At 42.1% G+C, this 54,892-nt stretch overlaps 5 protein-coding genes across 7 annotated transcripts in view; 3 read left to right on the forward strand and 2 right to left on the reverse strand.

The window, feature by feature from the left end:
* LOC140327346 (E3 ubiquitin/ISG15 ligase TRIM25-like) overlaps positions 1–1,694 on the forward strand; it is a 7,140-nt gene extending 5,446 nt beyond the window's left edge. For both annotated transcript variants that reach the window (XM_072406723.1, XM_072406724.1), the window contains one exon: positions 5–1,694. The gene's annotated coding sequence lies outside the window, so the exon portion shown is untranslated. The remainder of the gene's footprint in view (positions 1–4) is intronic.
* A 6,295-nt stretch (positions 1,695–7,989) lies between these two features.
* On the forward strand, positions 7,990–9,579 carry LOC140327575 (E3 ubiquitin/ISG15 ligase TRIM25-like). Its single transcript, XM_072406964.1, has one exon. It carries the CDS (start codon positions 7,990–7,992, stop codon positions 9,577–9,579), a length of 1,590 nt encoding a protein of 529 aa, XP_072263065.1.
* Positions 9,580–22,853: 13,274 nt separating this feature from the next.
* Positions 22,854–28,619, reverse strand: LOC140327576 (uncharacterized). Its single transcript, XM_072406965.1, has 6 exons — positions 28,595–28,619; positions 28,233–28,325; positions 27,806–27,904; positions 25,134–25,241; positions 24,889–25,005; positions 22,854–23,656 (listed from the first exon to the last, which is right to left on the reverse strand). Exons 1-6 carry the CDS (start codon positions 28,617–28,619, stop codon positions 23,412–23,414), a joined length of 687 nt encoding a protein of 228 aa, XP_072263066.1. The 3' UTR covers positions 22,854–23,411.
* Positions 28,620–29,645: 1,026 nt separating this feature from the next.
* LOC140327850 (titin-like) lies at positions 29,646–34,948 on the reverse strand. Its single transcript, XM_072407160.1, has 3 exons — positions 34,671–34,948; positions 30,844–31,113; positions 29,646–29,782 (listed from the first exon to the last, which is right to left on the reverse strand). Exons 1-3 carry the CDS (start codon positions 34,900–34,902, stop codon positions 29,664–29,666), a joined length of 621 nt encoding a protein of 206 aa, XP_072263261.1. The 5' UTR covers positions 34,903–34,948; the 3' UTR covers positions 29,646–29,663.
* Positions 34,949–46,726: 11,778 nt separating this feature from the next.
* Positions 46,727–54,892, forward strand: part of LOC140327347 (receptor-type tyrosine-protein phosphatase T-like) — a 48,053-nt gene continuing 39,887 nt past the window's right edge. The window contains exon 1 of one of the 2 annotated variants that reach the window (XR_011920032.1): positions 46,727–46,939. Coding sequence is in view for 1 of the 2 variants with exons in the window: in XM_072406725.1 (XP_072262826.1) it covers positions 46,843–46,939 (97 nt within the window). In the remaining variant the exon portion in view is untranslated. The remainder of the gene's footprint in view (positions 46,940–54,892) is intronic. The other variant, XM_072406725.1, reaches the window with a different exon arrangement.

A 54,892-nucleotide genomic window follows, 5' to 3' on the forward strand; every position in this document is an offset into this window, starting at 1 on the left:
GTAGGCAATGTAGTCATATTGGAGGGTGTGCAGGCAGCAGTGCAGTCAGTGTACACGTGGTGCAGGCAAGCATACAGATGCAATCAGGATGGAGGACTCTATAAAATTGGTTTCTGTTGTAATGACCCCTACCGACCCCTTCTGAAAGATACAGTCCCTTTTAATTTTAATAGCTATGCCATTTGTTTGTTGGGTTATCCTTTTTATTGTACTTAACCACATCTTAATAAACATCAAATATAATTTATGAATAATATGTGACCATGTCTTCATCTCTACACCAACCCTTTAAATAACGTTCATTTCTCAGGTAATCACCTCTAACAAAGGAACAACTGCAGATCACTGCACATTTCCATGGTCAGTATGATGACTGGCAGTAAGATTGAATATTGAATAAAATGTGATGACCTTTAGATGTTACAGAAATGTGGTTTTGCCTTGTTGTGACTTTTACGTCTACAAATGTGGAATGGCAACATTTTTAGATGAAGTTCAATTCTTTTGTTGTCCTTGCTTGCCCTGACTAGTTTTCTACCTGTTATGACTCGGCTGTGATGTCATACTATGTTTTCTTCTCTTGTCTTTGCTTTGACTTTTCCCCCTGGTTACCTTCCATGACCTTCTAACACCTTATGAGTCAGCACCAACTCACCTACAACCTTTAGACTAGTCAGTCACTCAATATCCAGATAATCTGGTGTTTATGTACTTGTGTATGGGCGGTGATGTGGAGACCAAAACCTCACACCAACACGGCATTTTGTACAGTTTATTTATTAGCAGTGAAGACTGAATGGGAAGCCCAAGGCTGGGCAAGGCAAATAGAGCCGCATGAAGCCTTCGGGGATATATGGCTTGCGTGTTCCCATGCAAGGTCCTTTCTGTGCATGGCCGAGGCATGGCTTATGGTGTAGGTAGAAGCCAGAAGACATCCGCACCCGGTGCTTTGTGTGCATCAGGATTCAGGATTGTGTGAATAGAAGCCAGATGAAGTGCGATAAGCATCATTTCTTTATTTTATTAAACTTTCTGCTTCTAAATTCTCCTATAACAGCTCAAATCTTTGGAACACCAAATAAAAATAGTAAATTTCTCATTTAGTGTTGCAGCTCAGTAATAAAATTATATCAGTGAATGTGAAGGTTGCAAAGTTAAGCTAAATCAATTTTACGATACAAATCCACTTATACTGTAGTGACTAATAATCTGTTATACATGGAATACAATAACGTAAAACTAAAACCAAGAGAATGTTATCAGTCACAGTATCAGCCTCACCCCATGAGTAGAATCAGGAAACACACCCATTGCATTTTGTCTATAATATTCACTTTTCTGTTCAGCTGTCAGCAATGACGTCAGGGCTCAGGAATGTTCCATCCGTCTTATCATCCATGTACAGTAGATCCTATAATGCTGATATGTAGACATAACTAAGCATGAGGTTCAGGTTTGAGACCATCTTGGGTTTACATGGATCCAAACTATGGGCAGTGAGGTTGCCAATATTGGGGTCTCCCTCGATAAATAAGGGGTGGAATGCAGCTGCCTTGGTGTTAGCGTGGCTTGGACCAATGTAGGGAAGGATGGGGCAGTTGACTGCCCCTTTATTAGGGATCCGGGTAGGTAAAGAAACTTTACTTTATTTGTAAATGATTTTGAGGGGCAATCAATAAAATATTTTCATTCAAGGCTGTTTTGTCTTTTTTTAATCCTGTTTTTCCTATTTGTTATTTTTTTCTGGTTCTTTTAAGGCCCATGGTTCTAAGAAAAGGTTCCCAATAAAATTCTTACCAGACCCTTATCCAGCCTCTAGTCTTAAGCAGCCAGAGTTATTCTTCAAGGAAACATGACTGGGAAGTGGAGCTCGAGTATCTGGAGGGTTGGAATGTGTGACCCCAGTATGGATAGGAATGGTGGGAATCACAAATTAGAAGTAATAATAAATCCTGGGGATTGTTCAGGAATAGTTATTTTGTGGTACATGTGGTACACAGTTATCTAATGATACCTCCATTGATAGAATCAAGATCCTCATGTTACCAGGCTGGTGAGATCCCCTTCTATACCTCGTATGACCCCTCTACACCTTCTCTGAGCCCCTCCATGCTGCATTGGGTGTATGGAATGGTTTTGTACAGGTATGTGTGGGATGTAGTAGTTAGGAAATCTTTAAACCCTGTCTGGATTTTTCAATAGGCCACCCAGGCCACAGCCTTGGGTGCATTACCCCTAGAGGGCGCAATCAGACCTTCCAACTGCACTGTGTAGGTGAGTACAGGCTGCTGGATCTCTACCTGGCAGAACCGGTACACCTGGAGGAGCTCTCTGATTGGATGTCATCAGATAATTTTCATATATCTCTCCTGCTCTCCGTCTCTCTTTTTTCTCTCTCTCATTCTGTTTCCCCTTTCTCTCTTTCCCTCTCTATAACTTTCTCACCCTATCTTTCTCTCTCTTTTTCTACCTTTCTCTTTTCCCCTCTCCCTTAATCTCTCTTTTTTTTACATTTTATTATCTCTTTCCCTCTCCCCTTCTTTTTCGCTCTCTCTCTATTCCACTCCTCTCAGACTTGCCTTGGCATCCAGTGATCCTGGCTCACTGCCAGTTCCTAGGGCACCATTATCTTCACATTTACCATTAGGTGGCTATCTGTGGTACTGATCCACTCACTGTTGTCCCATTCATTCAGCCACCACCAGAAGAACCTACTCATAGTGTTTCCCCCATGGCAGCAGTCCCCTTGCATGAGGAAGTGGTAATGGCACCATAACCTCACATCTGTCTGAACACAGCCATAAGAACCTTCTTTCCAGGCAGTTGGAGGGGCACAAGGTAGCTGGCCTAGGGGAGAAAAAAGTACAAATCTGTCCCTGTTCAAACTCTGCAGGCATGGTTTCCAACAAAACACACTTTCTGTGTTGATGACTGATAATCTGCATGAAAACCACAGAGATGCTTCATATCAACAAACTAAAAATGTGTCTTGGAAAACCTTCTAGAGACTGAATACATCACATAGAAGGTCCGATTTATGGACTGCTATAAAGCATTGGGCTGGCCATTCAAACCAATGTCCTGCCTTGATAAAGTGCATGGTAATCAACAGGGTCAGGTTCAAGAAAAATTATTATTATTATTATTAATAATAAACAGTATTCATATAGCGCCAACATTTTATGCAGCGTTGTACATTAAAATAGAAGTTGTATGCAGATGTGCTGAAATAGCTCCTATGTGTAAATAGACCGTTAGAATTTCTTCTTCTCTTTCTTAGCAGTTACTAACTGGATGCAACATAATTTTTGTTTTTTAACTAAACTCACAACTGCAAGTTTTCTTGTTGGTCACCGAGGGCTCAGGGGTGGTGAAGCTCCTCCTACAAGGAGTCTCTGGTTTATATTATAATAGGTCATTACTACAACTCCCATTGTGCTATCATTGAGGCTGATTGGTGCCCAGTGGGGGAAAATTGGACAGTTTGGCTATGGCAACAAAGCATTGAATAAAGTATTTTTTTTCTATCCTATGTTATGCTATAATAACCTCTAGTATTCCACATTTGTTGGACAATTACTTGTACATATCTTTAGTTATGTCTACAGATGGAGTTCACTGCCACTTGGGTTTGCAGCAAACTTTAGATGGTTTGTGAATGATGGCTTGTTGGGGACGGCACTGCCCCTAACCACCACCAAACAGTTGTACCCCGCACATCACCATCACTATTAAAGGTTGGTTGATGTTCCTGGTACCCCCCAGGACATATCTAGTGATGGGCCAGCCTCCCAGATTAGATTAGACATGGGTACGGCAAATGTTCTATAATGTTTTAAATCCTATGCACGCAAACCCTGCTCACCAGGTATGGTAGGAAATGGCCAAGAGCTGTGTAGTGGATGCCCACTGGGTATTTGGTGCATACCAAGTGATGGGCCAATCACTTGGATTTGATTAGACATGGGTATAGCAAACATTCTATAATGTTCTGTAACCCATGCTGCAATAGTAGTAAATCTCCATAAGCCAAGTAACTGATGCCCACCTAACATCAGCAACAAGGCTCCTGGTTGGTATCTGCAGGGATTTATATAATATTAAGGAATTTCCATTAATCTAACAACAAATCAAACTTGGACACTATCCTAGAGTCCAACACTGAGCCACTAGATAGGGCCACTTCTCTAATTGCACGATGTAAATCTGTGGGTACTCCTCTCCTCAGATATACGGCAACTAAAATCTGAAGGGTGATTAAATCATTGTTCTGCTTATTACAAACTGATATGTGAGTTCAAGTTATTTCATACAGTATATTACATTATGATATACAGGTAGTGCCCGGGATATATATGAGATAGGGCCTGCACTGTTTTGTATTCTTAAGTTATGTAAGTCGGAACAGGTACTTTATTTTATTAAATGCAATTAGGACAGATGTTTGTCTCAACATATTATTAGGCAGCGTGGTGTCAGTTACTGTATAAAATCCTCACTAAACAAAGCATAAAAAAAAACCTTTATGGAGCCTAGACATTCATTACCTTCTGGAGCAAGCTGTGCTTTGATATGCAAAAAGAAACAACAGCAGAGTTTGTTTTGGTCATTAAAGAGTTTAGCTAAGAAAGTTTTCTTCTGCAAATAATGCAACCCCCCCCCCACCCCACCCCCTATGTGTATATATATATATATATATATATATATATATATATACATATATTTATATATATATTGTATGTAAGGATTGATATGCCTAAAGACTCCATGCTGAAAACATTGCCATGTGGTGATGGCAGTTTATTTGTCTAATACCTTGTTTTACTTGTATTGAAATAGAGACGTCCCCTTATTTGAGCATTACTATCATGCACTGGTAGTCCCTGGTTGTTTGAGAAGAAGGATAAGGACAAAGAACTAACTCAGTGAGTACATAGAGCATTATTACAGAACAAGGATCTTGGCCTGCAATACCGACAAAAGCCACTAGAGCAAATTGGGCCATACTGGAGCTTATCGGGTTGGCACACACAGGCAGATACAGAATTTACATACAATCTGGTATAATCTAGGGGTTGTGTAGTAGTGACAATGCCTAGTAGTAGTGATGTGTTGAAATCACCTATGGTGTGCAGCCCATGTGTTTGGTGATCAGTTTCCTCCTGCATGTTCAGGAGGCCTAAAGCCTGGTGGCCTTAGATGATTGTATGAGCAAGAGGTGACTTCCCACCAGCCCTGGGTCCATATATGTTGGATGAGCCGGAGATGACTTCCCACCATTGCTGGGCTCATATATTATTGGGTGAGCAGGAGGTGACTTCCCACCAGCATGTTGGATGAGCCGGAGATGACTTCCCACCATTGCTGGGCTCATATATTATTGGGTGAGCAGGAGGTGACTTCCCACCAGCACTGGGTCCATATAACAAGGCTCTACAAGAGGTGACTTTTCACCACCCCCATTTCTTAGGTGAATGGGTGAGCAGGAGTTGACCTTTCACCATCCCTGGACCCATAAGAGACTAGGAGAGTGGGAGGGGACCTTCCACCATCTCTGGACCAGTAAGAGACTGGGTGAGTAGGAGGTAACCTCTGAACATCCCTGGACCCATAAGAGACTAAGTGGGTAGGTGGTGACCTTCCACTTTCTCTGGACCCAGACAAGAGTGGGTGAGCGGGAAGTAACGTCTGACCATTTCTGGGCCCATAAGAGACTAGGTGAGTAGTAGGTAATTTCTGACCATCCCTGGACCCATAAGAGACTTGGTGAGTAGGATGTAACCGTTGACTATTCCTGAACCCATAAAAGACTAGGTGAGTAGGAGGTGACCTCCCACCATCCCTGGACCCAAAGGAGACTAGGTGAGTAGTAGGTAACCTCTGACAATCCTTGGACCCATAAGAGACTGAGTGAGTAGGAGGTGACCTCCCACCATCCCTGGACCCATAAGAGACTGGTGAGCAGGAGGTGACCTCCCACCATCCCTGGACCCATAAGAGACTGGGTGAGCAGGAGGTGACCTCCCATCATCCATGGGTCCACATATACAGTAAACCTACAAATTATTATTTACCTGGATTCATATAGCGCCAACATAATATGCAGCGTTGTACATTAAATAGGGACAAATGTGTGTTGTATTACACTACAGCTGCCTCTGATCTTATGCGTGCAGTACAATTCCATATTCTTCTACAACAGAAAACACCACTCCTTAGTGTAGGAAGATCACCAACCTGTTACATGACTCCTCGATAACTGATTGTATGTAAGATTTGTATCTGCCTGTGTGTGCCCCGCCCTCCAGGTTTTAGATGAGGCTCCCTCGCGTGGCAGTTGGCAGTTCTGCAGACTGAGATCCTTGTCCTATAGTAGTGCGCTATTGTTCTCATTGAGCCAGTGAAAGTGATAAATGCTGTAATACTTTAGTTGCCAGCAGGCTGCAGCTTGGTATGCATTACTCTCTGTGCAGGGGGGTTAGCAGACTTAACACATAATTCTACCTAAACTTGGGGTAGAAAACCCTTTTATGTAGGGTAAAAATTCTGTTTGTATTTAAAAAAAAAAAAATAGGGTGCAGCACCGCCCCCTAATAGATTGAGAATGAATGGGAGCGTAAAGCTTCCCGGGATACCTATATCCCGGGTGGCTCTTGGGTGCTCCTTCTGCTCGGGTTTGTACCCTTTCCTCAAAAAAGAAAAAAATTGCTCATCCCACACCTGTGCAGTGAGATCGTCTAGTTTTTTTCCCATCTACATCAACCGATCTCGTGCCTGGGTAAGGGAGCCGTAGGGAGAAGAATTCAGAGGAGGAGAAAATGGCGGCGCCAGGAGCGGCGGCCCCAAGACAGATTGCAGGACGACGCAGGACCCGATGGGAGAGACCTCCTGACCGAATGACAGCCCTGGGATTGAAGGTAAGTGAATTATTTCTGTTTTGGGGGACTTTTGTGTTTAGCTCCACTAACGACGCCTTTTGCTGCACAGCCAGGTGACTATAAAACAATGCTGAACGTGTGAAATCTAGAGTTTCAGAACCCTGGGAGGAAACGGCACAGACAGCAGCATGGCCCGCACCAGGACAGGATGTTGTACCAATGCAGGGAGCCCGGAGGGTGAATGAACACTACAGGGAGGGAGACTGGAGGGCTGTGTAACCTGCAGGGAGCTGAGGAGTTAAAGGGGTGGGGCATTGGGTGATCACGTGCTGGAGGAAGGAACGCTAGAGAGCATTAATAATAATAATAATAATAATAATAATGAATAGGATTTATATAGCGCCAACATATTATGCAGCTATGTACAAATGACAGATAGTGACACAGGAAGGGGAGAGGACCCTGCCCCGAAGAGCTTACAATCTAGGACAGCATTATTATTATTATTAATAATAATAATAATAACAATAATAATAATAAAGAGGATTTATATGGCCCCAACATATTATGAAGCCCTGTACAAATTACATATACAGACAGTGACACAGTAAGGGGAGAGGGCTCTGCCCCAAAGAGCTTACAATCTAGGACAGCATTGCTGGAAGTGTATTGTGCATTGAGCAGTTAAAGGGGTGGGGCCTCGGTTGATCACGTGTCATAGAGCGTTGCCAGGAGCTGAGGCGTAAAAGGGGTGTGAAGATCACGTGCCATAAGATCTTAAGAAGATCTTCAGAAGATCACGTGCCATAAAGCATTGCAGGAAGTGAATCGTGTAGGGATATGAGGAGTTAAAGGGGTGGGGCCTCGGTTGATCACGTGTCATACAGCATTGCAGGAAGTGAGTCGTGTAGGGATATGGAGGAATTAAAGGGGGTGGGGCCTCGGTTGATCACGTGTCATAAACCGCGCAGAGAGCTGAGGAGTTAAAGGGGCGTGGCTTCGGTGATGACGTACCGGAAGTGCATTGTGCAGGGAGCTCTAACTTGTAATTGGCACCCCCTGCATCCTGTCAGACGTCTCTGCTTTTATTTCCTGATTTTACTGCAAAGACATGGCGTCTGCTGCTGTGGGGAACGAGCTGGAATGCTTCCTGTGTCGGTGCATTTATAGAGATCCTGTAAACCTGGAATGTGGAGACAAGTTTTGCCAGGAGTGTATAGAGACTTTGCTGGATTCCCAGGAGAAATCTGCCACTTATTCCTGCCCTGAATGCAATAAAAAGTTCAGGAGTCGCCCAGCATTGTACAAGAACACCGCACTGCGCAGCAAACTGCAGAATTTTCTGTCTGATGAGCCAGAAGTGAAATCTGAATTCACCTGTACTCAATGTTTTCACGCTTCTGTCCCTGCTGTAAAATATTGCCTGTTATGTGAAGCTTTTCTATGTGATAATCACCTGAACATTCACTGCAAATCCCTGGAACATATCATAACCGATCCCAGCACGTCACCGGAGGAAAGGAAATGTTCCGTCCATAATAAGCTCCTCCAGTATTATTGCATCGAGGACTCCGTCTGTGTCTGCGTCTCCTGCTTTGCTAATGGAGAACATACAGGACATCATATAGAATCATTAAAGGAGGCTTCCGTGAAGAAAAGAGTCCAGCTAAGTCATATCCTGCAGAATCTGATAACCCATAGAGAGGAGATCGAGAAAACGGCCGAAAGTTTGCAGAAAAGTCTGATTAAAGTCCAAGAAAAGGCAACCAATGAAACCAAACGAGTCAGCACGCTGCTGAATTATATCCGAATCCAGATAAATGAGCTGGAGAAGAAAGTCCACGGAGAGATCTACAGCCACGCCGAGAGACTCTCATTCTCCAATCAGATGCAGAATCTGGAATCAAAGAAGAATGAATTATCCCGAAAGATTCAACAGATCGAGGAGCTGTGTAATGTGACCGATGAATTGAGCGTTCTGCAGGAATCGGATATTGGGAACTTGTATTATGGCGATGGTACGGATAATAATGGAAGTAATTACATGCACCTCCATAGTGACAGAGATCTGGATATAGCCGGGATCCTCCAAGCATTGCATTCTGATTTATCCGACATATTCACCGGGATACAAGTATACTTCCAGGTCTACGAATCTGCGGATATAGTGCTGAATCTAAACACGGCCGGTAATTTCCTCACCGTATCTAATGATGGGAAAATGGCGTCCTGGTCATTTTATCAGAAGTACACGTCCACCCCAGAGAGATTTCACTATCCTCAGGTCCTGAGCATGAAGAGTTTCTGCTCGGGGCGACATTATTGGGAATTGGATGCCGGGGAGTCCCGGAGCTGGATAGCCGGGATGTGTTACCATAGTATAGACCGCAAAACCTTTCCTTATTCAACCATTGGAAAAAATAATAAATCCTGGGGTTTGTATAAGGTTGGTAATCAGTATTCTGTCCTACATGACAGTAAAGATATCCAAATAGCTTCTAATATTTCTACAAATAGGTTTAGAATATATCTGGATTATCGGGCCGGCCAGCTCTCCTTTTATGCCTTGTGTGACCCCATGAAACATCTTTACACCTTCAAAGCCACTTTCACAGAACCCCTGCACGCCGCACTATGGTTGGGGGAAAATAGCTGTATAAGGATCTCCGCCGTGGCTGGGAGTTTTGGAAAATCTGAATGAGGGTGGTGAGCAGAATATGTGGGGGTCCCGGACTTTCTCTTGTAAATATTTTTTACCATGCATGAAGCTCCATCTCACCATGACCGGCCATGGTATCTGGGGTATTACAAGAATACCAGGCTTCTTATTGGTGAACTACAATTTCCAGCATTGTTTATTGCTTGTCTAGCATTTCCAATATGGTTTCTTCTTTGTAATATCCTTATTTGATGAGATGATGTAGTGCCATTTTTTTCCAGTTATTGGTAGTCTATTACATCATTACGATCCAAAACTTTATATTGTTTATATGCATCTCTGCTGAAATGTTCATTATTATATAATTTGTCTTTTTATCACCGTTTTATCCTATACACCGGCCATGAGATCTTGGAGGATTGTTCTGTATTGTTGAACTGCTTTGGAGGATTATTCTGTATTGTTGAACTGCTTTACAGAGAAGTTCTCATTGGTTTAGTTGTACACATGAGATTTTTTTTCTTACATGAGTACTTCTTACAATGAGTTTTCTTACAATGAGTTTTATTTTCTTACATATTAGTCACACATGAAAATGCTGTTTTTATCTGTACACATGCTGAAATATATGTAACGCTGACCAGGCTCCCAATGTTTGGAGATATGAAGGATGGACAGTGGCTTGGCTTGACATATGTAGACACATAATACACCCCCTGCTATACCCCTATTGTATGGACCATTAAAATTAATATCAAATCATTGCTTAGAGCGGTGTTTTTTGACCATTTAACATAAAGGCACCCTTTAGGGAACCCCTGATATAGTTACTACATGCACAGCTCAGAGTACAGGAGCATGGCAGTCAAAAGGTTATTTGGAAAAATGTTGTATACGTTGCTAGCCATTTGGGAAAGCTTCCACCTCTAGGCTATGTACACACATCAGATAATTTTCGTATGATAATCCCCTCAGGGCTGATAACAGATGATAATCTGGTGTGTGTACATCGCTCATTGTCCGTCCTGGCGGATTTACGGATGAGGAATGATCATAAAGAAAATAAAGGGGCGAGAGCACAGTGGGGTGCCGCTCTGTCAGTTTCCCCCTGCCCTCTCTGTAGAGCAGAAGGTTTGTGTATGTACAAGTATTGCACGTGATACCCGGCCTTACAAATAGGTCAGTTTAGGTGACACCAATGATATTTTTAGCTGAGAGGCACAAATTGTTCAAGGAACCCCTATCAACCTCTGGATGTTTCATGGAATCCTAGTTCAAAAGTGCTGAGTTAGGCCTGAGTTATTGCCGAGTTAGCTTTTTCAGCTTCACATACCAATTGGAATCATTTAGAGACTGGGTGAAAGTTTAGTACAAAATAACACCTTTGAAAAGGTATACAGAAGTATATATATCTGTGGGACCACTGAGGCAGAAAGAGGGGCAGAGAAAGTTGCAATGGATTTAACTTTGCCAAACGTGCATACAGTCATTTGTTCCCTGGTGTCATCTTTTTGGGGCTGATATCGGATGCTGCTTGGACTCAGTGCTGTTTTCTGTTAGACATAACGGTAACTTTGGGTATTGACATTTATCCTTGACTAGGACTAAGCCTAAAGGTGTAATTAGTGTTTAACAAGCATCCCACACCTTACATTGGTATTTTCCATGTTATATTACCTAAGGCAGTGACATTTCTGATATTGTCATAACTGTAAAGACCGGTTTTACTTGTCAGTCTCATGTACAGAAAATAAAGACTTTTTTTTAAAGAATCCTTTCGGTTTCTGTTCAATGTGATTTTAGATAAAGAGGGTTGGAGAAGATTAAGGTTACAGGGAGTGTCAGTTTTGAGGTTACTGGTATTGTGTGTGTTGGGGTTATGGGAAGGGTTAGTGTGGGGAGCACTGGGGGATAGTGTGATGGTTGCAAAATGTATTTCTGTTGGGGTTGCAGGAACGGTCAGTGTTGGGATTACTGAGATAGTTTGTGTGGATGTTACAAAGGAGTATTACTTAGGGGGTTACAGGTAAGGTATGTGTCTGGGTTATAGAGAGGTTAGTGTGCATATTTCCACCAACCCCCTTTTTTTGGGCAGTGCGCCCTGCTTCCCCTGCGCAGCTCTTAGCAGCAGCTCTAATCCTCTGAATGGGCAATGGGGAGGCTGCGCCATACTCAGCTGTCATCCATTCAGAGGATTCCAGCGGCTGTTAAGAGCCAGGTGGGGAGGTCAGCACAGCTATGAGGAGATTCTTCCATTCTCCAGCTTGTGCTGTGGCTTCTATTGAGGAAAAAAAAAAAACTGTATGCAAAAATGTAATAATGAATGGTGCATGTTATATTCTGCAGCCTTACAACTGATTATGTACAAACCTCTAAACCTACTAAACAGTATGTTGTAATTACAGGTAGTCCCGGGTTACATATGAGATAGTGACTAGGTTTGTTCTTAAGTTGAATTTGTATGTAAGTCAGAACAGGTACATTATTTTAATAAATGCAATTAGGTCAGATGTCTCAGCATAATATTAGGCAGCATGGTGTCAGTTACTGTATAAAATTCTCACTGTGAGTTAATCACCAACAAAGGAAAAAAAATGTTTATGAAGCCTAGACATTAAATAACTTTTGGAGCAAGCTGTGCTTTGATATGCATCATTTCAATGTGGTCATTAAAGAGTTACAGGAGGCTGCAAAAAGAGCTCACCCCCCTCCCCCTTGTTGCTAACACCCCGTAAAATGTAATCACAATGACATCATTAGAACATAAAAAAACTCTGCCCATCTAAATGAAATTTGGGTTTAGGTTCTGGGAGGGTACAGCCATGTGTATCAGGGAAGTGCATTTTGATGAGCAGAGTTTATTTTGTAATGATGCCATGGTGATGAAAGTTTGGGGGTTATACCCTCAAGTGTCCCCCACTTGCACTTATATTTGTGTTTACCTGCATGTCTCTGTTCTAGATAAATTAGGATTGAAGGTAGGGAAGTGGACAGTTATGTGTAACAGGGCAGGGCGTTTTATGTACTAATATTGCCATGCTAATGAAATTTTAGGGGGGATTTACATCTGTCCCCCACTTGCACCTGCATTTTCAGTTTCCTACACCTCCCCATACCAGAGAAATTGGGGTTCAAAGAACAGAAGCAGAAAGGGTAGCATAGTATTACAATTATAGTTTTGTAAAAGCTATGTATAAATTTAGGGGCCCCACCCCAATGCTCCTTGCTATGTAGGTGGCCCCGGGGGTCCCTAATTTAGCATTTTCAATACTCTTACCCTTGACAAGGCAACCTCAATGTTCAATGTTACCGCATTTCTTAAAATTCTTTAAAGACATTTTGGTTACTAGGAGCTATGAAGGTCCCCTGTGTACCCTGAAAAATTTAGGTTGTTACAACCAACGGCTTAGGGGATCTGAAGGTTTGGTCACAGTGAGTTGTTAGGCTGCAGAATATGACAAGCAGACTTTTCACACACGGCTATCACACTGCGGATGTCATTATACATGCACACTCAGGTGAATAAATTTCACAGTTTAATTTTTTTTTTATAAAAAATGGGCAGTGATGAGAGGGGGACGCTGGCTGTCCTGCCCCCATCACATGCACAATACACTTTAGGCATCGTCCCATTTTATACAATGGAAAAATGTGCTTTTCTTTTCAATTTTGGTGGAGGACTCTTTCCAGCTTTACTGCCATGGTGGTAAAGAGTGCAGGGTAAATCTGCAGCCTCCTGGGGTATTTGTGTCCCATATCCCAGTTGCCTGTGGGCTGCTACTTTTGTGTATGCCTGACGTCAGGAATGCATCATCAGGGGAACATGGAACACTGGGATGTTGGATGGAAATACATAGCACTGAACAGTTTGGGCATAATATGGAAAATTGGACATGCTAACAAGCCTGGCATTAGAAAATTTGAACAAAGTGTAGAGGGAAGGTAGAACACTGACACATTATTAGGGGTTACTGGATACCTAGGACATAAACTAGGACTAGCACTAAATTTGCCGTGTTTTGCCCTGCCCACTTTTTCAACACCCGGCTACAGCTTCCCCCCAACGGGCGGAAAACAATGTCTGGGGAGAACCAAAATAGATTGACGGTTGTAAAAAGAATTTCTGTTGTGGTTACAAGGAGGATTAGTATTGGGGTTACTGGAATCATTTGTGTTGGAATTACCCATAGAGTGTTACAAGGAGGGTTAATGTTGGTGTTAGGGAAAGGGTTTATATTGGAATTCGCAAGATAGTGTGGGGAGTACTGAAATAGTATGGTGGTTCCAACTAGGGTTAGTGTTGAAGTTACTGACTGATTATTGAGATAATTTGTGTGAGTGTTACAAGGAGGAATACTGTTGGGGTTACAAGGGAAGATAGTGTTGGCGTTCTCAAGATAAAAAATGTGGGTGTTACAAGTAGGGTTAATGTTGGGGTTACTGGAAGCATCATTGTTGTAATTACTGAACATAGTGTGGGTGTTATTGGGTTGGGGTTATCTGGAGGGTTAGTATTGGAGTTCCCCAAATAGTGTGTAGGTTACATGGAAGGTTAGTGTTGGGGTTACAGTGAGGATTACTATTAGCAATCCCAAGATCGTGTAGAGGTAACATGGAGGGTTAGTGTTGGCATTACTGACAGTATGGTGGTTATTGTTGGGCTTACAGAAAGGATTAGAGTTGGAGTTACCTAGATGGCTAGTGTGAAGGTTGCAAGAAGGCATTCATCATGCATTGGGGTACCAAATGTACATAGAGAAGGAAGGTGGTAAAATGGGTCTGATACTGGAGGAGATCTACATTAGGGGTGTATGTTATAGGGGAGGTGTGGGTTGCTTCTGTTCTGAGATAGCATTTGGCACTGAGTAGGGTGTCTGACATTTATTTGGTCTGCATTGAGGGCATCTGTCACTGTTAGGTTTCTGTGGGACTTTGTATTGCAGACCCCTCCTCAGTGCTTTCCAATCAGTCCCCCATGCCCATGCAGTCTTCATTCTTCAGTAACAGAACCCTCGCCACATTACTAAGCTGCATTTCTTCAGCTGCATGTCTTTGCAGTTCTCTTCATTGACATCCGTTTCACCCAGAATCAAATTCAAGCTCCCGTGCTTTTACCTTCAAATCCCTCCACAGTTGTTGTACCACTTACCTTTCTGACTTGGTAAAGAAAATACTCCCCCTGCCGCTCTCTCCGCTCCTCCAATGACCTACTAATGACTTCCTCACTCATAACCTCATCACACGCACGGATACAAGACTTCTCTAGAGCTGCCCCCAGTCTCTGGAATGGTCTCCTCGTCCTATTCGGCTTGCTCCTACTTTCTGCTCATTTAAAAGAGCGCTCAAAACCCATTTTTTTCAAACTTGCCTACCCATCTTCTTCTGTCATTTGAAACCATCACTACTTCCCACCCTTACATATCTCCCTCCTATTGTGTGTGAAATTCCCCCACCTACTAGATTGTAAGCTCTTCGGGGCAGGGTCCTCTCCTCCTGTATCACTGTCTATATTAGTCTGTCATTTGCAATCCCTATTTAATGTACAGCGCTGGGTAATATGTTGGCGCTATATAAATCCTGTTTATTAATAATAATAATAATAATAATAATAATAATATTATTAATAATTGCTCTTAGTAATGCTAGTATTACCCTTGGTAAGGTGGTGGCCAAGTGCTGCTCCTGAACTATAGGTCTGTGCACATGTTCACATGCACCCTCAAACAGAATAGACTATGATGCCTACCTTATGTGATCAATGAGCATGCATAGGGTGAGAGCTGGGGCCCATCAGAGAAAGTGAAGAGGAGGGCCTGCCAGAATACATACCTTTCCAGGCACATAGGGTTTTTTTGTAAGGAATCAGGAGCTGAAGGACTTTTTTTCCCCAGTTCCCCTGTGGGCAGGTTAGACCCTCATCCATGCGTGCGAGTGTGGCTATGTAAGCCTTGTAGGAAGGCTATGAGGAGCTAACGTAGCCACCCTAACAGAGCTAGGAAGACATTTTTATACGCACATACTGTACGGGTAGTCCCCGGGTTACATACAAGATGGAGACTAAAGTTGTTCCTAATTTGAATTTGCATGTACGTCAGGACATTATTTTATTAGATGCAATCAGGACAGATGTTTGTCTCAACATATTATTAGGCAGCGTGGTGTCAGTTATTGTATAAAATCCTCACTGTGACCTAATACCAAACAAAGCAAAAATAATTTCTGGAACACACTGTGCTTTGATATGCAAAAAGAAACAACTGCAGAGTTTCTTGGTCATTAAAGAGTTACAAGAGCCTGCAGAAAGAGCTCACCCCCCTAAGATAACCCACAACCTCAGCTGTGTTTAGCAAAAGATTTCTTCTGCAAGTCATGCAACCCCCCCCCCCCCCCCCCCCCCCCCCCCCCCCCCCCCCCCCCCCCCCCCCCCCCAATCCAGCCTCTGTCCTTAATCCTAAAAATAAGAATTTGGTTTTATCATTTCATTTCACATTCAATATTGCAGTGACCCTTTACACATGATGCACACATTTAAACTGGATTAGCCTAGACATACACTTTAAGGACAATATCAGACCCCTGTTGAATTTTCTCTAATTACCTAGGAATTTGGAGATTTATTTTTCTTCCCATGGCTTATTTGTAATAAGGATAGGCCCTGGGGCCGAATATCATTATCATGTGATTATATAGAGCTAATATATTGAATAGTGCTGTACAGAGTCTATAGTCATGTCGGTACCTGTCTTTCACAGGAGCTAATATTCTCTCCAACACCGTAGTCTCCAACCTGTTCGGACCAGCGGACCACTAAATTTATCGGCTCTGGACCATGCATGTGCGGAGAGCCCGGTTTCACTTGAAGAGGAAGAAACTTCACCTTTAGTGATGTCATGATGCCAAATCCTGCCCACCCTCCCATCGCAGGCTCAGTCCAGAGACACAACCCACCCACCTCCCTGAGCCTGCGATGTCTGCAGCTCAGGGAGGTGGGTGGGTTGTGGAGATGTGGTCTGCAGCTCAGGCCGGTGCGTCCCCCCCAGCAGGGTCCTTTTGCTGACCCTACTCTGGGGTTCACTGGCCAAAGCCGCGGACCACCAAAATTTTCTCAACCACTGCTCTAACATACTCCAAGGCCAAACTTTTGGGGGAAGCCAGATACTCTACTATTGTTATTGCTCAACCGAGAAATTATTTTGTGCTGGGTGGTAAAAAATTGTAGGCGGGAGGCAGCCCCTGTATTGTGACTCTTGTGGCTGTTTTTGGGGTGTTACTGAAAAGTGCCAGGTGGTGCGCCCAGCTAAAAGGTCTGGGGAGAACATTGCATTGTGTTTTTTAGCAGGTGGGACACATCCTATACAAATACATGGAGATCTTTATTTAGATACTATGCTGGCTGAGATTCAGCCCTAGTACTCAAAGAAGAGTGCAGAGCCATCAGGTTACAATTCTGAGATCATGTCACAGTGGTCTATGGATTATTATCAGCATTTAACAGTAATATATAATAAGAATTATCTAAACTTTCGTTGCTTTTTGACAAATCAGTGGATTATGCAAATGTTTTAAAATATTGGTGCTACCCATAGCACATACCCTGTGAGGTTATTGTGTCTCCCTGACAATCTAATAATCCTCTTGATTAGTCTTATATTTTATTTTGCTTCAAGTTTCTGCATTGGTGTTTGGCCTAAGAAAGGCTGAAGGGGGTCACAAGGTGTCAGGGTAATCAGAAGGTGTGACAAAGGGAGTTGCAGTTGACCATTGGCAGGAAAGTGAAAGGCAATTACCAGTTCATTCCACACACAACGAGGTTCATAGGCATGTTTTTTGCGCCGAGGCTTTGACCTTTGGGAAGGAGGAGGGTCTGACTGTCTCACCTGGCAATCTTCCTCAGAGATCTTCAGCTTTAGAGATATTGAAGTGGATTCTGGCCCCCATTGTAACATTTCCTCCATCCAGTAGACAAAGAGCAGACGTTTATTCTGGGCTGTTCTGAACAGAAGGTACTATTGGTCTGCTCTCCAGAATGACAGGTCTCTGAATTTAGGTCTTTCGTGGTCTCTACCCTGAAAAGATTCAGAGTTTAGAATTTTTTCTATGGATTTCCAATCTGTGACATGCTGCAGCTTCATGATAGGAAAGTCTATTGGTAGATGGGTGTGAACATGTGCAATGTTTTCTTCCATGGTTCTCCAACCACCTTAATATCATTCTCGAGAGAATTCAGGTACCTATAAGTTTCCTCGATGGACAGTAATTTTCCATGGCAGTGGTATCCTCAGCAGGTTTTGGAAGTTCTTGTCTCCTCAAGGTTTCTCTGTACGAAGAACTGCATTGTGGCTGGGAGTATCTCACGGCAATGTGTTCTCTTATGGTTTGAACATTTAAATTTGGTGAAGTAGATGGGTCACACCCTGAATTTACATCAAAGGAGGAAAACATGAATAATAAACTGAACTGGTGTTTCCATTGGTTGTTAGGGGTGACACCTGCAGGTTTTAATATTAGGTGAACAATGTGGTGTCCCCGCTGTGATTTGGGTTAGATGATTTATGCAGTCCTTATAATGATTCATTGAGAATGAAACCTGTGAAGAGAAAAAATGAATTGAAAGCTTAATGGTGCAACTCATCATATGCTTTGAGGTTTGGATCTATGCCAAAGGAATATTTAAAATCATTAGAGTTGTGACATTTCTATCTAAAGCCCTGAAGGAACTTGATATAAAGTAACATGGCCAATGCTCTATGTATAGGTGTAAAGATTGCAATCAAAGTTCATGTAGGATATTTTTATATATTTGCAGGTTTGTGAATTGTAATATTTGAGTAACACATTAAGTCCTTGCAAACAATCAAATGTAACAAAGAACCAATAAGTAAAACGACACAGACCTGATGTGGTAAGAACAGATATTAGCCATTTCTTTTTTAAGTCTATCAAAGCAATCACAAAAGTTTCCTAACTTTTCCGGTCGGAATGACCTGTGCTGGTGATAACAGTTGCTGACTAGATATCAATAAATGTTTACAGACAAAACTGATATAAAATGTTCATACTAATAAAGTTCAGTTCAAAATTATGATCAATAATCTTCAAATACAATGACTAAGATATTATTATCCCTTTTTTTTGCAAGCAGCGTAAATACCCAAATTTGAGAGCAGAAGCAGCTATACAGTGCCAATCAGTTGTGCCACAATGGTAATGTGTCAGCAATGTACATTCTAGTGAAATAATAGAAAAAGTAACAGGTATGAGGTTTTCATTTTGAAGTTTCTCTGTTTTTGGATCAATGATAAGCTTTAGAAGGGAAGGTGACACCACCATAGCGCCTAATGGAGAAATGGGCATCATCCTCCTAAGTATGCTGACTAGTACAGATGTACGCAGTATAGTCTTGGGTAAATTTAAGCATGGCTTTAAACCCCTGCTGCTAAAACCGTTCTATTCACCCAATTAGTTATTTCTGAGTCCAGAGAATGACCCTTTAAATATCAATGAAGAAAACAGTTGAAGTGTATGGTTATCATTCCGGACCTAAGGTGAGATATTGTCCCAGACATTTTTACATTAGTCATGTCACTGTTTTTACAGGAGCTCACATTCTAATTTTAAAAGTATTTTTGGGGGAGACAGTTATGCCACTAGTATTGGGATGTGGAAGGATACCCACCCAAACACTATGAGAACTCTATGCAGATAGTTGAGATTTAGAATTAAACATTAATTTCCCTTTACCTTTGTTAGTGTTTCATCAGTTCAGTGCTAAGCATTTTCTTAAGTGTTACTATTCTTTCATTTGCTTCAATTTTCTGCAACGGTTCTTGGCCTAAGAAAGGCTGTAGGGTGTCACAAGGTGTCAGGTTGTTCAGAAGGTGTGACAAAGGAACGTGCAGTTGACCATTGGCAGGAAGGTGAAAGGCAAACACCAGTTCATTCCACACACAACGAGGTTCATAGGCGCGCCTTTTGCGCCGAGGCTTTAAACTTTGGGAAGGAGGGGGGTCCGACTGTCTCACCTTGCAGTCTTTCTCAGAGATCTTTAGCTTTAGAGATATTGAAGTGGATTCTGGCCTCCAGTACAAGGTTTCCTCCATCCAGTAGACAAAGGGGAGATGTCCAGAGCTGTTCTGAACAGAAGGTACCATTGGAAGGTCATTGAACTGGTCAGTCACAGGACTGTGAACTACTATGTAGTGTGCAATCTCCTGTTTGTAGATATCAGTGCCCAGAATCCTCATCTGTGGTTCTTTGCCCCCACAGTGCTGATTTTTGTACAGAAACAGTAGGTTAGACAATGGGAAGGAAAGCTTGAAGTTACCATACCGTGATGCAGATTTATCAAAAGCCGGAGAGCTGGCATATTGTTCTTTTATCTCCATCTGGAATCTCTCTGCATTTCTCACATGACGGACTTTGTCATAGGCCTGTTGACGAGCACTCTCAATGTCGTCTGAATAGAGGTCTGCACTCCAGAATGACAGGTCTCTGAATTTAGGTCTCCTGTGATCACTTCTTCCTTTAAATGATGTCGAGCTTAGAATTTTTTCTATGGATTCCGCATCAGTGACATGCTGCAGCTTCATGATAGGAAAGTTTATTGGTAGACAGAGAAATTGATCGGTGCGAACACGTGCAATGTTTTCTTTCATGGTTTCCCCAACCATCTTTATGTCACGCTCAAGAGAAGTCAGGTACTTATAAGTCCTATAGATGGACAGTAATTTTCCATGGCAGTGGTATCCTCGGCAGGTTCTAGAAGTTCTTATCTCCTCTAAGTTTCCCTGTACAAAGAACTGCATTGTGGCCAGGAGAGTCCCACCGCAATGTGTTCTCTTATGATCTTGTTAGAACATTTAAACTTGGTGAAGTCGAAGAGTCAAACCCTGAATTTACATCACAGGAGGAAAACATGAGTAATAAACTGAAACTCACCTCCAACGTCACAACAATGCTTTAGGCAACAGAATAAGGATTCCTATGACTACGTTAACAAAGTATGTGACTTTACAAAATATGATACTCACTAAAAACACCAGTAGATGAAAACCATCAGCAATTGTTTGCACTCCATAGCTATTACAGCCAAAGTAATATTTCAGGGATGCACAGACCTATTTATTTTTCAAGACATCAACACATAACTCCACCACCCCATGGTAGGAGTATGGCAGCCAGATTCCAGTGCCCATGTACATGAACGTCTTACTGTCATACTCATACCAGATGCTAATATCATTGAGCTATGATTGATGTTTTTGGACATTGTGTCTATATATTTGTTTGCTTCTTAGTTTTGATGTTCTACATCTATGCTATTTTTGTTTTATACACTTTACAACAGAAGGTATGTGCCGTGCACCACAGGTTGGCTGGCAAGGTGCATTGGGGGGCCAATGCTTGTTACAGATATTTCCGTGTGGTACAGCACTTTACTTGTTAACACCTACAACCTTAAAGTTTGCTAAAGCCATTCTAGTGGCTGTTAAAGTTACTAGGGTGCATTCCAATTGTCTGATTCCATTATAAGAGGCTCCAGCAGTGAAGGGAAGTGGGGGAATGCCAGATCCATATTCTGCATTGGGCTCCATAGGTTTGTATCTAGACCACTGACGGTTGTTGTCCTGCTATGTCTGGAGTACAAAGTTCTATACCTAATAAAACTAGAACAACATGAAATTATGCAAATATTATTTACCATTGCATCCATTTTGCATACGATTTATAACTGCACACAGTGTGGTAGGTAAATTTTACTTTGCAGATTGTCCTAGTATTCTAATGTAAACACACAAGATGCACACAACAAATCTATGCTAACTAGCAGTCTCACAATATGCAAAATACACTCGGGGTCTACATAATCCCTTCTTTGTCCATATTTATTTACACATATGGCCTTCTTTAGTAAAATTTGTTCCATGAGCCATTCATGTATTAAATATTATAACACTGGGCAACAATTTTGGACACATTTTTTGTTGACTTCAACTTTTAAGTTTTTTACACTAAAATAGGTATGCTGATTCTGAAAGTGCAGTTAGTTTTCTTATTTATCACGTCAGTTTTTTTCTCTATCGCTTATATTAATGCGATTACTGTAGCGTAGATTTGTGTAGGCTATTCATTTAAAAGCAAGACAGTGGTCAGAGGTTGTGCGCTGCTCTTCGTAGGGAATATGCAAAATGTACTTTTCTACTTACATATGTATTTACTTTCACTTAGGTCATGTCTGGCTCTGCTGATTGTCGTTGTAAGTGCCTAAATAACCCCTGTTTGCCTGGTACCGATTCACCTGCTGTTCTTACTTGCCCGTGAAGGGGTAATCCTGGGGGCCGCTTCCTGGTGACCTCCTTCAGCAAGGAATCCTGTGGCCACTAAGGTTACCCGCCTATACTTTACAGGGTGCTCTGGTGAAGGCCAGAAATCAGCTAAATTCTGTGCCCTTAGTAATCCAGTGCCACCCTCCAGGGGTTGTAGCCCTAAAAAGCAGATACAGGAAGGGTTAATGTTGGGGTTGGAGGGAAGCTTTGTAAACGCATTACAAGTTATTTTGTGATATGGTGATATACTGACATACTAGTTTAGTTTTTTCAACAATGCCTTCTCAGAAATAAATTTCAATTTTTCTCTGACTTTCACTTCCATAATCTTTTGGAGTAAGTGGCTACAAAACTACCATAAAAGCAACCTTAAAGTGGTTGGAAATTATCACCTTCCCAAACTACCTAAATCTTTCATTTACATTTAAAAAGCATTTTGAACTTAACCTGAATGAATCAATCAATGAATCTGTATTTTTAATGCTCAATTTGATCAAGTCATGTGACCAAAAATCTTTTGTGTTTGTAACTTTGTAACTGTAACTTTGTTTGGGTGGTGGATTTTTATGGAGGAGAAGAGAAAGAGCACTATAATTACAAGGACCAACAATGGCACATGCTAATGACATTATTAACACACTTCCATGTGTAGGGAGGACAGGGGAGTTTGCAATTTAGCAGTGCAGAATTACTACATCCAACTACATGATCACCCTATGGCTGAAGAGGTAATATGTACAAAATAAAGCAAATTCTATAAAATCTTTTATCTACACTTAATATTAATATTTGTCATGAGGTATATATTGATACATGCATTGAAATAACATTATGATGCACAACTAGAATATCCTTTTAGTATCCCCTGGTACGGCCAACACCAGATTAACACAAACTTTTCCCTCCACACCCTCTCTCTTTATCTGGCTGTCTTAATGGCTAAAGCCACCGTATCATATGCAATAGGTTTTAACAACCTTGACCTGGGTAGAACCTGAGAATAACCCCAGATTTGTTGTTCATGGCATTTTGAGGATACCAAATTTCCAGCTTATATTAAAGTGTGAATGGAATATAAAAATATAGTAAAAAATGTATATAATTTTGAATCTATCCATCACAATAACACACATATGAAAGCGTATCTTTATGTACATGCTATATCTACAATTTTTTAGCTTTGTATCTAATATTGCTCCTTTTTTGGGAATTTTTTTTTTATGTTTTAACATATTTGTTGTGCTTTATTTGTACTATAGATATATATATTATTATTCAGTATTTATATAGCGCCATCATATTGCACAGCGCTGTACAAAGTCCACAGTCATGTCACTAACTGTCCCTCAAAGGAGCTCACAATCTTTAATCATATGTCATTAATGTAGTCTAAAGTCAAATTAGGGGAAGCCAATTAACCTTACTGCATTTTGGGATGTGGGAGGAAACCGGAGCACCCGAAAATTATATATATATATATACAGTTTGTACATCAGCATTTTTTTAGCATATAAAAAGCTAACAGCCTTAAAAATGATAAAGGAATATTTAATTTTGTACAGTATTTACATCTGAATCACTGATCAGCAATTTATCTTTACATGTCACAGATGACTCTTCTCCACCTCCCTCTTCTTTATTCTCGCCATTCTCGTCATCAGTGTCAGAAGAATTATTTCCTAATAGAGTTTCAGTGGTTCCAAGGCTGTTCTCTGCAGCTCTATTATTTTCTGTACTTTCTTCAAGAGGGAATTTCGGTGATTCAGGTAATTGTGAAGGATTTAATTCTCTGCCTGAAAAAAACATATATCAAAGATATATTTCATGATTAGTTAACAATAATAATAAAATTGTATTTTATTAACAGATCAGCTAAATAAATGCTTGGATGAGATGACTTATTGCTGAATCACGTTATTTGGGGATCTTTTTGGCCCTTTTAGTAGATTTCCCCCTGCTCTGTTATGAAAATGCCTTATTAGACTGCTCACCTGGAGAAAAAACTTTGCTATAAAAATTAAAACGTGGTCCTGTCACCTCCCAGTTTTCAGGCCATAGCATAGTTTGCAACATATTACCAGCCTCAGTCAATCACATAGTCTTGGTCTCAATCTATCATATAGTCTCGCTCCTCAGTCCATTATATAGTAGTGGCCTCAGTATATCACATATTCTCAGCTTCAGTCCATCACATAGTCATAGCCCCAGCTCATGTCAAAGTCTTGGCCCCAGTCCATGACATAGTCTCAGCCTCAGGATATAACATATTAGTAGCCTCAGTCTATTACATAGTCGTGCCTCAGAGCATCACATTGTCTCGCGCTCAATCTATCACGAAGTAGTGGCCTCAGTCTTTACCATGAGTAGTGGCCTCAGTTCATCACATAGTGTCAGCCCCAGCCCATGTCATAGTCCCAGCCTCAGCCTATCACATAGTCTCGCCCTCAGTCCATCGCATAGTAGTGGCCTCAGTTTATCACTTAGTCTCAGTACCATAGTCTCGGCCCCAGACTATCACATAATCATTAATTGCCTCAGTCCATCACATATTATTGGCCTCAGTCTATAACATGAGTAGTGGCCTCAGGCTTGTCACAGATTTGGCCTCATTCACACTATGACACACCATGGTTACTCTTGAGTTATGGCAATGCATTATGTAGGTTTATACAATGCAGTGTCTTTTATTGTAATTGCATTCTCAATGCAACTTACATGGTGTTGCAGCACTGCACAATGCACAGCTATGCACCACGGTACATATTTTGGTGTGTTAGATTTCCTATCCACATAATAATGAAGTGAGAGTGTGAATCCAGCTTTGAAAGAAAGAAAAAGAAACACACAATCTACTATATGACACCTACCTACAGCGTGCTAAGGTTGTCCCATTTTGTTCTTACAGTTGGATGTATGGGGAAAAATACAATGATCTCTTTACACTTTTCCATGTAGAACACAACTTGTGTTTAAGTTGGGGGAACACCAAAAATTGAATACAAACTACATCATAACTGGCACTCACAGAGTCTGGACACAACCAGAGACACGCTCACAGCAAGAAGAATGGCTACAATGAATATCCCCAAGTAGAAATAGCATCTCCATCTTGTCTGCATCTTCATTCCGCAGAAGTCATCATCTGCCAGAAACACAGAGGACTCACCGTCAGTGAGAACATCACAACGTGGCTCATCCCTCAACATCAATTTCTCATAGTACCCTCTGGTGTATAAACAGAATATGTGATGATGGTACAAGGTGGCTCACCTTGATAAATGAGAGCAATTTCAGCTGTGAACATCCCAGGAATGAGCAGAAAGTCGGCCACTAGAAGAATCTCTTCCGCTGTTGTGATCCAACCCAAAGGAGAACCACCTGCCAGGAAATATGGGAACAGCAAGTCAGGTTTCTAAGTCGGTGCAATGAATGCATAATTAAGATGACACTGAAACCGAAGTTGGTTTTAAAAAGAGCAAAAGGTTAGACCTTCTCTCCAGTTTTTAATACTGTCCTTAAAGCAGATCTAAACCCTAACATCAGACTTACTATTAGATATCTGTTCTCACACTGGAATGTCAGTCCTCCTTGTGCCAGCTGGAATCCGTGAGAAATAAAACTTCCATTATATGTTTGGAGGTGGCCATCTTGAGTGAGGCAGAGTGACCTTGCTATCCACCCCGGACCTTCTCTACCCACAGCCTTCCATTACTGCCCAGGCTCCTCTGTGATTGCTCGGTGTGAATGCTATAGGTGTTATCCACAGATCAGGCCCACCAACACAAAACAGAAATCAGACCACCACATCCCACTGCCATGTCAGACCCCTGTGCAGTTTTATCACAGCTCAGGATCATCATCATCGCCCTCGTCTTCACAGATAGTTTCCAGGTTACATACACAATAGGGACTGCACATTTTTGTATTCTTAAGTTGAATTGTTATGTAAGTCGAAAACGGGTACATTATTTTAATAAATGCAATTAGGACAGATGTTTGTCTCAACATATTATTGGGCAGCATTGTGTCAGTTACTGTATGTGCTTTGATATGCAAAAAGAGACAACTGCAGAGTTTGTCTTGGTCAATAAAGAGTTACAAGAGACTGCAGAAAGAGCGCAGAGCATCCTGGGAAGCCCCATTCCTATCTAGGAGACATCCGTATGTCAGATGTCCTTCAGGGACTACCTGTACCATCATCATCACCTATATGATCATCATTACTTGCTTGCTCACTGCCCAGTATCATCAACACCATATGGCTCTCAGCCCAGTATCATCATCACCCTGTGGTTCACCGCCAAGTATCATCATTACCCTATGGCTCACAGCTTAGTATCATCAATAGCCTATGGCCCCCAGCCCAGTATCATCATTACCCTATGGCTCACAACCCAGAGTATCATCATTACCCTATGGCTCACAACCCAGTATCATCATTACCCTATGGCTCACAGCTTAGTATCATCAATAGCCTATGGCCCCCAGCCCAGCATCATCACCACCCTATGGTTCACCGCCCAGAATCATCATCACTCTATGCCCCAATGCCCAGTATTATCATCACCCTATGGTCCACAGCCCAGTATCATCATCACTCTATAGCTCAGAGCCCAGTATTATCATTATCCTGTGGCTCTCAGCCCAGTATGGCTATTACCCTATGGCTCACAGCCCAGCATCATCATTACCTTATGGCTCACAGCCCAGTATCATCATTACCCTATGGCTCAGAGCTTAGTATCATCAATAACCTATGGCCGCCAGCCCAGTATCATCACCCTATGGCTCACAGCCCAGTATCATTATAACCCTATGCCCCAATGCCCAGTATTATCATCACCCTATGGCTCACAGCCCAGAATCATCATCACCCTATGGCTCACAGCCCAGTATTATCATCACCCTATGGCTCACAGCGCCCAGTATTATCATCACCCTATGGCTCACAGCCCAGAATCATCATCACCCTATGGCTCACAGCCCAGTATTATCATCACCCTATGGCTCACAGCCCAGTATCATCACCACCCTATTGTTTACTGCCCAGTATCATCTTCACCTTATAGCTCACAGCCCAGTATCATCATCACCCTTTTCCTCACAGCCCAATCATATCATTACCCTATGGCTCACAGCCCAGTATCATCATCACTTTATGGCTCACAGCCCAGAATCATCATTACCCTATGGCTCACAGCCCAGAATCATCGTTACCCTATGGCTCTCAGCCCATTATCATCACTACCCTATGCCCTGGAGCCCAGCATCATCATTACCCTATGTCACACAGTCCAGCATCATCATTACTCTATGGCTCACAGCCCAGTATCATCAATGCCCTATGTCTCACAGCCCAGTATCATCATTACCCTATGGCTCACAGTCCAGCATCATCATTACCCTATGGCTCACTGCCCAGTATCATCATTACCCTATGTCTCACAGCCCAGTATCATCATTACCCTATGACTCACAGCCCAGTATCATCATCACCCTATGCCCTGGAGCCCAGTATCATCATTACCCTATGTCACACATTCCAGCATCATCATTCCCTTATGGCTCACAGTCCAGTATCATCACCAACCTATGGCTCACAGCCCAATATCATCATTTCCCTCCTGCTCCTCATACACTGCCGTTACAATGGAGAGCCCAGGAGGATTGGACAGTACAGTTATTTAAAGGGTTAGAAGGTTTAGACAAAAAAATAAATAAATTAAAAACCAGACAGACCAGTGTAATCTTGGCTTATATCATTCATAATCCCCAACTTAATGTGAGTTTAGGTCCGCTTTAGGATTACTTTTGCATAACGTAGTCACTTTACAAGAAGAGAAGTCTTCCTTCCTACATATTTATCTGAGATCCCCAAAGTCACTTATATCCAGGACAGGGAGTGACATAAGAGCTGACAAGGACCATTATAGGATACTTACATTTGATCAGGAAGCACCAAGATATTCTGGCCAATAAGATGAACAGAAAGAGAAGATTTACACCAATCATACTTCTCCACTCATCTATGAAATGATAACCTGCAATACCAAAAGACATAAACATCATTTTATATGAGCTGGCTTCATAGAGAGATAAGCGAAATGTGTCCCCATCGGAGGATATCCCCTCACCAATAAAGCCAAGATATTGGATTTCTCTTTACTTGCTGTCCTAGGTATAATGAACACCAAGACTTATAAAAGGGGATGAAACTTCCCAATGAGGACACAGTTAGCTATATGAACTTGACAGAGCGTCTAAACCCTTCCCTACTTTATTAAAAATTAAATAAAAACATTTCCCCAACCTTAGATATCAGATGTAAGGTATGGCAGGATCCAATAGAACATGAAGATATCGTCTTACCGTAATAACCCAGAATGACGAGGATCGCACACTCCAAGGTGACACCACTAATGTTTCGAGCCACAAAGATGACATTTTTCAGAGTTTTATATTCTGGAGAGAAATCATTCTGAGATTATCACATTGTTATCCCTGATAAAGGAACCCAATCACATATCTACTGTACATACTAGGTAGAGCTGATCTATTAGTGAGCAGCTATTGCTATTCAGATATCTAATACTCTGTCTGAAGGTAACCTGTGTTTAAAAAAACATGGCAGCCATTCATCAGCTACTAATGTAAAAGCCTATTGTCCGGCTGTTTGGCTTATCCACTGAGCCTGATTTAATAAAGCTATATTTAGACTATCATGAGTGAACCTGGGTGATCCAGGTCCAAAGCCATAGATCCACGCCTCACCTACATATTTCTGTATGTAATGCTTCTGTGGAGAATCAATGGTGTAAATAATCTATTTCATGGCAATTAGGGGTGTACATAAAGTGTGGAGAAATGACAAACTTAAGCCAGACCTAAACAAATTTATTCTGCAGAGCCATAGGCTCGGAATTCACTGATAACCATTCAATCAAAATGTTTCCAAAGAAGCTCACATACTAGATCATACAAGATCATTAAAGCTTTTTATACCTAACACAAGGGTAGCACCCTCAGGTCTACCCCTACTACTTTTATTTGGCATCTATGTTTTTCCATTTTTGATAAGCAGGAAATGAGGAAGAAGCTTATTCCCTCAACAATGGGTTCTGGGCAAGTTGCCTGGTAAAATTTAGGAAAGGGGAGGGGAAGCATGCTCACTGCCCCCTATTCTCCAGCTAACCAGACCAATAGCCTGGATAAGAATCTATTTAGAACCTCCTTTTTCTGCTTTGGTGTAATACAAAAACATACCACAAACAGATTTAAGGCATTCCCCAATTTTTTTGGACCAATGGGTAGCTCCCCTTCCCTTTCTTTTGTTCAATAGTTTGCCTTTTACCCCTAAACATGGCCAGAAATAAATACCTATAGAACTCAATAAGGTTGAGTGATAAGTTCAGATCCAATCAACATCAAAGAGATTTTTCCGAACTCCTTATAACCTGTCCACGATGCTTCAGTCCCCCCTATTCATTACCATTCAGTTGCACTTGTAAAGAGTATCTAAATCTATCTAAAACATATTGCAGTGGAACTACATTGAGCAACAGGGACCTTTATGTGTTTCACTTACTTGCCTGGTCAATATAAACATTAATTTCACTCCAGGCCTCCAAATCAAACCCAAGGTTGGGCACATTATCACTGCTAATTAGTTGTTGACCCTGGATTCCAGTACAAGGGATGGTGGTATAACTGACTGATCACCCCCCGAACTTTAAAAAGTAGACAAAATCTGCATGCACACATCAAATATTAATTTAATTTCCATTTAATTAGAAATAATTCTCAGTAGCACTTGCCATTAAGTTGTTTTATCTTCCAGAGTGCTTGAGTGATGAGGAAAACCACATAGACACCCAACCCAGTTGTAATGATATGAAAAGTCAACTGTTCTTCTGGAATTCCTGCAGAAGGAAATGTATGCAATGCATGGGGTTATTTCACAGATCTGCAATAAAGTATAATAAAGTTATCAGTATCAGAGGACCACATTTCAGGTACACATCTACTGCACCACCATGCTTTAGTTTGGGGAGAATTTACCATAAACCATAGTAGACCATTTGCCTGGTACAGTGTTCCCAGATCTTTTTAACATCGAGGAACCCTTGAAATAACTTTCAGCTCTTCAGAGAACCCCGGCTATATTTATTATATTATGTTAGTGTGATGGCCAGTTGAAAAAGAATCTTAGATTGCCGGCCAGAGAAAAGTATGTCCTTCTTACAGATAGATAAAATATGATCAGTCATTCTACCCATTGCTCAAGGAACCTCTAGAGCAGAGGTCAACAAACTTTGGCCTTTAGGCCGGATACGTCCCCCCGGTTGTTTATTGTTGGATCCGGCCTAATTGAATTGTTGCATTATAGCGAGTTCCCGCGGTATCATCGAGTTCCCGCGGTATCATTGAGTTCTTGCGGTATCATCGAGTTCCCACACAGTAACCTCAATTACTATGCCTACTCGCAGCTACCAGTCTCCGGAAGGTTGACATCCAACGTCATGTCTTCAACCCTGAATGGACTGACGAATTATTCGTCGCCCAACACGGCAACAAAGCCCTGTGTTTATTGTGCAATGACACCAACAGCAATTTCAAGCGGTTGAATCTCAAGGAGCATTTTGATGCCAAGCAAGCGCACACGTACAGAGACTACACCACGGATAAACGGAATACTGAGGCTGCTCGCTTACAGTCGCAGTTGAAAAAAACCTTTGCTTGGACACCTTGTTTCTTCTGACCTAGTGTGCCTTCTTGACCTCCTGAAATGGCCTAGTAGTCCAAAAAGTTTGCCGACCCCTGCTCTAGAGGTTCCCTAGGCTTCCAGGATTCCTGGTTGAGAAACACTAGCTTTAGAGGCTTCTCCACATATATGGCCACTGGGTGCCCTACGCTTCACTTCCTTACATATACATACGTAGTGATACATTGATCAGCACCATTACCCCCGGTAATATTTCACCTTCAGGTTTCACCAGCAGCTCCTCGGATATATTCCAGCTGAAAATGTTGCTGACATTACACGTGTAGGTGCCCCAGTCTTGCGGATTGGCACCATCCAGAGTCAGAATGCTGAATTCGGAATTCCTGGTGATATTTCCATTTCTTTCCTCTCCATCAATCAAGAATGTGCTGGTATATTGATCCCCACCGGAGTGCAGACACTGCAGATGTAGGAGGCAACTTCCTGTGTCATTCTCTTGTCTTGTCAATGTTGGCTGTGGGACGGGATCTGGTAAGAGAACATTATTAATATTATTATTAATAAATAGTATTTATATAGTGCCAACATATTAAGCAGCGCTGTACATTAAATAGGGGTTGCAAATTACACAGTGACACAGGAGGAGGAGAGAAGCCTGCTCCGAAGAGCTTACAATCTAGAAGGTGGGGGAAATATCACACAATAGGAGGGGATATGGAATGGTGAGTGAGTAGTGAGGGTTTAGGAGTAGCTTTGGGTTTTGAGAGCAGAATGTAGAAGCAATCCTAATAGGACGAGGGGATCGTTCCAGAGAGTCGGGGCAGCTCTAGAAAAGTCTTGGAGCCGTGCGTGTGAGGAGGTTATGAGTGAGGAAGTCATTAGTAGGACATTGGAGGAGTGAGGAGAGCGGCTGGGGGGGATATTTCTAAGAACTGTGGAGGGATTTGAAGGCAAAGCACAGGAGATGAATTTGATTCTAAGGTAACATGGAAGCCAACATGCAAAGGTCATCTTTGGTCACTGGGAACATTTCTGGCCTCCCTGATGATTACATTAAATTACAGTAATAAACAGAGAAATCCCAGGGTAGAAGCTCAAAGGTTGAGTGGACAAGGAGCATGTTTTATGACTCCTCAAGCTCCTTCTAGGGGCACATTGCTACTTTGCCTATCCTCCCTGCTTCTTCTCATAGCTGGTCATGTCCTAAGAAAGGGAATGCTGATAGAAGGAGAAAGCAATAATATAGGGATGAATGGCTGAAAAACTATTCAGATCTATACAATTGGATAACTTGTATTTTAGGGCACAGTGTCTTGTGGCACCATTAATTTTAAATGACAACACAATACACTAACACTACAATACAACACAAGGCAACCATGTGTGCTGGTACACTGCATCAGAAAAAATGGTGCAGGTTCATTGGAATGGTATATTGTCATATAATTGGTTCTGTTCAATATTCTCCCAAAATAATAAAACTTAGAAGTGAACCTTTAATTAACCCCACGCAGACCTAGTTGGCTCCTCTTTATTTTTTTCCCTACTTTTTTTTTACTCAATTTAACAGTTAATTTTTAAATGTTGTTTGTTTTGTAATCCCACCACTAGATGTCCTCAGTCTTTTTTGATGAAAAAAAAATCCCAGGAAAAGTCCTAGAATACTTTTTTTCACTTGGGATATGTCCTTAAAGGTCCTCCTAACGCAGACAAAAAAGTAGCTTGTATATTTGTAAAATCTAAAACACACATTTTCCTATAACTAATAGAGCCATTACTTCTTATTACATGTATTCTTCATGTATGACATTTTTGTTCTTGGGTTTAGATATGGTTTAGCATTTTAAGTATCCATGATAAGGACTATAGGGCTACCTAGTGGCTAAAAACAAGACACATAAAACTGTGCAAGAAGCATGTGTCACTCAAAGGAGAAGTAACTTCCCCCCGAGTGACGTCATGATGCCAGAACATGCCCACTCTCCCATCACAGGTCTGAGAGTATCCATATGGGGGACATGGTCCACGGTTCTGGCCAGTGTGCCCCTTAGTGGGGTTCTTCTCAAAATTGAGAAGTTTAATTTTCCAAGTTAATATTATTTATTACAAAGAAACCAACTTTTTAAATGCAAAGTCCCTGAACATGGTATCATCACCAACATTGCTAAGGAGGTCTAGGAAGAGGCATAGGAAAATGTCTCAAGTGAAGGACAGTGTAAGTACATTTGGGGAAAAAAGATTTGGAAGCAAACTGGGAAACTGGCAACTTTTAAGTTAATCACAGAGCCCTTAAATAAAATATTGTCACCCAAATTGCTGGGGGAAGAGGTGGTTGGGACCCTTGATCAAAGTAAAAATAGAAAAAATGGCATGCAGTTGGGACATGCTCCCACAGACCCCCATGATTGCCCCCAATTGCCTCCCCTCCTTGCAATTTTAGTGACAATATTATGTTCAAAAACTTTACAATTAACTTGCAAAGTTAGGAGGAGGCCTAAAAGCATTTTTCCAACTGTACTTTACCTTGGATCTCTATTAGAATACCTGCTGTTGTTTAAATGTTATTCACTTGGGACTTGTATGCCCCATTGACACCAATACCAGGTTTAGGGGCTTTCTTATTAAAGTGAAAATGTTGCCAAATAGCAAAAATCTGGGCCATTCACTAATAACAAATGTAAACAGTTCAATAATAAACCATTTGTCAGCTGTTTAGCTCCTTTTGTCATCTACCAACTCTATCACCTTGGATTTGGAACACACATCTATAAGTTACAGATCAAAAACATCAATCAAATTCACAAAAGTCTATAATGTAATAATAATAATATATATAAAAAGCTACAATTACATGCTGGTGTTTTGCATTGTAACATTCCAATACATTTTATTTTATATGGATTCAGTGCTTTTTTTTCTCCTGATCACTTCTGACATCTAGTGGTCATTATTACGCACTGCATTTCTCTGCACTAACGTTATAATGTAGATCAGATGCCTACTGGACTCTCATGTGTGGTTGTGTGCTCAATTGTTCCTTGAATAACAAATCTGTACACATTTTAGAGGATGACAAATCATTTCCAGGGTGAATCTGTCAGAATGGACACGCAACAATCATCATGAAAAATTAACTTTTGGAATCATTGCACGCTTTTTTTTTTAAAAAAATAAATCTGAGTCTACGTCAGAAGTCATTCATTTTGAACAACAACAATCTATTATTTAGAGCAGCAAAACTCCAGAATGTATTTCTTTTAATAATATGTTTGTATTCTCCCCAGCTCTATTTAGTTGGGTGCACCACCCGGCATTTTCACTAACCACCTGGATGTTTTTGGGTAAAAAGTTGGGTCACCACCCAGCTTAAAAATATTTCTGGGGAGAATACTGATAAGGGTTACCTTTTAGGAGAGTAAATATAATATTCACAGCATAGCGGTGACTCCATATTTGAGAGCTCAGGTTTTTATTAGGTGCTGTGTTGTTTTCAGCCCCTCTCTTTCCCTGGAACAATCACTCCCAATGTAATCAGTAGTCCCACATTTTAACTCCTGACAGTGGAAGGATTCTGCACACTTCCTCTTCCATTATCAAATATTTAATATTTACCACCTCTTAGATTGTAAGCTCTTTGGAATAGGGTCCTCTCCTCCTCCTGTTTGTCATTTGAAACCCCTATTTATTGTACAGCTCTGTGGAATATGTTGGTGCTATATAAATATTGTATAATATTACTATAATGTTATTAAAATAACCCTACACCAGCAAAGAACTAGTACCTTATTCTGATTCCCCCTGCTGCATTCAATGGTTCCTCCGCATAACTACTGTTTCCTATAATGGCCTAGTGGCCAGCGGGAGATACCATTGTGGGCAGCAGGGGGACCTTGGAATCAACACTCCTTGTTGCTTTATAAATGATCTTCAGTGGCCAATTTCATGCAGTGCATGTTGGATTTCCCAATGCAGTATTTGGAAGTTGAAGAGGCTTGTGCCACACCTGTCTACAAAAAATGAGGTTTTCAAATCACGAAAATGTAGTATATCCTATCCCATTTATTATAATATGTGGTCTAACTCACCAATCACATGGAGGAAGACTTGGATCAGAGTGACATGATTCACCCATTGCTCGTACAATCCGCTGTCTTCCTTCGTCAGATGTTCCAGCAGAAAGGACTTATTTTCATGGAAGAAGTGGCCACGCGAGGTGTAGGCACTGTGGATGACAGGTGCTCCGTGGTACTGGGCCAGCCAATCTGGAGTGCCACCAATCTTCTTCAGTTCATGTATCATGTCATCACTGAACTCCATCGTATCGGTCTCCAGTCCTGGGAATAGCACAGATGACCCGGTGGAGAGATAAATGTGGTAAGTGGTCACCTCTGTACGTTCTGCTGCAACATAAAGAGTGACACAAATTGGAGAGCACATATAAGTGGGTTTTATTGGGACAGTCCATTGTCACAAAATACCTAGACAAGTCAATACCAGTACTCTGCGCCTTTTGAAGACACTAGAGCTGGACATCCAAGATCTGTATTTGAAGGCCGAAATCTGCATAAAATTCTGTAAAAGGCCCCAAGTCACACTGTAACATCAAATCTGGGTCACCACAAATCCCCATTTAGAGGAATACCTGACCTTACATGGTTCCCCATGCACAATAGTCCTTGCACCCACTTACCCAGCTGCCATGACGTGCTCAGAAATAAATATAAATGCATTGAGGAGAGAAAGCTAATCAGATGTTAGCCAACTTGCAATTGCCACTGCCCTGCTCCATCTTAAGACCAATACCAAAAGGGCCTGCCTCCACCCACTGGATCCAAACCACCTCCTCTTCTTCAAATACTCTAAAATCTCCTTTTGCCTGACTAAGCCACATGCAGACTTGTCCACAATGGTAAAACCATAGCACATTGTATGACTACCGGCAGCAGGCTTAGAAGGGCAGATAAGGAGGCTTTTGGATAATTCAGCACCCTCACTATGTGGGGCATAAGCAGCCATAAGAGGGAGGATATGGAAAGCTGGTTGATTGCATATCAAGAAATTAGGGTCAATAGGGTCTTTATTTCTAGCTCATTAGCCTATCACCCCCTTTGTTGCTTTATTTTTTCTGTTCTTGTAGTGAAACTATTGCCTGTACTCCTAATTAACAATGTAATGCCGTTGGCCAATTTTACACTGCCGTATCACCTACAGTACAATAGTTATTATAGTATAACACTAGTCTGTTATGTTTGTCTGTGGTAAGTTTGTCCTGCTGCTGGCCAATTTTACACTGTCATATTGTTAGAAATATTCATACATTAGAAATACAGTTAGAGTATGTATGTGCAAGCTTATGGAAGGGGAAGTGGAGAGCTATATACTTATTTTAACATTGTTATCTATGTAAGGATTTAAGGTTTCCGTATTTGTTCATGAGAACTTGGAACAGAGGTCATTGAGAAACAGCTGGCTAATCACAACAAGTAGTGGAGTAAAGAGAGGCCCGTAGCCATAAGAAATTAGGCGCAGGACCTACATGACAGGGTGCTAGGCCTAGCCCAGGGGCATTAAGGGGTAAGAAAATGAAGTAAGGCTAGGAGGGGCTGTGCTAGTTTGGAGAATGAGATAGGAGGAGATTAAGCAGAGTACGAGTTAAAAGGGGCAGGACAGAAGTGAGAGGCCCTATTTTGGAAGAAAAAAGTTTCCCACCCACCCACCACTTCTGTTCTGGTTATAGTTTGAAAGTTTGATATGTTTTGGTGGTTGGGATCATGGAAGGCAAGGATTCAGTGGATGGTAAAGTGGTGGATTTTGGCTGGGGGGACCATTTCCTTTGGTGGGGTCTCCCCCTTTATGGTGAAAGGATAATTATGGCTCCTGAGGCAGTGCTGGGCGGCTAGGGGCCAAGGAGGAGATGTTGGAAGATTTAAATTCCTGTTGGGTGCAGATTTTGCCTTCGGAGACCTGCAGCCTGGTTGTTTGGGTGTATAACGGGGAGTTTGATAACTATTATGAATATTGTTGTTATATTTAGGTATTATTAACAGGTGGGAATTAGGTTGTTGATTAATTAGGTTATATCCAATGTAATATGTTGGTGCTATATAATCCAGGTTTATTAATAATAATAATAATAATAATAATAATAATATGGAGTGTTATGTTAATGTATGTTTGCATATCAAAAGTGTAAAATGTATGTATTTATTTGCCATTTATTTATTATTGGATATTAGTTAATTACTTGAATGGTTATTTTTTAATGGTGGTTAAAAAAACGTCTGCTTGCCAGCCAATTTAAATCCAAGATTGGTGTCTGGGTATTTAATGGTAGGGGTGTGGTTGGTAAGCAGTTGGGGGGTTAGGGGGAGGCGGAGGTTCTGATGGGGTGATAAAGGATGGGCTAGAAAGTCTGAACTACCCTGGTCAAGTTATATTTACTATTACCTTTTTAAGTATGCATGGCAGTAAGTAAGCTTGATGTAATCTATATCCAGTGTATGTCGATGGGAAACTATTGTAAAAAAGGAAATACTTTTGAGGGTTTGAGGGGAGTTTGGACCATCGTATTCTCTCATGAACTGCTCCGTATCGTCAAGCAGGTCAAATCGTCAAATGCTTTCTTTTTATTTACTTTGTGAACTTGCTTACCATTATGTATTTTTGTGTACCTTGAAATATACAAATATTGATAAATATTTTTTATTTATTTATGGAAGACTTCTCAGCACACGTTTTATTCATTATATCCTTTCTTCTTACTATTCATACTATTTTTTTGAGTATACTAGGCTTTGTAGTATAACACTGGCCTGTAATGTTTTTCTGTATCCTCTACAGAATCCTAATTCTTGTAGTATTACCCTGGTACTCTTTGTCCATAGTAATTTTTCTGCCATATCAACAACAGCATTATAGGGTATTGTAATATATTTCCATCCTTTTCCTGCTACTGGCCAATTTTTTGCTTGTGTATCCTCTACAATATTTTAATTTTTGTAAGTAAAATCCCCAAAACTATACTTTATGTTTGTAGTAAATCTGGGTTTTTCCTTGTGCCTGTTTAAAATTGTCTTACCTTTGGCCAGTTTTACAATACTATATTATCGGTGGTGTGATAATTCTTGTAGTAAAACACCTGATTGTACTCTTGCACAGATCATCCTGTTCTCCCTCATTAAAATGTCCGGCTGCTGACCAATTTTACTCATCTGTATCATCTATAGTATTGTAGTTCTTGTAGTAAATCCCCAGTATGTGTTGTTTGTTTCCAGTCATTTTGTCCTGCAGCTGGCCAGTTTTACACTGCTATATCATACAAGATCTATGGCATCCACACTCACTATTTCCAAATCAATAAAAAAAAAAAAAAAAAAGGACCTGAGACCAAAGCTGAATCATCACTGTCTGTAAACTCTGTCCACACTGCTGCAGTGAAAAATCTCTTCTGTTTTTTCCCACATGCAACATATATGACGAATTTTATAGGAAACTCCCAAATTTTTAGCTGATTGCCAGTAAATTCATTCCATCACCATCAGAAAATGAAAGTGATGATGTCCCTGGTCTACATGTTACGACATGTCATTATGAAGATGTTAAGTAGTCAGCCAGTTACCCGCCAGGACTTCTGTTGTATTATTGTATGCATGAATATGCATGAAATGTGTACTGCATCGTCGTTTATTCTTACTGGCACCCCAAACACAGTCTAGGGCACGTTAAAGAAAATCATGCAACAGGAATGCAGTGCCATATTCAGCACAAAAAGACCAGCATGCACTACATTTCTGTACAAAATAATTAGGTTGCCAATGCATGTTCATATCGGAGAATGCAATGCAAAGCCGTAATGCAAATGAGAGCAAGTAATGCAATTTCCAAAGTAATGCAAGGGAGAGTTTAATGGGAGCTAAAACCTGGACAAGATTTGCCAGAACAACATTGGAGGATCTTGTTCTAATTGCTGATGATGGTAAAAGATAACCCTAGTCCGTGATTGGATAACCTTGGCCTATGATTGGATAACCCCAACCTGTGGTTGGAAAGATATTATAAATTCTAATGGAAAGCCTGCTAAATTCAGCCAACCACCCCATAGAAGATCACCCAACCTTTGCTGAAAAATCACAAATCTCAATTAGAAAACATATGCATGAGTAAATTACGATTTGCATACTTTCTACCTAAATACAGTGTGAAAAATGTGGATATTTGGGTAAAAGTTGGGTGAATTCTAGATGAAAACATTTACAGATAAGCCACAAACAAAACAAGATTGAATAAAGGAAAAAGAAAAAAGAAATAAGAAAGACAATTTAAATAAAGCAGATTGAGAGTTCTAGGGTACAATAATAAATATTTGTGTAATAAAAGGTGACACTGACCTAAAGAGATGACCCCACCAAGGAAGACCACGGAGAAGGGTATTAGAAGGGTCATTGCTGAGTCTCTCCTATGTCTAGGTGAATGTGAAGAGATCCTTCAAGAATATCTTAACATCTCCAAGTTGTCTTATGTTCTTGTGATGTAATGGCATTCCCCAGGGGGTTTCTTAAGGCTCGGCTCTTAGCAGTGTTCAGGGTGAACTTTGCGCACACTGAAAATGTACTGCTTTCATGTTGGCGTGCATCTATTGTCAGAACTGCTAGAAGAACAGCTACAGGAGCAGTTAAGCAATTTTTAAAGTGTTCATCAACGTAAAAAAATAGATATTAGGTAATAATGGAATGGGTGGGTTGAGTTGGCCCTTGGACTTCTTAGATGTTACTAAGGGGAAGGGGTCTGTGTTGATGGCATGTCTGCACTGTGGGGGTCTGTTTCAAGGTAGGGTTGCACTAAAGGGGTTCTGTCATTGTGGGGGGCTACGCTGAGATTGCTTGAACCATGAGGGGACTGCCAGTGAAAGGGGAACCGGGTAACGGGGAACAGGTAGCGGGCATGTACCAAGATTGGTTTGCTACTAAAGGTGACTGCAATGGGGTGGGTGTGCATGTTAGGATCAGCCTGCTTTCTTCCCATAATGCCTCCTGCTGTCTCTGCTATCCTGCCTTCTACCCAAAGTGTACCTTGCTGTCTCCACCAGCCTGTCTTCTTCCCATAATGCACCCTGCTGCCTCCACCAACCTGCCTTCTTCCTGCCAAGAGGGGTTTTATACTAAAGGCGACTGCTGTAAGGGGGTCTGCAATGGGGTAGGTGTGCATGCTGAGGTCTGTGCTGGATAGGCCTACAATGAGTGTGGTCTGTCAATGAGGGGTTTGAGCTGTGCTATGGGTAGGTGGGCAGCAAAGTTGTAGTGAAGGGGAGGGGGCTTGAGTCCAAAATCAGCATTGGGGTCCATAGGTCTGTAGTTACAACACTTACAGGAACTCAACACAGTGGTGGTGGGAGCCCTTAATATTGGGCACAGCAGGTTTACAGACCTGAGAACCCAGCATAGGAGGTGTAAACACCCAGGAAGTCAGTACAGGGATGGTGGGACCCCCTGATAATGGGCACAGCTGGTGTACAGAGCCAGGAAGTCAGTACAGGGATGGTGGGATCCCCTGATAATGGGCACAGCTGGTGTACAGACCCAGGAAGTCAGTACAGGGATGGTGGGACCCCCTGATAATGGGCACAGCTGGTGTACGGACCCCCTGATAATGGGCACAGCTGGTATACAGACCCAGGAAGTCAGTACAGGGATGGTGGGACCCCCTGATAATGGGCACAGCTGGTGTACGGTTCCAGGAAGTCAGTACATGGATGGTGGAATCCCCTGATAATGGGCACAGCTGGTATACAGACCCAGGAAGTCAGTACATTGATGGTGGGACCCCCTGATAATGGGCACAGTTGGTGTACAGACCCAGGAAGTCAGTACATGGGTGGTGGGACCCCCTGATAATGGGCACGGCTGGTGTACAGACCCAAGAAGTCAGTAGAGGGATGGTGGAATCCCCTGATAATGGGCACAGCTGGTGTACAGAACAAGGAAGTCAGTACATTGATGGTGGGACCCCCTGATAATGGGCACAGCTGGTGTACATACCTGGAAAATTAGCACAGGGGTGTTGGAAGACCTTCATATTGAGCACAGTATGAGCCAGAAGCCCCCATAATGAGTTTAGGGGCACTCTTAGGAAATGTGGGTGAGGATATTTTTTTAGATAGGGAAGGGTTAAAACATCTTTTGGGTTATTTTTGCCATTTGTGTCACAATGAGGAAGTTACCTTCCCTGCCTTCCCCCTTTTTTCCCTTCCCCCCTTATCAACACGCTAAGGAAACTTTTATATATAACTTCCTGTTTTTATTACCCGATGATTAAGTCACCAGGTCTCTGTGCTTCTAGACAATCCAGGTAGATTATTGCTGGTAGGAGAGGCTGGCAGAGTGCTGTACACAGATTCATAAAAACTCTGTCATGGACCAAATTACAATTACCAGGCCACATCCCAAAATTAGAACTACAAACAATGTTTTATGGATTACCAGATAACAGGACCTTAAAGGGCAACTGAACAGTACATAAAAATATAAAATTGTATATATTTTAACTATTCTGGAGAACTGTTTAATTGGCCTATAAAGTGCTGTTATCTGGTTATCCATCAAACATTGTTTGTATGGACAAGGTACAAGCAAGTAACAAGTGAAGCTAATCATGGATCTAGAAAGGAGGACTTGGAGGAACAACTGTATTATTGACAGGAGCAACAGAAAAGATACGGTGGTCAGCCAAAACCCTAAAACCACCTGTATTGTGCAAGATCCCCCCCCCCTTGTGGCCCCAAAACACTGCCTCCTCCAGCCTTCTTCCCATAATGCACCCTGCTGCCTCCCCAGCCTGCCTTCTTCCCATATTGCACCCTGCTGCCTCCCCAGCCTGCCTTCTTCCCATAATGCACCTTGCTGCCTCCACCAGCCTGCCTTCCTCCCATAATGCACCCTACTGCTTTCACCAGCCTGCCTTCCTCCCATAATGCACCCTGCAGCCTCCCCCAGCCTGCCTTCTTCCCATAATGCACCCTGCTGCCTACACCAGCCTGCCTTCTTCCCATAATGCCTACCCATAATGCACCCTGCTGCCTCCACCAGCCTGCCTTCTTCCCATAATGTACCCTGCTGCCTCCACCAGCCTGCCTACTACCCATAATGCACCATGCTGCCTCCACCTGCCTGCCTACTACCCATAATGCACCATGCCCCTCCGTCAGCCAGTCTACTTTTTAAAAAGGTAAAGGCAAAATACCTGCAGAAAATCTGGATTGGGTGGACGGTTATTTTTAGCCCAATTCATTCCTAGCTGCTTTCTTGGTTGTGTAATGATGAAGTTTTACAATCACATCTCTGGAGGGTTCCAAGGAGTTTTATGTATGTGATCTATCGCCAAATGGAGGTCATTCTGGTAGTGAAGTTCCTAAAGATTCCTTCAAGGTCCCTAACTTATTCAGGAAGGTCCGTATGTGAACATTATAGCACCTGCAGTGATTTTCAATAGCTTCTAGTTTAGCTTACTATCCAAGCCAGATATATGAGAGGAACTTTGAGATACCCTCATTGTGGCGCCATCCAACTTTTGTTCTATATAATCAAGTCAATGTCCTTCTCATGGTACCTATTGGAATTGGACCTCCCATGTCAGAAGCCCACTTGGCTGGAGCATCAACAAGGGGCAGAGACTAATACACCAACCTCTGGCTTCACCAGCGCACCCTGCAAGGGAAATGGACTTTGGTTTTGGTGCCAGGTTGAAATCTTAAAATGCATGGGAACTGGAGACAGCAGTTTGGTCAGGATGAAGCTGGGATCAAACGTGAGGCAACGTGAAGTGCCAATTTGTAAAGAAAAAACATATGAAAGAAACGCACACTAGAATCTGGAAAGACAGAATTCTCCTATTCAGGCAACATCCTATTGTCTGTCACTTCCTTATAAAGTGGATATCATATTACTAAGCAGAGATCATGGGGCAGGCAGGTACTGATACCCACCACCAGAGGGAGTCCTAAAGCCGAGGTATCTCATATGACATTTCCACTTTCACCACCAGATGGAGCAAGTCTGTAAAAAATTTAAGGAGTCACATGGTGCAGACACAACATGAGACCCAAGAGATTCATGGGTGAAGGTTCTGGATGGGCAGAGATTCAAGAGGAGCTAATGAAGAGAATCAAGAGTAGCTAATGTGGGGAACTTTTACAGCCCTATTCCCTGAAAGCCTTGTTTCAGCTCATTGGGAAATTTTTGTAGTATTATTTTCCAGTTCACTTTGCAGGAGATCAGCAAAGTGAGCAATCAAGATGGAATCTCCAGAGTAAGATGGCCTGGAGCCTGTGTGTTGTAAACATTGCAAGAAGAAAAATCTAGGCCCATTGACCCTTTCGAGGGTCAGTGATGCCTGAAACCTGTGTCCTGTAAGCCATGTAAGTAGAAAAAATATGGGCCCATAGACCCCTTTGAGGACAAGGATAGGAGAAGGAAGCCAAAGGGATTCACGCTTGTTAAGCTTAGGCTCTCCTCCACATCCTCAACAGAGGACCCCAGTTAAGCCGCCATCTTGGTAATGTGCTCCGGTGCTTGAGTGTAGCCGGCCCGATCCCTTGGCTTATCACCCATCTTTCCAACAGTCATCAGTAAAGAGGAGGAAAGACGCCTTTAGCAGAATTCATGACGTCTCTAAACCACACAAACGGGTCAGTATTGTTTATTTTTTTTTCGATCTTTTCTTTTTTTGTTTTTTAATTTACACAACTCCATGAGAAGTATTAGATTCCCCTTCGTATCGGAAGCTGCATTAATGTGTTCAGGCAGGAAAACCATTTAAGAATTTACCACAAAACTTTATTTATAGCAACCAGGAAACAGCAGTTTGTTATGTCATGTTTTGTCCCCATCATTCTTCGTGATAACCAGACCGCAGAGTGCCTGTTGTCATGTGATGAATGTGGGGATATCGAACAATATAAAGAATTCAAAAGAAATCAACAACTGAACAGTTTTTATAAATGTATATCCCGAGTACTGCCCGGTGACAACCCCAATCTGCACTCCATGCTGCCAGTGGTATCGGGCACTTAGGGGCAAGTTGGATACCTGATCCTCTGGTGCACTTTGTGGTACCCCTTCCCCCCTTGTCACTACATGATGATGTCTTGTGCCAGCCTATAACCCCAGATACAAACCTTATAACCTCAGATATGCATCTGATACCCCCAAATACATCTAATACCCCCAGATACATCTAATACCCCCAGACACAAACCTGATACCCCCAGACACATCTAATACCCCCAGACACAAACCTGATACCCCCAGATACATCTAATACCCCCAGATACAAACCTGATACCCCCAGATACATCTAATACCCCCATACACAAACCTGATACCCCCATGAACATCTAATACCCCCAGATACAAACCTGATACCCCCAGATAAAAGCCTTATAACCTCAGATATGCACCTGATGCCCCCATATACATACCTAATGCCCCAGATACACATCTGATAGCTTCAAAAACACCAACTACTCACAGATATATCTGATTCCCACCATTACAAACCTGACATCTAATCTATACCATCTTATACCCCCAGACACAAACCTGATACCCTCAGATACATCTAATACCCCCAGATACAAGCCTTAAAACCTCAGAAATGTACCTGATACCCCCAGATACAAACCTAATACCCCCAGATACAGACCTGATACCCCCAGATACATCTAATACCCCCAGATACAAGCTTTATAACCTCAGATATGCACCTGATACCCCCAAATACATCTGATACCCCCAGATACAAACCTGATACCCCCAGGTACAAACCTGATACCCCCAGATACATCTATTACCCCCAGATACAAACCTGATACACCCAGATACATCTAATACCCCCAGATACAAGCCTTATAACCTCAGATATGCACCTGATACCCCCAGATACACCTGATGCCTCCATATACATACCTAATGCCCCAGATACACATCTGCTTCAGAAACACCAAATACCCCCAGATATATCTGATTCTCTCAGATACAAACCTTACATCCCCAGTTACATCTGATACCTCCAGAAATACCTAATACCCCAGATACAAGCCTGATAACCTCAGATATGCACCGGATACCCCCAAATACATCACATTCCTCCAGATACCAACCTGATACCCCCAGATACAATCCTGATTCCCCCAGTTACATCCCATACTCCCAGTTACATCTGATACCTCCAGAAACACCCAATGCTCCCAGATACATTAGATACCCCTATATAAAAACCTGATTCCTCCATAAACACATCTGACAATCCCAAATACATTTATTACTTCCAGATACACACCGGATACCCCCAGATACATCTGGTACCTTCAAAAACACCAGCTACATCCAGATACATTTAATTCCCCCCGATGCAAACCTAATACCCCAAAATACATCTAATACACCCAAATACAAAACCTGATACCCCCAGAAACACCTCATACCCCCAGATACAAACCTCAAACCCCCAGATACAAACCTTATACCCCCAGGTACATCTGCTACCCCCAGAAACACCTGATACCCTAATATACAAACCTGATACCCCCAGATACACCTAATATCCCCAAATACTAACCCCATGCTCCCAGATATGTCTAATGTCCCCAGATGAAAGTCCGATACCCCCAGATACATCTGATACCCCAGATACATCCCTGACATATGCAGATACAAAACTAAAACCCCGTATACACCTAATACCCCTCAGGTACACCTAAAACCCGCAGAAGTGTCGCATGCTGAACATATGTTGGTGCAGGTAAGTATAATCTCTCTTCTTTCCCAATAAAGTTGAAATCCAAGTGAACCATTAATTACTCAGATGCAATACATATATAGGAGATTGTTATATTTCATCTATTTCTGAAATTTAATCACAAATCATTGCCGTTCCGTTTATTAGGAAGGAGGGCCTGATCTTTCTTTGTTGTAGTTTTCCCTACAGGTCCCCCTCCAGCCTGTGACTAGACAGTGAAAAGTTAAACATACTAATGAGGTGACATACTAATGAGTTGGTCACTCTGCTCTCCCCACCTATCAGCGTGTGCTTGCACATCAGCACCACTGATTGGCTTCTGATGATGCTTCCTCCCCCCTACTCTGAGCTATGCTGTAAAGTCATACCCAGATACTCACATGACTTCCATTACAAATATTAATAAATACAAAGCTGTGGTTTTTTTTGCCATGGCTGTATATCTGTTGAAATTTTTAAAACAAGATAAGGCAAATTTCAACTGAAGATGTTTTGAAACCAACACAAAAATAGCCAAGCCCAGAAAAGGAAAATGGAAAAAGTACATTGAACGCTCCCTATCACCGGCAATCGCCATCTGGTATCCTCCGGCTTCTTCATACTTTATATAAAACAGGAAGTTAGTCACGCACGGGGACACTTTCACAACAAAAAATACTGAAACTGTAATGGGCGACATCAACTTTCGCTTTGATCAACCCAGAACCCCAAAACCCCTCCTCCCTCCAAAAATGATAAAAAATAGTCTTTGCTTTTTTATTAAGATTTCACACAATAAAACCAGTTACTAAAGATTTGCTGATCCTGCCATGAAGATAAGCACTTCCTATTACAGGCTGACAACGCTCTGTCCATGTCTTCCAAATGTGCTTCTGTGTTGTCACCCTTTACTCCCAAGTGTCTGCTTTACCATAGGCATGGCCGACTCGACATGAGACCATGGACCATACCATGTTGTGTGCGTGTCGTGTGTCGAAAAAGAACCTACAAGAATCAGTGTGACAACACTATTAGGAAACAAGTACATGGCGCTGTCATCCTATAGGTGCTTTTCATCAATGACGGACGTAGCCAACATTAGGCACTGACTTGGGGCTCCTAGGGGGAGGGGCTTGTTGGCTGAGGAGGGTTTAGGCGTCTCAGTATGTCCGCCCTGTTGTTCATAGCAGGACGCCGCTGCTCAGTGCTGACATAATAATTGGCGTTTTATATTTTTGTATCGGCCCAATCATGTCATTACAATTGTGATTTGAATAAAATGAAATTGGACGCTGCCCTCTGCAGGCAGGGCTCAGTATCAGTTCCCCTGTATATTGTTCTCATTTTGGAAACTTTAACATATCTGTGTGGTTACCACAAAAGAGGAAGAAGTGTTGTCACACATTTCAGCAGTGTCAGTCCATGGTGAATGTAGAGACGAAGGGGTTTTACTGAGCGCTGCGCACATTGCCCGGGGGTCTAGCTGCCATGTGCACACCGCGCTCTTATCTGCTGCTGATCGCCATCTGCCTGATCTATGGATATGGGGCCAATGACAACTCTACAACAGCTGCTGGTAAAAAAGGTACTGTGTGTCACCCTTGTATATGTGTATTGTTATAGTAGAATGGATGGGGGGAGGTTAAAGAGAACATCAGCATGGAGGCATTTTGGGGGCTCACCGGTTATGGGGCACTTCAATGGGGTCCAAAGTTTAAAGACAATCTGTGTATCAGAAGAACCATAATTCGGAGCTGTGCTCGAAGGGTAAAATGTTGTTGGGTAGAATGGGGAAGTGCCACTTCCCCCACTCCCAGATGGATTTTTTTGTATTGTCTTGGTGAAATTTATCTCCATTACAGGAAGTTATGAGAAATCCGAAATATTTAGGTTGTATTTGAGAGACTCAATGGGGGCAATTGTCCAATAGTAGGCAATCATTGTGATAATTTCATAGGTCATAGTTACATAGTAGGTCAGGTTGGAAAAAGACATAAATCCATCAAGTTCACCGATTAGGGAAATAAACATCCCAGATATAAAACCCCATGGACATAGAGGATCCAGAGGAGCGCAAAATAAAAACCCGGTACAATTTACTCCAACTGGGGAAAAAAATTCCTTCCTGATTCAATGAAGCAATCGGATGTTCCCTGGTCGTTCGAACTGACCCAGTTGTGAGCTCCTGATCTGTTATTGGTCACTTCTGATCAATGGAGCAATTATTTAGAGAATCCTTCAATTCATTGGTCAATTTGGATAGATCGTAGTCCCAACTGATCTTTGGATATTTATTATTTAGGAGTGGTTTGTTTGCCATTGGCCATACATGGATAATTACAACGGGTCCTCCCTATTCTCTGCAAGGGTGGGCCGGTCCATGACAGCCTGGGCTCACAGGAAATGGATTCAGTGATGCTGGCTGTCATTCTTAAGGTGGACTGTTGGCAGAGTTTTTACAAGGACAGCACCGGAGACATGCTTTTCAGATAGAGCTGCCAATTACACAAAAAGGAAATCTCTCAGATATGCAAATAATATAACGAGTGCCCCTGAATTGCCACAATACAAGGAAATGACATGAACGGTGTGAAAAGTTTCACAGTTTTAGAAAATCACACTAGATAAAGACTGACATGAAATGATGAAACATCTTTGTTGAAATTTCAAATAGTTTCGCCACTGTGCAATGTTGTCAAACAATAAAATGCACGCGATGCATGGCAAGTGAAATCTATTGGTGTGTATAGGATGCCACCATTGTGGTGGGCTAGGAAAGGTTTTACCATGTTGTAATGCAGAAAGCTTTGCCTTGTCCCTTTTTGGTAAACATCTGAAATGAAGCAACATGTACAGGGCTACTTCCTGCCACTTTGTCGTTGTCCCTGTTGTCCCCGAGGTTGAGTATTGAAGGATTGGGGGTGGACTGTAACTGATCACAGAGATTGGGGCCCCCTGTGACAACATGCTGCGACTGGGTGCCATCTGTGAATGCTAGCAGAAATTGGTGGTCACCTGGATTGCTGTAAGAAATTGGGGGCCACCTGTGCCAGTTGGCTGGAAATAGACGCCGCCTTGCGAATGCTGTCTGAAATTGGAGTACACCTGAATTGATGGCAAACATTGTGGGCCACCATCTGGTTCAAATTGGGACCACCCGGATTGCTGAAAGAAATGGCGTGCCACCTGTGACTATTGGTTGGACTTGAGGCAACTTGGATTGATGGCCTAAATTGAGGGCCACCTGTAACAGTTGGCTAGGATTGGGGCCATCTGGATTGCTGAAAGAGTTTGGGGGCCACCTGGATTGCTGTAAGAAATTGGGGGCCACCTGTGCCAGTTGGCTGGAAATTTACGCTGCCTTGCGAATGCTGTCTGAAATTGAAGTACACCTGAATTAATGGCAAACATTGTGGGCCACCATCTGGTTAGAATTAGGGCCACCCGGATTGCTGAAAGAAATGGGGTGCCACCTGTGACTATTGGTTGGACTTGAGGCAACCTGGATTGATGGCCAAAATTGGGGACCACCTGTAACATTTGGCTAAAATTGGGGCCACCTGTATTGCTGAAAGAGTTTGAGGGCCACCTGTGATTGTTTTCCTTGGATTGGGACCACCTGGATTTCTAAAAGGAATTCGGGGCCACCTGTGACAGTTGGCTGGGATTTAAGCTGTTTGGATGTATGGTAAAAATCAGGAGCCATCTGTGACAACTGGTTGAGACTGGGGCCACCTGGATTACTGAAAGAACTTGGGGGCTAACTTTCGCAGTTGCAAACTGCATTGCTGACAGAAATAAAAGACCACCTCTGCTTGCTCACAGAAATTGGGGGTCATCTGTGATAGCTGGCAGAAATTGGAGGCAATTGGTGACTGCTGGCTAAGATTGGGGTCATCTTGTTATTCCCAGCAGTCATCCGCCTGCACCCCAATGGTTTGAAAAGGGTTGTGAGACTCCTGGAGTGTGTAACTTTGGGTGAATGTGTGTTACTGGACAGTGCTTGTGACTGGTATATGTGCTTTTTACTGTAGGGGAGGTATAATGAGGTCTATGGTGCAGTTGCGGGCACTATGTTTGCTAATTACTCCGCCGGTTCCATCCAAGCCCCCTGTGACTTCTGGTGTCACTCTCACATCAGCCAAGTGGTTCTGACCCAATGGTGTTCCATGCCGGTATAGCTGCATTGTTTCCTTGCTAGCCGCCTTCCCCAATGTCCAATCACAACAGTGGAGGAGCCAGGAAAAAGAGGATGAGGGAACAGGACGATGAAGGATGCAGAACAATACAAGAATGCTAGATAAAAAGGGCCACCAGCCACAGCTGACATGGTTACCTCGGCAGAACTTCACTGGTGGCCTTGTTAAACTTTACAAGGGTGTGGGGGTGTAAACTTTAGTTAGGGTGTGCCAATGGGTGTGGGGGTGTAAACTTTAGTTAGGGTGTGCCAATGCAGTTCCTAATTGTTTTCACAAAAGTCTGACACCGATCATCTTCTCTTCTCACTGGTGGAGAGGAGACTGAGCAAATGTTTTTTCCTGCCCACAGCAGACTGATGACATCATCCCAGCCTAGGCAAAGTCACCGGACTGGAGCACCATGACGACTTTTAAAGGAAATATAAACCCAAGAACAAAAAAGTCCCATATTGCAGCATGCCAGTCCTTAGATGTGCTGTAGGCAAAGAATATCTGATTTTACCAGAAATGTCCAGATGTACTTATCGTTTCCTGTGATATTAACTGAAAGTACAAAAAATCTTATCTGTTCTACACTTTATCGTAAAGTTCTTCGGCCCTACCACCCACTGCCATGTAACGAAGATGAAAATAGAAAGATCTGCTTGTAATCCGAACTAGGAGAGCAGTCCATAGTGGCAAAGTGGCTTCCATGTTTTTTTTCATGGTTGCCCATTTTTTCCCACACCACCATTTTTGTTCTTTTAAGGACATCATGACATTTTCCAATCTCACACAAAGCTAGCGCAAAATTGGGTGAAAGCTCCTCCTCCAAATCTAAAAAAGGATGGATGAAGTGTCTGTTATTTTTACATTTGCAGAAAGCTCCCAATGACCCAGTGCCTGATCTCGAGCATGAACAAAGCGAGCAGCCTGCAACCTCCAATATGTAAGAACCCCTTGAGGTTGCCGTTTTCCTCCTCAGTCTTTACTGCCAAGGCGGTAAAGATGAAAGAGGTGGGGAGTTTGCATAAAGTAAAAAAGTAAATAAATAAAAAACTTTTTCAGTATGTAATAGGGAAAAAGTGACCCTGTCCAATACTGCTCCATGTCTGTGCCAGCATCAATGGCTGCAGTTTGCTCTCCTAAGTCTTTTGTGCTGGCCATCTTCCTTCCCTGTCCAATCACAACAGTAAAAGACCCTGAAAAAAGAAGAAGGGGGGATAGCTGTCTCAGACACCAATGTTGACAGGGACATAGAACAATGCAGAAATGCTCCTTAAGTGCCTGCAGTTAGCTGTCCCCATTCTTCTTTGCTGGCCACCTTCTTCCGTCACTGTCCAATCACAACAGCGAAGGAACCCGGAAACAGAAGGTTGGATAGCCTCTTCTAGTTGCCAATGTTAGCTGAGAAGTAGAAGGATACAGGAATGCTCCATCAGTGGCTGTAGTTTGCTGTTCCCACTTTTCTTTATGGGCCATGTTCTTCCTTCCATGTCCAAACAGAACAGTGGAGGAGCCTGGGATAAGAAAAAGGGAGAATAGACGTAAAACGATGCAGGAATGCTCCAAAGGGATAGGTGACACAATGGCGACCACAGCATACGACACCGACATTTCCAAACGGGTGGCTCTCTCCTGTGGGGTCATGGTGGGGGTGAATGCCACTAACTTTTTTATTTATGCAATAGGGGAAGCCACCCTTTTACATACTGTTGAAAATGTGATGCCAGGTTCGATTTACTGGTCATGGTTTTGGAACGGGAAAGTCCAACAAACTCGTATAGGTGACGGTCAGGTACACATGTGTTTGGGTATATAGTGCAATAAAGTGGTAAATATATCAAAATAGGCAAAATTTTCTCTATGTGGCAATGATAAATTGGTGCTCATGTGTCTCATAATTTTACAGGTCCATCCAAATCCCCAATAATAAACTTGTGTTGACACCATAGCAGTCAAATACATTTTGGATCCATTTTATATATTTATTATAGGGATAGAGCCAGGATTGGATCCCTATTAGCCCCAACATGCTGAGAATACAGTCTTGGAATTCCTTTCCTCAGAATTCCAGAGGAGCATTTCCAAAACATTGGTTTGTTGTGCTATTTGGAACACACGTCAAAGGTCTATCCTGTCTTCGTGATTACATTAATATAAAATCCCAAAATGTTGTCACCTGGAACCCTGGAGAGTTGTGTCATACCTGAAGTTACAGTTTATTAGACCACAGCTTCCTGTGAATCATGATATCAGGAGGACAGGTCATTTATTTCCTATGATCTATCCAGTCACTATCCAGATCATTTCTAGTAATATTATGTGTTCTATGGGGAAATTGTTCACGGGTTCACATAGCTAGGTAGCACCGTTTATTTGGTGCGTTGTGATGTGATAATCACTATCTGTTGGTTACACAACTCGGTTTGTTGGGTGGGTTTCATCCCCTCAAACTAGGAGTTTCTAGGAAACAAAACTGGCCCTGTAGAGCTATTTTGTGTCCCCAAAGCAGTAAGAGACATTTGTCCAATGTCATGGCACACAAGAGAGTAAGGAAACCAATACCCGTTATAGATCATGTGATAGACGTGGACAGAGTGCAACCAAAAAGTTTACGTCTGAGGCAGCCACTGTATTGTGACCCAACTTTTCAGTAACCACCCAAAAACAGCTGGTGCTGGGTATTACCAGCTAAAGAAGGCCAAGGAAAACACTGGGGTCTTGTGTGGTAATTTGTATTTTGGAAATGTTTCTAGTTCCTTAATTGGCTGCCTCCTGCTGTTCCAGAGAAGATCTCTCCGAGCACAGAGGAAGGAGGGGCCGATAACTACTGGACATACTTATTCTTATCGCCAATGGGGGTAAATGGTGCCTAAATGTGGGTTTTTGGTCATAAATATCTGGTTAGAGACTAGCTATGGGTCAGTGAGAGAGCCTATGTGGCCCAGTGGGCCTAGACTGGTCATGGCCTGAGAATGAAAACCAGACAGGATCTTGAAATTGTCCTTATGAAACCAGGTCTGTCACGAGTGGGCTACCCTCAGAGAAGTGGGGAAACTGCCAGCCATGGGTGTTAGGAAGGACCAATGGGAGAGATAAGAGGTCAGTGGAGTCCTTGGGCCTTTTTTTATTAATGCTCTCCAAGGCTAGAGAGGATACACTTCCATCAGTGAAGATGGGTGATCCAGCAAACCCAGAATGGATCTAGTCCAGGATTCAAAACATTTGCAGGTTTACTGGATCACCCAGCTTCACTAATAAAAGTGTATCCTCTACATTGGAGAGCTTTAATATATCAGGCCCCTTGAGAGAGGAAGGAAAAGCAAAGTAGACTGGGCCTGGGAATACTTACTGACTCTCTTCCTCCTTGTTTGTGAAGTTTAATAAAGATGCGATCTGCATAACGATCCTGTGTTATTGCCCACTAGAAAATAGAGTCCATGGTAAATCAGCCACTCCTATGGCACTTAGTGCTACGTATTAACCACTGAAGGGAAAATTTGTCCCACTAACACAAGAGTATATTTTAATTTCAGTGGCTTACCAGGGCTTGCCAGGCCGCTGCTTGCTGTGCTCTACATTCCATTTCCCATCTATAAGTTGTACATGACATAGTCCTGGCTCCTGTAGGGTGTAAGCTGTGCTATACAGTACATTACATTCTTTTTCCATAAGTTAGTATATCAATATTTCCTAACCTTTTCACTGTGGGGGAATACCTTTTAGGTCTTCAGGGAACCTCTGCTATACTTCTTATATCCACAGCTCACAGTACACTAGTAGGGTAGATAGCAGGAAGAATGTCTTTTACATTGCTGGTCAGCATGAACGTTGTCACCTTTACAGATAGCCAAAAAGATGATTGGTGTCAGTTAAATTAACCTGAGACACACAAAATGCTCATTGCTCAAAGAATTCCTAGCAATCTCTGGAGGAACCCTAGGATTCCACAAAACACAGTCCCAACTCCTGTACTCTGTATATTGTGCTATACATGACATTCACCTTCTATTAGTTATCTTTGTGTTACATAGTCCTGACTCGTGTACTTGGTAAGCTGTGCTATACATTACGTTCACCTTTTATAATTCATCTTTTATGTTACATAGTCCTGACACCTGTATACTGTAAGTTATTCTATACATTACATTCACATTCTATTAGTTATCAATGTGTTCCATAGTTCTTACACCTGTACTCTATAAGCTGTGCGTTACATGACATTCACCTTCTTTAAGTTATTTTATGTGTAACATACTCCTAACTCCTGTACTCTATAAGGTGTTCTATACAATACATTCACCTTCTATAATTCATCTTGTATGTTACATAGACCTGACAATTGTACTCTGAGGGTTGTGCTATACATTACATTCACCTTCTACAAGTTATCTTTGTGTCACTTAGTCCTGAATCCTGTACTCCATAAGCTGTGCTATACATGACATTCACCTTCTATTAGTTATCTTTGTGTTACATATTTCTTACACCTGTACTCTAATAGCTGTGCTATACATTCCATTCCCCCTTCTATAATTCATCTTGTATGTTACATAGTCCTGACACCTGTGCTCTGTATATTGTGCTATACATTACATTTTCCTTCTATTAGTTATCTTGTATGTTACATAGTCCTGACACCTGCACTCTGTAAGTTGTGCTCCTGACTAGGGTGTTTTATTGTCTTACCAAATGCTGGTCACCATTAAATAAAACCAATTGTAAATAAAAGCAAACATTTTGGTTGCTGTTTCACTTTTATATTGATTTGTTGTCCTGAAGTTGATATGTGACTGTTGCTTGAAGCACCATATGTAGTGTTTTTAGGTTTTATATAGCTGTAACCCTATTATCCAGCCTTAATGTTTAGTGTTATCTATTTATATCCACCAAATGCAAATTGTGGTTCCTTCGGTTAATTCCAAATACAAACGAATCCCTGGTGGCGCACCTCAAGGCTCTCCATTGGTTCCTGTTCTAAGTGTTTGGAGTGACATACCTGATGATTTTGTGGGCAATAGAGTTGATATTCCTGGAGGTGTTTGTAATATTAAGCATGATTTGGTATTGCTGGAAGAAAGGACAAAGCAATTGAAACTACACTTCTAAATGCAAAATAATGCACTCAGGTACCAAAAAAAAAAAAACATAAACTGGGTATTATGTAAAGTTCCATTGTAAGGACTTATTTCAATATATAACAGTGGGGCCCATGGGGAAAAGAAATATAATTCTGGGGCTGTATCACTAGAGGGGTCACCAGCAGGAAGAAGGAGGTCCTGATTTCTCTATATAGATAGAATTGTGGGGTCACCATCACTAGAGGGGTCACCAGCAGGAGGAAGGAGGTCCTGATT

Source organism: Pyxicephalus adspersus, chromosome 3 (assembly GCF_032062135.1).
Source record: "Pyxicephalus adspersus chromosome 3, UCB_Pads_2.0, whole genome shotgun sequence".
Classification (NCBI taxonomy): Eukaryota; Metazoa; Chordata; class Amphibia; order Anura; family Pyxicephalidae; genus Pyxicephalus; species Pyxicephalus adspersus.

Bases quoted from the DNA above. Each gene is read 5' to 3' on its own strand.
- LOC140327850 (XM_072407160.1), bottom strand. From the start codon at position 34,902: ATGGAGTTCAGTGATGACATGATACATGAACTGAAGAAGATTGGTGGC. The intron at 31,114-34,670 runs GTGAGTTAGACC...TTCTCTTACCAG, and splicing joins AGTCTTCCTCCATGTGATTG to ATCCCGTCCCACAGCCAACA. The intron at 29,783-30,843 runs GTGAAATATTAC...TTCCTTCTGCAG, and splicing joins GCTGCTGGTGAAACCTGAAG to GAATTCCAGAAGAACAGTTG.
- LOC140327575 (XM_072406964.1), top strand. From the start codon at position 7,990: ATGGCGTCTGCTGCTGTGGGGAACGAGCTGGAATGCTTCCTGTGTCGG.
- LOC140327576 (XM_072406965.1), bottom strand. From the start codon at position 28,619: ATGGCTTTGGACCTGGATCACCCAG. The intron at 27,905-28,232 runs GTAAGACGATAT...TTGGTATTGCAG, and splicing joins CGTCATTCTGGGTTATTACG to GTTATCATTTCATAGATGAG. The intron at 25,006-25,133 runs GTGAGCCACCTT...TGTTTCTGGCAG, and splicing joins AATTGCTCTCATTTATCAAG to ATGATGACTTCTGCGGAATG.